This window comes from Rhinoderma darwinii, chromosome 4 (genome assembly GCF_050947455.1).
Source record: "Rhinoderma darwinii isolate aRhiDar2 chromosome 4, aRhiDar2.hap1, whole genome shotgun sequence".
Lineage (NCBI taxonomy): Eukaryota > Metazoa > Chordata > Amphibia > Anura > Rhinodermatidae > Rhinoderma > Rhinoderma darwinii.
In genome coordinates, this window is record NC_134690.1 from 43542412 (window position 1) to 43614500 (window position 72089).

The following is a 72089-nucleotide window of genomic DNA, read 5'->3' on the forward strand; positions in this document are numbered from 1 at the left end:
CCACTGCACCTACGTCCATTAAAAGAAGACAGATTCCACATGACATTAAGAAGAGGGAGGCGTCTAAATGGATGAATCAACAGCCGAGAGATTACAGGACAAGCAGGCATCTCTCCTGCCCAGACCCCTTTGTGGTTGACTGACCAGGGTTACACCATTCAGGGCCTCTACTAGGCATAGTGTATCAGCTTTGCTCAGAGTGTTCCTTTAAGTATTACCATGACCCGTTAAAGAGTTATTTAGTTTTTTTGTGTTTTAATTGAATTTGGCTCATGACAAGCTGCTGACATCTTTATTTGCAAAAAAATAACTCCCTTTTAAGGAAGTTTTATTTGATAATTGTTTTAGATTATTTGGTATTCGTTTGAAGAAGATGACAAAAGAATCTGAAGACATTTTCCCTTATAAGGTTGTTGGAGTTATTTGTTTTCAATGATGGCATTTTGAAGTTATTGCTTACTTGCGGTCTTTTGTCTTCGTGTTGTGAAGCTGAATGAGTAAAACAAGACACATTTTGAGAATTGGCTGTAGATCAACCGGAACATTTTGTTTTGCTTATAAAATAAAAAAAAATTTAGATTAGAAAAAAAGTCTTCTTTTTCAAACTGTGTGCTTTTCATGTGGGATGTGTTGTATTTATGTTTTGCTTTTTGGATACCAGAAGCGGAATGCTTCGAGAAGACTCCTTCATTTTGGCATGTGGATTGATGTAATGCGCAAGACAATCCAAGCACTGAAAAACTGGATGGAGAAAAGAGGAATTCTACAATGAACATGTTTCTCAGATTCATTTCAAATGAAGCATCCATTGAAATATGTTAAAAACAGAAGTTAAAAATGATAAAAAAAATGGGTGCCGTCTTGTTTTTTTCTCCGGGATAGCCAAAGGTTAGGGTTAAGTGTAATAGAATTCTGGCACGAAACACCAGTTTATCTTCTGCATGATAAACTACAGCCAAGTCATATATACACATTGTATTACAGAGTTAAAATGTGTCTGAGGTTTCTCCAGAGGATCCTCGAAGGCTTCTGTTTAGAAGATAGTCTCTTAGGTAACACAATAATAACATGTTGGGAGGACATCTTATTTAATACAAGAACTGCCTGACCCTTTCAGTGTGAAATCTCACACATGGTATTCCATAAAATATAAGGGGTCTAACATTGACTTACAGGGTAGTTACCTATAAGTGGCATTAGAAAGACCATTTTCTTTCTCCTGGGGGAGAGTTTCTAGCACAATTATTCTACACAGTATCTACAAGGTGGTTCTCCTCAAGGAAAATCAGTATTTTCCTGGAGACTGTATATATGACATCTCAAATAGCCAACCAGAACCCTATTCTGGGTTGATGAGGAGCAACTACTCTGCAACAGTGTGTTAGAAAACGTCCGTAACTTTAAGATTGTCATGACTACTAGTCTAGCTTTTGTGCGTCACTAGTTTTAGTTGCAGAGCCTACCTCACGTCTCTGTCTTTCTTCCCATTAGATTGAAGGGTGGAGAATTTAAATCTGGGTTAGATCTGTCTTCTTTGCTTGTGATTCCCCTTGTTTGCGTGTGTTTGATCAAGCTTCTGTTGTGTTAAACTCACCCAGGGGCGAATTAAGGGTACCATGGGCCCGGGCACTTTTTCAGGTCTGCCCCCCCCCCCCCGAACTTCGAAGACGCTGTACCGTATATATTTGCAGATTTCTGTTTAGGTGGCCACAGATCTGGCACGGTTTTAATTTAGCTGTAAAAGCAGAATGAGCAATATAGATGAAAGAAAGCAGAATACTTTGAAACACTGAAGTGGTCAGGAGCTTTATAACTTTTTAATTTTTACGTCAATGGAGTGGTGTGTGAAGGATTATTTTTTGTGGGAGGAGTTATAGTTTTTATTGGCACCATGTAAAGTACCATATAATGGGTGAATTGGAAAAAACTGAGATTCCTCCATGGTTTTTGGGGTTTAGTTTCTACTGTATATATTTACCTTCTCTTAAGGTAAAAGTAGATTTAACATATACTTTTACCTTAAGAGAAGGTAAATATATACAGACCCAGAACCAAGCTCAGCACATATATACAGCACTAGAACCAAGCTCAGCACATATATACAGCACTAGAACCAAGCTCAGTACATAAATGCAGCCCCAGAACCAAGCTCAGTACATAAATACATCCCCAGAGCCAAGCTCAGTATATATATACACAGCACTAGAACCAAGCTCAGTACATATATACATCCCCAGAACCAAGCTCAGTACATATATACAACGCCAGAACAAAGCTCAGTACATATATACAACTCCAGAACCAAGCACAGTATATATATACAGCACCAGAACAAAGCTCAGTACATATATATCCCCAGAACCAAGCTCAGTACATATATATAACTCCAGAAGCAAGCTCAGTATATATATATATATATATATATATATATACAGCACCAGAATCAAGCTCAGTACATATATACAGCACCAGAACAAATACAGTTCAGTACAGAGATCATTTGCCAATTCAGTTTAACCCCTGCTGTATACATTTGTACGACATAAAACGACAACTCCCAGTATAGCCTGAACAATGGTTAGGATATGCTTGGAGTTGCTGTTTAACAAAAAAGAATGCTACCATCCGTCATCTCGCTGCAGATCATACAGTGACTACAGTACTGATCAGTCACAGGGAGAATAAGCATTTAAATTGAGTGACTCACAGGTGATGTATCAGGTTATTTTTTGGTTTTTTTTCTCTTTTCGTCTCCATCCGGTCCAGACCTCTATGATGACTTCTCTCGGGCACGGCCCATTTATGCAGTTCACAGCTCAGATGTCTTCGGCTCCTCACTTTTCCAACATTTCCGCACCTGTAAACAAAGATAAAATTCTCATGATGCCACACTCTATGCTTCTAAATATAATAGTATCATACAATGAATATAATAGTACTATACACTGTACTCCTGAATATAATAGTACTATACACTGTGCTCCTGAATATAATAGTACTATACACTGTGCTTCTGAATATAATAGTGCTATACACTGTACTCCTGAATATATATGTGTGTGTGTGTGTGTGTGTGTGTGTGTGTGTGTGTGTATATGTGTGTATAGGAGACAGCATATCTATAGCACTTCGACCCTATAAACTATGGATAGGATTAGATACAGTGGCTCAGCACAGTATCACACACGATAGGATTAGATACAGTAGCTCAACAGACAATATCACACGTTATAAGATTAGAACAGTGACCCTTCCCTCCCTGGTAATCCTAGGCTGCTGCTGTTGTATCTGGCAGGGTCCCCCCCCCCATTTTTTTATAACCAGCCAGATACAAGAAAGCAGCAGCAGGTTAACATTACCAGGAGGGAAGGGCCACAGTTTTTGTCATTTCCCAGCCTAATAATACCAACCTGCGGCCGCCCCATTACCCGTCCATCACTACAGATGGTCAGGTACTGGATCGTACCCGGCTTTTCCCGACACCCCTGGTGGCGGTGGGTACCGGGGTAATAATGGGGGTTAGTGATAGCCTCTGCACCGGCTAACACTAAACCTCGCCTTAGTAATGGACGCTGTCAATCAGCCGGCAGCCATTACTAAGGCGGTAGTAATAAAGTTTAAAAAACAAACAAAGACATAGAAAAAATATTTCATTGAAATAAAAACCACCCAGACAACCCTCATTAATAAAAACGCCGTCATCGAAGTAGTCCTCGAATCCGACGTAGTCCAACGACCAAACCTGTAAAAAAACACAAACACAACAAAAACGAATAGTAACACATGTGGTAGGCTTAGGTACAGGGCCCATGTGTGATACTGTCTGTCAAGGCAGGCTTAGATACAGGGTCCAGCAGACAGTAATCTTATACAGTACATGTGGTAGGCTTATATACAGGGCCCATCAGATAGGATCACACATGGGCCATGTATCTAAGCCTACCATGTGCTTATGTAAGATGCTTAGATACAGGGCCCAGCAGACAGGATCACACAATCTGTGATCCTGTCTCATGGGCCCTCTATGCCTGCAACATCATAGGCTTAAAGGGATTGTCCAGTCCCTAAACATTGATGGCCTATCCTCAGGATAGGCCATCAATAGCTGTTGGGTCGGGGTCCGTCTCCCGGGACCCGCTAATCACCTGTTTTGAAGGGGCCGCAGCGCTGGTATGACGGCTGCTTCCCTTTCATTTACCTTACTGGCTCACACTGTGAATCGCCGACACGGTGACAATTTCAATTATACACATAGCGAATGCCATGTTGAGGACACATGCTATTTGACGATCCATGGCTGCGGGCGTCAGGAGGCGAGTGAGCCTAACGGCCCGCAGCCATTGACATTACTGTATCCCCCCTCTTACGCCCCCTCCTCTTGGGGCCAGAATGAGAGAGAAAATTCTTCAGGAGGGTAGGGGCATTGAGGTTCTCTTCTGGCTCCCAAGACCTCTCTTCAGGACCAAACCCCCTCCAATCCACCAAATAAAAGGTTCTTCCACCCACCCTCTTGGTGTCCAGGATCTCCCTAACCTCAAAAGACTCTGATGAACCGCTGGGAGCCACTGTAGGAGTGGAAGTCTTGGAGTAGCAGTTCAAGATCACCGGTTTCAGCAGGGAGACATGGAAGGAGTTGGGGATCTTCAGGGTAGAAGGCAGCCGAAGCTTGTAGGAGACAGGGTTGATTCGTTGCAAAATCTCAAAGGGTCCAAGGAACCTGGGAGCAAACTTGTACGATGGCACCCTCAGCCGGATCTTCCTAGAGGACAGCCAGACCTTAGTACCTTGTGTCTGCCTTTCTTTTCATACGGACGACCGCCAGCAGAATAGAAGAATCTGAACTTTTGCCAGATTTGTAGAAAGTCCCTGAATGCAGAGTCAGCTGCAGGCCCCTGGGACGTAGTGGAAATAGGGAGAGATATTCGAGGGTGTTGGCCATAGATAATGAAGAATGGACTCTTAGCGGTGGACTCACTAGTGTGGTTGTTGTAGGAGAACTCAGCCCAAGGAAGCAGTTGCACCCAGTCATCATGCTGTCTGGAGATAAAGTGTCGTAGATAGTTCTCCATAATCTGATTTATTCTCTTGATATGACCATTGGACTGGGGATGGTAGGCAGAGGAAAAGTCCAACTTCACATGGAGGAGTACGCAGAGGGCTCTTCAGAACGTTGAGGCGAACTAAACCCTGCAATCCGACACAATATGCAGAAGCAAACCGTGCAGACGGAATATGTGTTGGACGAAGAGATTGGCCAGTTGGGAAGCGGACGGTAGGCCGGTCAGTGGAACGAAATGAGCCATCTTGGAAAATCAGTCCACCACCACCCAGATTGTACTGCAACCAGCAGAGAGAGGCAGGTCCGTGACAAAGTCTATAGCAATATGTTGCCAGGGGGCATCGGGCACAGCCAGCGTCTGGAGCAGGCCCGCTGGTTTGGAGTGGGCAACTTTATTTGCTGTGCACACCGTGCAGGAGCAGACAAAGTCTGTGATGTCTTTGGGCAGCGTGGGTCACCAGAACTCACGAGTGATCCAGTCTCGGGTCTTTTGGACACCCACCTGCCCTGCCAGTTTGGAACTGTGTCCCCAGCAGAGGGTTCTTCTTCTGTCTGCCAGACGCACAGGGGTGAACCTAGCCCCTCTGCAGCCTGAGGCGAACTATAAAAAGGTGCCGCCCCCCCCCAAATCTATCAGAGATTTCTCATTACTAGCTTTACACATCAAACACGCAATATATACATTTTTTAAATAGGAAAACATTTGATGTTTATATGTTAAAGTGCTGTTTGAAGTATAGGAAAGATTTAAAGAATTCTTATTACTGCTACTCAGTGTAGTGCAAATAGTACAGTCTGCACTGCACAGCCCCATATCTTTCCTCGGCAGCCAGTCTCATTTGCGGCGTCACTCTCTGCAATTACATTCAGGCCAGTCCAGGACGGATTGCGCTTAGCGCTGTTTTGAAGCGGCACGTCCTGGGCTGGTTTATTTTCTCTACCTGCTGTATTGTTGTGGTCTGCTTGTGCTGGCTTGATGCCAGTGGTGGATTAAAGAGGCTCTGTCACCAGATTTTGCAACCCCTATCTGCTATTGCAGCAGATCGGCGCTGCAATGTAGATTACAGTAACGTTTTTATTTTTAAAAAACGAGCATTTTTGGCCAAGTTATGACCATTTTCGTATTTATGCAAATGAGGCTTGCAAAAGTACAACTGGGCGTGTTGAAAAGTAAAAGTCCAACTGGGCGTGTATTATGTGCGTACATCGGGGCGTGTTTACTACTTTTACTAGCTGGGCGTTCTGATGAGAAGTATCATCCACTTCTCTTCAGAACGCCCAGCTTCTGGCAGTGCAGATCTGTGACGTCACTCACAGGTCCTGCATCGTGTCGGCACCAGAGGCTACAGTTGATTCTGCAGCAGCATCAGCGTTTGCAGGTAAGTAGCTACATCGACTTACCTGCAAACGCCGATGCTGCTGCAGAATCAACTGTAGCCTCTGGTGCCGATGTGTCCTCGCTCGTCTGACACGATGCAGGACCTGTGAGTGACGTCACAGCGTGATCTCTTGAGAACACGGCTGTGTCTGCACTGCCAGAAGCTGGGCGTTCTGAAGAAAAGTGGATGATACTTCTATACACAACGCCCAGCTAGTAAAAGTAGTAAACAAGCCCAGATGTACGCACATAATACACGCCCAGTTTTACTTTTACTTTTCAACACGCCCAGTTGTACTTTTGCAAGCCTCATTTGCATAAATACGAAAATGGTCATAACTTGGCCAAAAATGCTCGTTTTTTAAAAATAAAAACGTTACTGTAATCTACATTGCAGCGCCTATCTGCTGCAATAGCAGATAGGGGTTGCAAAATCTGGTAACAGAGCCTCTTTAATATGATCTTAGGCCCTAGGCTGTATACAAGTTATGGGCCCACATCCCACACGTAAGTATCACCTACATGTTAAAGTATATCACATGCCACTCTGCAGACTGTCTTTTAGCCTGATCATCTGCTGCCACACTCACACTTCCCCACAGCCCACACCACAGTAATTTACATAGATTGTAAAACCAACATTACCAATAATAACCCATATTGTTACTGAATAATACCCCCACACCATAACCACATAGTGGCTTAATAATACTTCCACACCATGACTGCATATTACCACCACATAGTGACCTTGATTCGAGATGATGTAAGCCAGGAAGGATAGAGCATCTTTCTCAAACACACACTTCTCCAACTTGGCGTACAGACGATTCTCCCTTAACCGTAGCAGAACTTGACGGACATGTTTCCAATGAGTCATTGGATCTGGAGAAAAAAATCAAGATGTCATCAAGATAGACCACAACACAAACATAGAGGAGGTCACGGAAGATGTCATTAACAAACTCTTGGAAGACCGCGGGAGCATTACACAGACCGAAGGGCATTACTAGATATTCATAGTGTTCGTGACGGGTATTAAATGCCGTCTTCCATTCGCCACCCCAGCGAATCCGGATTAGGTTGTAAGCCCCACTCAGGTCTAGCTTTGAAAAAAATCTTGGCTCCACGTATGCGATCAAACAGTTCAGAAATCAATGGCAACGAATACCTATTTTTTACCGTGATTTGGTTGAGACCCCGGTAGTCGATGCAAGGATGAAGAGAACCATCCTTTTTCTTGACGAAGAAGAACCTGGCTCCTGCCGGGGAGGAAGACTTCCATATGAAGCCCCTCTCCAAGTTCTCCTTAACATAGGCAGACATGGACAGAGTCTCTGGCAAGGAGAGACCCTACCACGGGGAAGGAATGCATCAGGAACTAAGTAGATAGAACAGTCATACGCCCGGTGTGGAGGCAGCGACTACGCCTCTTTCTTGCTGAAGACATTCGAGAATGCAGAATAATGACCAGGCAATCCTGCCAAGGACTGAGGCAGGGGAGGCTGAGCCGAACTAATCTGTACCAGGCAACGGTTGTGACACTCAGGACCCCACTGGAGAAACTCTCCAGAATTCCAGTCCTGGACTGCGGCATGTAGTCGGAGAAAGGGCAGACCCAGCAGCACAGGATTGATGGCTTTAGCCAGGACAAAGAACGAGAGGAGCTCGGAATGGAGGGCTCCCACTTGGAGCCTCAGCGGCTTGGTCACAGCTACAATTGACTCTGGCATAGGTAGTGCATTCACAGATGCAACCATCAACAGCCTCTCCAGAGGGGTTGTGGGCAATTGGAGAAGATCCACCTGGTCTCTATGAATGAAATTAGCAGCGGATCCAGAGTCCAGATACGTAGAGACCCGATGGGTTTTCTCGCCGGACACTATGGTTACGGGAATGGACAATTTAGATGAAATTCCTTCTTTACCCAAGGTTGTCTCTCCCACCAACCCTAGGCTCTGGGGCTTTTGGGGACACAGACCCACAAGATGGCCTCCAAGGCCGCAATATAGACAGAGTCCCGGGGTGCGTCTGCATTGTCTCTCCTGGGTAGACAGCTTAAACTGGTCCGTCCTCACAGACTCCTTAGTAGGATCAGCATCTGATGAAAGCAGGGGTTGCTGCAAAGTAGGAACTGGACTGGGGAGTCCTCCCTCCCGACGAGCTTCTTGGAGCCGTCCTCTGATCCTTATATCAATCCAGGTGGCCAGAAGGATGAGGTCATCCAGGGTAGACAGTAGATCTCGGGTGGCAAGCTCGTCCTTAATCCTAGGAAACAGTCCCTGACAGAATGCAGCCACCAGGGCCTCATTGTTCCACAACAGTTCACCCGCCAGGGTGCGGTTGTGGATAGCGTACTCGCCCACGGAGGGGTCTCCCTGGCGTATGTTCAGCAAGGAGGCGGCTGCAGATGAGAGTCACCCAGGCTCCTCAAACACCATGCGAAATGTTCATAGGAACCCCTGGAAGTCATGGGTCACTGGTCCTCCCAGACAGGGTTCGCCCCTGCAAGGGCCCTGCCAGTGAGGAGAAAGACGATGAAAGAGACCCTTGCGCCATCAGATGAGAATGTCCTTGCATACAGGCTAAAGTGGATCTGGCACTGGTTCAAAAATCCACGGCAGGTCCTCGCGTCTCCATCATAGCAGTCAGGAAGCGGCAAAAAAAATCGGGAATCAGCACTGAAAGGAAGAGTAGTAGGAGGAACGGTAGCTTGCACCTCCAGCTGACGTGCAATAATGTTCAATGCCTGGAGGAGTTGGTCCTGTAGAGACCGAAGGTCTAGTATATCCGCTCGCATCTCCTGTGACGTCGTCATGGTCTTGGATTGACCAGCGGGGTCCATGGCCTGAGCCTACTGTCACGTTGGGTACGTGCACCCACTGGGCCGTACCGCCTTGACAGTATGGCAGCTAGCCAACAGGACACAGGTCACAGTCTATAGTTCGTATACACCGCGTTCCAAATTATTATGCAAATGTTATTTTTCGCTGATTTTCCTAAATAGTCCATGCAAATGACAGCCATCAACCGTTGGAGTATAACGCAATTTTTATTGAACAAATCTCCTAATGATAACAGATTTTTTTTTAGAAGTAAAAAACTCAAAATGCACTGTTTCACATTATTATGCACAACAGAGATCAAAACATTTTAAAGGTTGTAACGAGAACTAAAATGGTAATTTGTTGAATTTGCAGCATCAGGAGGTCATATTTACAGAAATCAAAAGCTCTTTCAATAAAAAAAAACTTTAACAGGCCAAGCTACATGTTAACATAAGACCCCTTCTTTGATATCACCTTCACAATTCTTGCATCCATTGAATTTGTGCGTATTTGGACAGTTTCTGCTTGAATATCTTTGCAGGATGTCAGAATAGCCTCCCAGAGCTTCTGTTTTGATGTGAACTGCCTCCCAGCCTCATAGATATTTTGCTTGAGGATGCTCCAAAGGTTCTCAATAGGGTTGAGGTCAGGGGAACATGGGGGCCACACCATGAGTTTCTCTCCTTTTATCCCCATAGCAGCCAATGACACAGAGGTATTCTTTGCAGCATGAGATGGTGCATTGTCATGCATGAAGATAATTTTGCTACGAAAGGCACGGTTCTTCTTTTTGTACCACAGAAGAAAGTGGTCAGTCATAAACTCTACATACTTTGCAGAGGTCATTTTCACACCGTCAAGGGACCCACCTCCTTGCTGACGTCACAGCCTTGTTGGGACATGGTGGCCATTCACCAACCATCCACTACTCCATCCATCTGGACCATCCAGGGTTGCACTGCACTCATCAGTAAACAACACGGAATGAAAATTAGTCTTCATGTATTTCTGAGCCCACTGCAACCGTTTCTGCTTGTGAGCATTGTTTAGGGGTGGCCGAATAATAGCTTTATGAACACTTGCAAACATCTGGAGGATCCTACACCTTGAGGTTCGCGGGACTCCAGAGGCACCAGCGGCTTTAAATACCTGCTTGCTGCTTTGCAATGGCATTTTAGCAGCTGCTCTCCTAATTCTATTAATTTGTCTGGCAGAAACCTTGCTCATTATGCCTTTATCTGAACTAACCCGTCTGTGCTCTAAATCAGCCACAAATCTTTTCACAGTACGATGATCACGCTTAAGTTTTCTTGAAATATCCAATGTTTTCATACCTTGTCCAAGGTATTGCACTATTTCACGCTTTTCGGCAGCAGAGAGATCCTTTTTCTTTCCCATATTGCTTGAAACCTGTGGCCTGCTTAATAATGTGGAACGTCCTTCTTAAGTAGTTTTCCTTTGATTGGGCACACCTGGCAAACTAATTATCACAGGTGTCTGAGATTGATTACAATGATCCAAAGAGCCCTAAGACACAATACATCCATGAGTTTAATTGAGAAACTAATAATTAAATGTTTATGACACTTAAATCCAATGTGCATAATAATTTGGAACACGGTGTAGTGTACGTGTGGTAGCTCAGACAGTAGCAATACAGGCTCGGCTGGGACTAGGCAGCAGGCAGGCACCAGGTGTGGTGTAGCAGGACAGGCGTGGTACACAGCACAGCATGACTTCAGCTCAACACGGCACTTGACCAGGATAGCACAGGATACAGGTTACAGGTAGCAGAAATGGGAAACTCTGGGAACTGGAACACATTTAGGAGACCATTTGCATAGACAGACTAGGATAATGACAACAAGGCTCAGGCAAGGCAGGAAGGGGCTGGGCCCCTCTTATAGTCCAGGGTGCTCATGGGCTAATTTTGTACTTGAACCCTTTAAGAGCGGACACGAGCGTGCGCGCGCACCCTACGGGACCCGACCGGGAGAAGCGGAAGTGAGCACTGGAATCTCCTGAGGAGGAGATGGGGACCGACGCTCACAGATCCATGGAAGATTTCACTCATAGTTGTATTCAGGAATTTAATCATGAACTGCAAAGATACACTGTAAACAATAAGCAATATTACGTTCCATATGTTATGAATCAATTTAGCAAAATATCTTCATTGTTTATTTGTTTTTAATTAATTATTTTGCTGTTGACTATCTTTATTGTCAGTACTTTTATTACTTATAATACTTTTTATTATTATTATGATGGCACCAATGAAAAGCTAGTCAGTAGCTGTATGCCTCTACTTGAAGATATACAGATGACATGTCTCCAGATGCTGTAACAACTGTATATAGTACTGTATTATACATTACTTTTTCACAGAACTATTTTGTACACAGACAGTAATTAAATATGCCATTGTAATAGTTAATATGTTTAAAGACAGGACAAACAAACAAACAAACAAACAAACAAACAAACAAACATATCTTATCTACATAACCGGGAGGTTAAATTGGTCTGGTCGGTTAACATATAAATATACCTTGGCATTGAGTTCACTAAAGCTTAGTAATTTATATATAATTCATAAATTTATAGAATTGAATATTGTAGGCAGGGGTGTTTCTAGGGTCTTAAAAAACAGTGGCTAAAGACATATGTTTATCCCCTTCCCGAAAAATACAAATGATACATGACAGGATTAGATATATCCGCTCAACAGGCAGTATCACACATGATAGGCTTAGATACAGAGCCCCAGCAGTAAGTATCCTTGTACTTACCCTCAGAGACAAATTTGGCAATTCTGGGGCCCCAAGCAGGGTTATGTCTTTAGAGAGTGCCCCACACCGTGCCCCCTGTAGATAGTGCCACACTCCCACCTGTAAATAGTGTCACACAGCCCCTGTAAAGGTCCACAAAGCCCCCTATAAAGTGCTACACGACTCCCTGTAGATAGTGCCACACATGCCCATGTAGAAAGTGCCACACACCCCATCTAGATAGTGTCACACACCCCCATGTAGATAGTGCTACACTCGCCCCTATGGATAGTGCCACATACCCCCATATAGATACTGCCAAAACCCACCTGTAAAGTGCAACACGGCTCCCTGTAGATAGTGCCAAACAGACCCTCCAGATAGAGCCAAACATTCCCATGTAGATAGTGCCACACATGCCCATGTAGATAGTGCAAGAACCTACCTGTAAAGGGCTACACGGCTCCCTGTAGATAGTGTCACACAGACCCTCTAGAAAGTGTCACACATTCCCTTGTAGATAGTGCCACACACGCCCTTATAGATAGTGCCACATACCCCCATGTAGATAGTGCCAAAACCCACCTGTAAAATGCTACACGGCTCCCTGTAGATAGTGCCAAACAGCCCCTCCAGATAGTGCCGCACATGCCCATGTAGATAGCGCCACACATGTCCATGTGTAGTGCCAAAACCCACCAGTAAAGTGCTACACAGCTCCGTGTAGATAGTGCCACACAGCCCATGTAGATAGTGCCACACATTCCCATGTGGATAGCACCACACATGACCATGTAGATAGCACCACAACCCCTCCTGTAGATAGTGCTACACACTTCCTGTAAACAGCGCCACCCCCTGTAGATAGAGTCACAACCCCCCTGTAGATAGTACCAAACACTACCATGTAGATAGTGCTACACAGCTCACTCTAGATAGTGCCATGCCCCCTGTAGATAGCACCACACCCCCCCCCCCCCTGTAGATAGTGCCACAAAGCCCCCTGTAATTAACCCCACTGATAGCAGGCTATCTTTATGCTGCTTAATTTATTATCAGACAATCTGAAGGCTGAATATGAGAATCCCTTATTCAGCCCTTGTGGCCACAAGGCATTGAGCCTATAGATCCCATGTGCTTCCTCCTCTAATAGCTTTTTATCCTGATTGCCACTTTTGGGTCCTATTTTCAATTGACAAATGCCACTGAACTTTAGCAGATGCTTAATACCTCCATGGACATGTCGAACGTGTTTTGTCAGTGGTGTGTTGTCCCCCACATTTATTGAACTTATATGTTTGGAAATGTGATGTCTCAGCTACTGAACAGTTCTCTCTACATAGATTTTGGGGAGGGTGCATAGACAATGCCCTTACTGTGGCAGTTGATAAATTGTCATATGGCATATTTGCTACCATCTATTGAATTTTCAAAAACTTTCGTCTTTGGTATAAGGCCAGAAAATGTAAAAATTCTTAAGGGAAACAATTTGACTTAAATCAACTATGGTCTACAAAGTTGATTTAAGTCAAATTGTCGGGTTTTCTGTCTCTTTCACCAAATGACTGTGGACTAGAAGGTATCGTAGATTTTTGCTCTGTCAATAGGTGACACTAGAGTGCACGGGTAGCACTTCTATTAAGTCAGGATCAATCCTGAGAATTGATCAGAACCTCTTTAAAATGGTATTAATATCAGTGGCATATCAATCAAATATTCCAATGCTTATTATTTTTGCGGCTCTCTTTTCACAACCGTTTTTACAGGTCCTTTCTTTCACTCGCCCCAGCCCTGCCATACGTTCTTATTAGTGTTTTTGTGAAAAGCCGGGAGCCTGAAATCTCTAGTATATGTTGACATATTCGGATCAGAAATAATTTTTATTAGTATGATTCCTGGCTCTCTAATACTGCCCATTTGGGATACGTGTTTTTAAAGAATAAGAGTTTTTATGGCAAAAAATAAAAGTTATAACTATATATCAATTTCTATAGTGAGGTGGAAAAGAGGAACATTTTTTTTGCCCTGGGGGAATTTGAAAATATAAATGTGTACAGATGAGTGTCTCTGAATTGACTGATAGCCTGGATCTACTTTCAAGGTTCTAAAAAAGGTCTGACATTGACTTAAAGGGTATTTACCTATAGGTGGCATTAGAGAGAAAGTTTTATTTGTTCTTGTCATTGGTCTTCTTAAAGTTACAGAATTAGTAAAAAACATTTTTTTCTGTGAAATAATCACTTATATATTGATAAATAAGAGATTGACAAAAATATTTATAATGTCTCCTAAAGTGCTCCTATAAAACACAATGGAAGGATATTATGGAAAGGATAACAAAAGAAAATCAATGAGGTCATCCTAAATTGTGGTCCAATCTCCCAAAGTGTGCCATGAATGCCATATGATTTTACCCCTTTTAACACCCTCCTTTCCTACACAACTTCACAGTCTATTATCTAATTATCTTACAACCTTATTCGTTTATTTTGCCCTGGTTGGTTTAAAGAGGCTCTGTCACCAGATTTTGCAACCCCTATCTGCTATTGCAGCAGATAGGCGCTGCAATGTAGATTACAGTAACGTTTTTATTTTTAAAAAACGAGCATTTTTGGCCAAGTTATGACCATTTTTGTAGTTATGCAAATGAGGCTTGCAAAAGTCCAAGTGGGTGTGTTTAAAAGTAAAAGTCCAAGTGGGCGTGTATTATGTGTGTACATCGGGGCGTTTTTAATACTTTTACTAGCTGGGCGCTCTGATGAGAAGTATCATCCACTTCTCTTCAGAACGCCCAGCTTCTGACAGTGCAGATCTGTGACGTCACTCACAGGTCCTGCATCGTGTCGGCCACATCGGCACCAGAGGCTACAGTTGATTCTGCAGCAGCATCAGCGTTTGCAGGTAAGTCGATCTTACCTGCAAACGCTGATGCTGCTGCAGAATCAACTGTAGCCTCTGGTGCCGATGTGGCCGACACGATGCAGGACCTGTGAGTGACGTCACATATCTGCACTGCCAGAAGCTGGGCGTTCTGAAGAGAAGTGGATGATACTTCTCATCAGAGCGCCCAGCTAGTAAAAGTATTGAAAACGCCCCGATGTACGCACATAATACACGCCCACTTGGACTTTTACTTTTAAACACACCCACTTGGACTTTTGCAAGCCTCATTTGCATAAATACAAAAATGGTCATAACTTGGCCAAAAATGCTCGTTTTTTAAAAATAAAAACGTTACTGTAATCTACATTGCAGCGCCTATCTGCTGCAATAGCAGATAGGGGTTGCAAAATCTGGTGACAGAGCCTCTTTAAGTATTGCAACAAGAAGGAAGTTAAAGGGAATGTGTTGCCAGCAAAACATGTTTTGTTTTTTTTTTAGTTAAACAATTAGTGTATAGGTGATTAAACATTGTTCTAATTTTTTTTTTTTTTCACGAGTCAGGAAATATTATAAATTGGATTCAATTGGATTCTAATTTATAATATTTCCCATTGCTGGTCACTAGATGGAACCATTCCCAAAATTGCAGCATTGCATGTGGTAAAGCAACCAAATTGCTTTATGCTGCAAAATTGGGTAAAAAACCCTCGCTCTAGTGAGCTCTCAGCATCCCCCCCTCCTTTATCCTGGCTAGTGCCGGGAGAAACGAGGGGTTTGAACGGTCTAACCTCCTACACTGTGTGTCGCCATTTTTTGAGCTAACACACAGTGTAGATGGTTTACATACAGTAGTAAACACACACTGAAACACAAACATACATAGAAATCCCTTACCTGCTCCAGTCGCCGCAGCTCCCTCCGGTCCATCCGCTCCGTCTGCTGCCGCTGCTCCATGTGCACAAGTCCGGAAGCCGCAACCGGAAGTAGTAATCTTACTGTCCGGCCGCGACTTCCGGTCCACAGGAAAGTGGCGCCGGACGGCGCGCATTTCCAATTGAACTGTGTGGGAGCGGCGCATGCGCTGTTCCCACACACCGGCGTACATGTTAGTGGATGGAACGGGCCCCGTTCGCAGTCCCTGTGGGACTGGAGCTGCCGTATTCCATGTCTGTATGTGTCGTTAATCGACACATACAGAAATGGAAAAAAAATGGCAGCCCCCATAGGGCAGAAAAAGTGTAAAAATAAGAAAAAGTAACACACAAACACACAAATTAATCCAAACGTTTTTAATAAAGCACTAACATCTTTAACATATAAAAAAAAAAATTGTGGTGACACTGTTCCTTTAAGGGAGTTTCCTGCATTGGACTGTTAAAGGGAATGTGTTGCAAGCAAAAAATTTTTTTTTTTTTTTAGTTAAACAATTAGTGTGTGGGTGATTAAACATTGTTCTAATTTTTTTATTTTTTTCACGAGTCAGGAAATATTATAAATTAGATTCTAATTTATAATATTTCCCAGTGCTGGTCACTAGATGGAGCAATTCCCAAAATTGCAGCATTGCATGTGGTAAAGCAACCACATTGCTTTATGCTGCAAAATTGGGAAAAACTCACTCGCTCTAGTGAGCCCTCAGAATCCCCCCCTCCTTTATCCTGGCTAGTGCCGGGAGAAACGAGGGGATTGAACGGTCAAACCTCCTACACTGTGTGTCACCATTTTTTGAGCTAACACACAGTGTAGTAGGTTTACATACACTAGTAAACACATACTGAAACACGAACAGACATAGAAATCACTTACCTGCTCCTGCCGCCGCCGCTCCCTCCGGTCCGTCCGCTCCGTCTGCTGCCGCTGCTCCATGTGCACAAGTCCGGAAGCCGCGACCGGAAGTAGTAATCTTACTGTCCGGCCGCGACTTCCGGTCCACAGGAAGATTGCGCCGGACGGCGCACAGTTCAACTTGGACTGTGTGGGAGCGGCGCATGCGCCGTTCCCACACAGACGGCGTACACCATAGTGGATGGAACGGGCCCCGTTCGCATTCACTATGGGACTGGAGCTGCCGTATTCCATGTCTGTATGTGTCGTTAATCGAGACATACAGAAATGGAGTAAAAAATGGCAGCCCCCATAGGGAAGAAAAAGTGTAAAAATAAAAAAAAGTAAAACACAAACACACAAATAAATATAAAAGTTTTTAATAAAAGACTAAAATCAAACTGATGTTAAAAAAAATAATTTGTGACACTATTCCTTTAAGTCCTTTATTTGGGGGTTTCTACAAAAATAAAAATACCTGACTACTTTGGGGTAAGGAGGGGCCTAATTTTGGAATCCTTCTGATTCTTGTCTTGTTGTTCAACAGTGGAACACATGGGCACAGATGGGGCACAGATGGGGCACACATGGCACTACTGGTTTTTTTTCCTACACAGGAATTAAAAAAGATATTTCCCATAACATCCCACTGATGTCAACAGCTGCAGCAAACAAAAATGTTTAGTTTGCAATGGCACTACTGATTTTTTTTCTCCCATAGGAGGGAATTATAAAAATTATTTGCCCACCCCCAAGGACGACGGCACGCCACTAATGCACACATTTTAATTCTTTCTTTGACTATATTTTATGTTTTTTTGGAAAGCAAAACAATAGGCTTTTATTGCAGTTATAACTGACTATAACTTTTACACATATAACAATAGCTGATACACAGTTACCAAGTATGAAATCAGTAAAACAAATTGTGCAGAGAATTTCCCATTTATAGTTTCATTGGGCAAATTAGTAACGTTTGTGGTGCCGTAATGAATTTTCAGTAGAGAGAGTTAGTAGCAGCTAAGCAATAAAGTTTTGTAACAGTCATTGTAAATAAATAAGAAATAGAAATTTGAGGTGCTGTGGTCAAGACGGGCAAGAATTTATAGCTTATTAAGCGTATTTTCTTATGAGGTTATTCAACAACGTAATACAAGTCTTAATGTTCAGTCTGCTTACTCTGCTGGTAACTGGTTTAATGCTTGGTATTAATTGAGTTAGTTATCAAATTGCAGACATATCAAATGGTGCCAGTTTTAGGGGCCGGTATATTGGCTCAGTGGTTAGCACAGTTGCCTTGGATCTTGGGTTTGAATCCAACCAAGGACAATATCTGTTCTCCCCACATTTGTGTGGGTTACCTCTGGGTTTTCCAATTCCTTCCCACACTGTAAACCAGGGCCAGATTGGGACATATAATCAGCCCTGGCATTTTAAAACAGAGAGGTCCACCTACCGTCCATGAAATGTGGCTGCAGGCAAACTGTTCAGATAGAAAAAAAATGGTACATTGTTTCTGATGCTCTTTGAAATGCTGCCTTCCTTTTGTGCTATTCAGATATTTCATAAATCAATAAATCCCACAAAACTGCTAAACGGGAGCAGCATGTGATAAGCGGAATGTATACATCGGTCACAACTCTCATACAGGAACGGTGTCTGATTATCCGTTATAAAATGTGTGTGCGGCAGAGTAGGAAGACAGGAGGAACGGAGACCGTAAGGAGATGGTGACAATACCCGGAAATGGACTCTATCCAATCATATTTACATTTCTTAGTAATAAATAGAGTATTGCAGAAATATTAAGAATATATGTGTGCAATAAATTTAACACATCATACACTAGGATAAATAATGTGTCCCTAATTTATTTATTAGATGAATTTATGGCAGTAAGGATAAATTACATATTATTTAATTATTAGGTGGATAATTTTAATGTTTTAGTGATCTTTACTATCCAAATTCATCATATTCTTAAAAATGGCGCTATATACTCTACACACTAACAATGCAGAGATATATACTGTACATATAAATAACACCAATATATAATGTACACAAGTAATGCTGCTATATATATATACACACTGTACGTATGAATAATGCCACTATATACAGTCCTGGCCAAAGTTTTGAGACTGACAAACTTTGGTTTTCACAAAGTCACAAAGTTTGCCGCTTCAGTATTATTTGATCTTTTAGTCAGATGTTTCTATGGTATATATACTGAAGTACAATTATAAGCATTTCATAAGTCTTTAAACTTTTATCGACAAATACATCAAGTTTATGCAAAGACTCAATAGTTATGGTTTTGACCCGTTTTTTTTCAAGACTTCTGCAATCTGCAATTTGCCCTGGCGTGCTGGATACCAGCTCCTGGGCCAAATCCTGATGGCAACACACTCTTGCCTAATCAGTTTTCGGAGTTTATCACAATTTTTGTGTTTTTGTTTGTCCAGTCAAAATGTCAATGTTTTGTTCACCTAGCCACTTAGTTCTCACTTTTGCCTTGTGATATGGTGCTCTATCATGCTGGAAAAAGCATTGTTCATCACCATATTGCTCCTGGATCGTTGGGAGAAGTTACTCTTGGAGGATGTTTAGATACCATTCTTTATTCATGGAAGTGTTGTTAGGCAAATCTGTGAGTGAGCCCACTCCCTTGGATGAAAAGCAAACCCACACATGAATGGTCTCAGGATGCTTTACTGTTGGCATGACACAGGACTCATGGTAGCACTCACCTTTTCTTCTCCGGACAATCATTCTTCCTAATGTCTCAAACAGTCTGAAGGGGGCTTCATCAGAGAAAATAACTTTATCCCAGATCTCTGCAGTCCAATCCCTGTACTTCCTGCAGAACGTCAGGTTTTTTTTTCTTGGAGAGAAGTGGCTTCTTTGCTGCCCTTCTAGACACCAGGCCAACCTCCAAAAGTCTTCACCTCACCTTGCGTGCAGATGCACTGACACCTGCCTGCTGCCATTCCTGAGCAAGCTCTGCACTGGTGTTGAACCAATCCCGTAGTTGAATCCTCTTTAGTAGACGTCCTGGCACTTGCTGGACTTTCTTGGGCGCCCTGAAGCATTCTTTACAGCAATCGAACTACTCTCCTTGAAGTTCTTGATGATCCAATAAATGGTTGATTTAGGGGCAATCTTACAAGCAGCAATGTCCTTGCCTGTAAAGCCCTTTTGACTACACGTGTTTCTTTGGAGGTAACCATGGTTAACAGAAGAAGACAATGATTTCAAGCACCATCCCTATTTTAAAGCAACCAGTCTGCGATTATAATTTAATCAGCATGACAGAGTAATATTAGCTGCCTTGTTCTCATTAACACTTTCTCCTGAGCTAATGAGAAGATCACTGAAATTATGTTAGCAGGTCATTTTGTGGCAGGGCTGAAATGCAGTCGAAATAGTTTTTTTTGTGATTAAAATTATTTTCATGGCAAGAAATGAGTTTTCAATTAATTGCAAATCATCTGATCACTTATCACAGCAATCTAGAGTTAATGCAAATTGACCTGGACCCGGAATACAGCAGCTGCAAAAGCGAAAACTCACCACCCTGTATAAAATTTGATTTATTTCTGCTCATGAAATGTCCATAGCACAGATGTGAACGAAGCCTTAGAGGTGATCTTATTAACATGTATACGTATATGTGTGGTCAATACAAAGAACTAGCACATAACCTGTTCTTTCCAAGGACTCTACAAAGGACCAGGGGACATCCATTGCATGTGGAAGAAAGATATTTCAAACATCAATATAGGAAAGGGTTCTTTACAGTTAGAGTACTCAAACTTTGGAATGCGCTACCACAAGAGGTAGTAATGTCAGATACTATGTCAGCATTTAAAAAAAGGCTAGATGCTTATTTACTGACGAATGGCATTGAAGGTTATAACTAATCTAGCAATGAATAACATGTAATTGATTGAGAAAAGTTGAACTTGATGGACCTATGCCTTTTTTCAACCTGTGTAACTATGTAAGGCCACTAAAAAGGCCATATTTACTCATAAGGGCAGGTACACACACCAGTTCCTAGTAGTATGCAGATATACCACAATGCTACATAGAGAGAGATTGCACAAGTGCAATATACTGATGAACAGACACTCACACGTCTACTATTCATGAGGGGGCTGGCTGCTTAGTATTATCATTGCACACAGATATAGCTATTATAAGTGTGTCAGTCACATGGTTGCATGTAGTGCACCATGCTGGCATACAGCCTATTAGTTACGCCCATACTATTAGACCAGGTTGGCTGCCCAGCACCTTCCAAGTGTACCATACAATATACTGACACACTATTCTCCCCCAGCACTACAAGGCCTGGCTGCATCCTGAAAAGATATCCATGATAAACGATAGATTTGAATGATAAACCTGAGGTATTAGTTGATATTTTGGCCAAAATACGCAAGCTCGCAACCCGCGTCAAGGGTCCCCGTTGCATTGTGTGTCTCTACACTCCTATTACAAGCAAATCACTGGAAAAGAACTACATTAATTAAAATTAAATTCATATAGTCATTTTTCAGTGACTTGTGTAACTATGTAACTATCATTCGTTGCGATGTAGCAACGCCAAATTGTGATCTTATATCACTCGGCCACAAGTCGCCATGTAGCCTTAGCCTAATTTTGCTTTGCATGTTGCTGGCTGTACCCCAGCTATGGTTTATAGACTCACCGACAGCATTGAGGGCCTTATCTCAGCATACAGCTTGTTACACTGGCCAATGAGCCTGGTCTAATCAACTTGTACCTAATGTCTCATGAGAGAAGCCGTGGTGATGGGAAAACTCACTGTCACCACTTTATTGCTGCTGAGAGTCCTCATTTATTCCCTGCAGCAGTGTCCCTGCCAGAGACTCACAGCTTGTTTTTCTGTCTGCTGGTTTGCACAGTTTGCTTGCTTCAAGCTGTCTGTTTTTATTTTGATAACTCTTAGAGCTCGGATCCTTTTATATCGGTCTGCTGTCACTACTGAGCTGTTCATTATAAATTTCCCTCAAAGTAGGGCCAACGAGGGATTCTTAGAGTTCAATAACTTTCGTTCAATTAGTAGATCCTCCTGACAGACAAATTACATCTTACTTTCCTCTATTTTTCCATTCTCATATAAACCACAGGTTGGTCTTTTTCATTGTTTTGCATTTATTTATCCTTTGGATATCTCAGCTTAACCCCTTAACGACCAAGGACGAAAATGAACGTCATGGTCGGCTGCTAGTTCCCGCACCATGACGTTCATTTTCGTCCGCATTTCAAACTGTCACTCTGTGTAAACACAGAGTGACAGACCCGCGCTGACAGTTGTCCCCGACAGCTGAGACATCAGTCTTGCCGGACAGCGGACCATCGCCGCTGATTTCGGCAGTTAACCCCTTAAGTGCGGCGACGGATTGCCGTCGCCGCATTTAAGTGGTTTGAAGCACATCAGCAGCCCCCACGAAGTGATCGTGGGGGCTACCGATGTTTGTCACGGCAATCGGAGGTCAGATAATGACCTCCGGGTTGCCATGCACGGAAGCCTCGGAGGAACAGCCTTCGGCCGTTCCTCCTCTGCTTCCTGTCAGTGTGACAGTCACGTCACAATGACAGTTAGAGTACATTACACTACGTGTGTAGTGTAATGTACTCTAGCAGCGATCAAAGCTGCAAGACTAAGTGTCCCCTAGTGGGACAAGTTAAAAAAGTAAAAAAAAGTAATACGAATGTTTTAAAAAAAGTGTAAAAATAAAAGTTAGAAGTTCTATAAACACTAAATGCTTTTTTTCCTATAATAAGACTTTTATTATAGAACAAAAATGAACACGTTAAAAAAGTACACATATCTGGTATCACCGCGTTCGTAACGAACCCAACTATAAAACTATAATGTTATTTTTCCCGCACGATGAACACCCCAAAAAAAATCAATAAAAAACTACGACAGAATCGCAATTTTTTGGGTCACCACCGCTCCCTAAATAAAGAATAAAAAGTGATCAAAAAGTCGCATGTACCCGAAAATAGTACCAATAAAAACTTCTATCCGTCCCGCAAAAAACAAGCCCTTACACAGCTTTTTTGACTAAAAAATTAAAAAATTATGGCTCTCAGAATATGGTGACACAGAATTTTTTTTTTTTATAAATAAGTCATTTTATTGCGCAAACGCTAAAAAAAAATCGCATGTACCCCAAAATGGTACCAATGAAAACTACAGATTGTCCCGCAACAAATAAGCCTGCACACCACTCTATTGATGGAAAAATAAAAAAGTTATGGCTCTTGGAAAGCGGGGAGTGAAAATCTAAAATATGAAAGCAAAAAATGGATCAGTCCTGAAAGGGTTAATTCATTTCTAATGAAAAAACGTATGACCCCATGTGGGGTATTTCCATACTCGGGAGAAATTGCTTTATAAAAAAATGGTTGTTTTTTTCCTTCTTTATCCCTTGTGAAAATGAGAAAATGCAACATTTTAGTGGAAAAAATGTTGATATTAATTTTCGCGCCCTAATTCTAATAAACTCTGCAAAAGACCCATGGGGTGTAAATGCTCACTATACCCCTAGAAAAATTCCTTGAAGGTTTTTCCAAAATGGGGTCACTTTTGGGGGGTTTCCACTGTTTTGGTCCCTCCAGTGCATTGCAAATGCGACATGGCACCGAAAACCATTCCAGCAAAATCATAAATCCAAATGGCGCTCCTTCCCTTCTGAGCCCTGCTGTGGGTCCAAACAGCAGTCTATTACCACATATGGGGTATTGTCGTAATCGGGAGACATTGCTTTACAAATGTTGGGGTGCATTTTCTTCGTTATTCCTTGTAAATAATAAAAATTTCTATGTTGTTTCAGAAAAAAAGTACATTTTAATTCTTACAGACTAATTTCAATATATTTAGCGAAAAACCTGTGTGGTCAAAATGCTAACTATACACCTAGATAAATACCTTAAGGGGTCTAGTTTTCGAAATGGGGTCGTTTATGGTACATGGGGTGTCAGTACTATGTGTAATACGTGGAGGGCATGATGTGCTGGCGTTTGGTTTGGAATGCAGAGCAGCCCGCTTTAGCTAACACTAGCGGCGTTACAAATAGGCTGTTATTCGGCAAGATACGCCATGCCTGACGACCAGCACATTATCCCTCCACGTATTACACATAGTACTGACACCCCATGTACTATTCACAGCACTGACCCCTATTCATCACATTTATTTATTTATTTATTTTTATTACATTATTACACACTTTCATACATACATATTTATTTTTTACCATCCATTCACACCCTAGCACTACACTGACACTCATTTATCGCACACCTTTGAGCACTTAGTCCGCCACTCCCCTCAAGACTAGTGGGAGTGGCTATCACTACTTAATGCACACTCCTTCTGCAGCATTCTTTGACCCGTCTGCGTCCTGATGGGAACGGGTTTTCACCCACCCACCTACCTAGTGAGTATGGCCTTTTTTGTGGTTTAAATGTACATTGGGGCCTAAAACATTTTCAAGCAAAATATGAGTCCTGAAAGCCTCCGGGTGTTCCCTTCCTTTGGGGCCCTGCCGTGTGTCCAAACAACGCATTAGGGCCACAATGTGGGTATTTTTGAAAACAGGAGAAAGAGGGTGATAGATTTTGGGGTGTGTTTCTTCATTTTCATGGTCGCTTTACAAAGAAATCGGTCTTCAAACAAATACTTTTATGAAAAAAGTGAAATTATTATTTTTTTCACCTGATATGCATTAAATTTAGCAAAGAACTGTGGGGTCAAAATAATTACTATACCCCTAAATAAATACCTTATGGGGTCTAGTTTTCTAAATGGGGTCGTTTATGGGGAGTTTCTATCGTTCTGGCAGCTCAAAGCCTCTCCAAATGTACAGTGGGGCCTAAAACATTTTCAAGCAAAATATGAGTCCTGAAAGCCTCCGGGTGCTCCCTTCATTTTGGGTCCTGCCGTGTGTCCAGGCAGCGCATTAGGGCCACAATGTGGGTATTTTTGAAAACAGGAGAAACAGGGTGATAGATTTTGTGGTGTGTTTCTTCATTCTCATGGTCGCTTTACAAAGAAATTGGTCTTCAAACTGATACTTTTATGAAAAAAAGTGAAATTATTTTTTTTTTCACCTGCTATGTATTAAATTTAGCAAAAAACTGTGGGGTCAAAATACTTACTATACCCTTAGGTAAATACCTTAAGGGGTCTAGTTTTCTAAATGGGGTCATTTATGGGGGTTTCCACCATTCTGACACCTATGAGCCTCTGAAAACCTGGCTTGGTGCAGGAAAACAAAATGTACTTCAAAATTTATAAAATTATTATTCAATTTGTAAGTCCTCTAAATTGCTGAAAATTTATTTTATTTTTTCAAAAGTGCTGCCAAAATGGAGTAAAGAGATAGAAATATATATTTAATTTAAAAAATTGTACAGTATGTGTGTACATATGTGACATATTGCAGTTAAAAATAGGGGAAAATGGTAATTTTTACAAAATTTCTTCCATTTTTCTATTTTTTAATTAATTTCCGCAAATCGTATCAGTCTACTTTTACCACTAAAATAAAGTACAACATGTGACGAAAAAACAATGTCAGAATTACTTGGATATTCAAAACTTTCACAGAGTTATTCTCTGATAAAGTCAGACATACCAGATTTGACAAATCTGGCTTGGTCATTAAGGTACAAACATGCCCGGTCATTAAGGGGTTAACATTTTCCTGTATACATATATAGCCACACCATACACCATGGTAACTACATTATCTATGGTATGTCACTGTGTCTTAAAGGGGTTGTCTCAGAACAGACATTGATGGAGGTCTAACGACTGAAAAACCATGGCCTTACATGCCACTTTGTCTCCTGTCGGTTCTGCTTTGATCTCTCTGAAAGCGACATGGTTGGCCTCCCATTCTTGAGAGCAGGGGGCGTGTCCCAGACTACCAGACTATACTGTGCATATGGAAGTGTGAGAAGCTGGTGGCCATTTTACATATGCGATGAGAAAGTTGAAAATGGGTAAACCGTGGCAGCAACATTAAAAAGATAGGTATGCTTACTATACATTCTGTACGTATAGAGAAATTAAAAAAAAAAAAAATTCAATCCCATAAAGGGATAACTATTTTACAATTTTTTTTATGCTTATAATGTATTATCATACTTCTGTATTCTAATACATTATCTTCTGTATCTTTATGGCTTACTGAACAGACCCGTGGGGTCCTTTCAAGTCCCCATGGCTGACTACAGAAAGACTTCCCAGTCCCAGGTTTCCTGGTGATGCGATCAAACAGGGGAGTCCCCTTAGATCTAGCCACAGAACGCGTCGATCAAATGTTTAAAGGGCCGGAATCTGAGGTTTATTCGATCCGGCCATGTTCGGGAGACTTCTTTAATAACAGGAGGTGTTAGTAACAGCTTGTTCTCATAGAAAAAGCACTCACTGGAGTGCTTATTATCATTTTTTACAGCGACCCCAAAATACATCACTGTAGACTAAGGACTTGCACCCTCCGACAGCAAAAGACAGTGGGCAGTTATTAAAGGTTTTTAAAAAAACTAATAAAATATATTAAGCATAAATTAAAGGAACACTCCTGGCAAATTTGATCCACTGTGTTATGCATAGTGGTGCATGGCTTCTCACCTTGGTGTTCTTTAAATGCCTATGTCATGCTCCGCCCCCTCAAGCCCTTCACTAGGAATATCACAGTGCATCAGTTTTGCCTGGATTGTTCCTTTAATATATTTTACAACATGCTCTCCCTTTTGAGCATAGATGTAAGAATTCATAGATATGTTACTATTGTTAGTAGTTTTTTAATGAATCTTTTACATTACAATCCCATGTGCTATAAATCGAGATGTGTTAATATATGGTAACTTAAGAAGAAAAGGCATGGCTGAGGTTTTCTAATTCTCCTGGGTGAGGAAATAATGTTGCTGTGCTCTTTTAAGTCATATGCTGGAGAATATTATATTGTCCAGAAATAATGGTTAACGTTTCGAGAGCTTCTGGTTCTCTGTGGCACGTCACCTTGCAGTTACCCTGAAATTGTTTGTGAATCACGTTTCCTGTGGCAAGGAGCAGTAGCCCTCATTTTGTATTAACTCTTACAATGTACAGTGCTCTGAACTCTCCCTATAACTGCTTCAATGTCACAATGAAAAATGATAACACATTCATTAAATAACAACCACATGTTTTCTGCAAATTGTCTTTCTCTTTTCTGATGTTTCCACTGAGCTGAAGAAGAATTTCCATCCAATCGAGTGTAATTGTAAGTGATTGGCACAAGATGCCAGAAGCCTCTTGGTAAACTAATGCTGTTGTGTGAGTTACAAACCAAAATACAAAAAATAATATTCCAAGTATGGAAAATGGGAGTTCTAAAATGAAATATACATTTATATTACTAAGCAAATATAACCTTTAGAACAATTTGTGAAAAGTGTTTTCCCCTCACTCGATTTCTTAAATTTTCGATAACTTGTCACGTTTAAATGGTCACTAACTTTCCAACAAACTCTGCATAAATTAATAGTACAAGCGGATCTAAATATATATATATATATATATATATATATATATATATATATATATAAAAAATCAGCAGCATACACACACACACACACACACGTGTGTGTGTGTGTGTGTGTGTGTGTGTGTGTGTGTGTGTCTCTGTGCAGTGTATAGAAGACATGATAGCTCTTAGGCTCCACTCACTGAGAAATAAATATGGAGCCTGCAGAGGGGGAAACAGCTAAAAATGCCATGTACAAGTCATATAACCCTTTCAGGACCAAGGGTCCTCGATGCCTCAATGACCAGCCCCATTTTTTCAAATCTGACGTGTCATTTTATGTGGTAATAACTCTGGAATGCTTTTGCCTATCCAAGCGATTCAGAGATTGTTTTCTCATGACATATTGTACTTTATGTTAGTGGAAATATTTGGTCAATAAATTCATAGCTTATTTGTGAAAAACGCAAAAATTTTAAGAAAATGTGCAAAAATTATAGTTTTTCTAATTTTAAATGTAATCTACTTGTAAAACAGATAGTAATACCACACAAAATTGTTGCTAATTAACATCCCCATATGTCTACTTTAGATTGCCATTGTTTTTTGAACATTATTTTATTTTTCTAGGACGTTACAAGGCTAAGAACTTTAGCAAAAATTTCTCACATTTTTAAGAAAATTTCAAAAGGCTATTTTGTCAAGGACCAGTTCAGTTCTGAAGTGGCTTTGAGGGCCTTATGTACTAGATAGACCCCATAAATCACCCGATTTTAAAAACTGCACCCTCAAAGTATTCAAAACAGCATTCAGAAAGTTTATTAACCCTTTAGGCATTTCACAGGAATTAAAGCAAATTTACAAATTTCATTTTTTTGGGCAAAATTCATTTGTAATACATTTTTTTCTGTAACACAGAAGGTTTTACCAGAGACATGCAACTCAATATTTATTGCCCAGATTCTGCAGTTTTTAGAAATATCCCACATGTGGCTCTAGTGTGATACTGGACTGAAGCACCGGCCTCAGAAGAAAAGGAGCAACTAGAGGATTTTGGGGTCTCCTTTTTTTAGAATATATTTTAGGCACCATGTCAGGTTTGAAGAGGTCTTGTGGTGCCAAAACAGTGGAATCTCCCCAAAAGTGGTTTGGTAAACTACACACCTCAAGGAATTTATCTAAGGGTATAGTAAGCATCTTGACCCCACAGGTCTTTTGCTGTATTTATTGGAATATGTCTGTGAAAATGAAAAAATGAAATGAAAAAATAATTTTACAAGGAATAAAGAATAAAAAGCACCCCAAAACTTGTAAAGCTATTTCTCCCGATTACGGCAATACCCCATATGTGGTAATACACTGCTGTTTGGACCCACGGCAGAGCTCACAAGGGAGGGAGCGCCATTTGGCTTTTGGAGCGCAGATTTTGCTTACTAGTAGTTGTTTGGAGTTTTGCTGGTATTTCAGTTTATAATGTGGGGGCATATGTAAGCTGTGCGGAGTACATCAGGGCATAATAAGAGGGTATAATAAGGGGGTAAATAAATAATTCATAGATATGCAGCCGGTGTCGCACTGATAAATGTTGCCCAATCTTATCCGCTTTTGGACTCTCTGCACAATTTCTGTCGCTATTTTTTTCTCCACCTGAGCTGTGCGAGGGCTTATTTGTAACGATACAATCTATAGTTTTCATTGTACCATTTTAGGGTAGATGTGATTTTATGATCACTTTTTATTAGATTTTTTTGGCAAGCAAAGTGACAAAAAAACATACATTTTGACAATGTTTTTGTCCTTTTTTTTTACAGTGCTCACCGTGCGCTATAAATGACATTTTACTTTATTCTGCAGGTCGGTACGATTACGTCGATTATATTGTTTTTTTATGTTTTGTGGCGTTTGCGCAATAAAATCACTTTTCTATAAAATTATTGATTTTTTGTGTCACCATATTCTGAGAGCCGCAATTTTTTTTAATTTTTTAGTCAAAAAAGCTGTGTAAGGGCTTGTTTTTTGCGGGACGGGTTGTAGTTTTTATTGGTATTATTTTGGGGTACATGCAAATTTTTGATCACTTTTTATTCTATATTTTGGGTGGGGCGATGACAAAAAAAATAATGATGCTAGTATTGTTTTTCCTGGCGCTGTTCCTGGCCGTTAGTCCCGGGTATCAACTGTAATACACAGCTGACACCCCCAGCGTCTGAAGCGTGCTCAGAGCGTGAGCCGCTCCATATATCACCCCCCCGGATTACAATGTGCTATTACGTCGCGGTGCGCGAAGGGGTTAATTGGATTGCCACACTATGCATATAACTACATAAGCGTGCATACCAACCTACCCACACTCATTATATTAAACTCACCCATTACGTATAGACCTATATGTGCACATTCAATATCCTAAGCGTGCTCAGCCCAATTAGTTAGGCTGTGCACTGTGAGAAGGGCGGAGGACAGCGTGGCGTGTGCAGTACGCTGCAACAAATCTCCCAGCTATTACACAGATACAGTGCCAGATCCAATCTCAGTACATAGATACAGTGCCAGTACCAAGCCAAGTACACAAATACAACACTAGAACAAAGCTCAGTACATATATACAGCACCAGAACGAAGATCAGTGTATATAATCACAGCATCAGAACAAAGCTTATTACATATATACAGCAGCACAAACAAGCTCAATACATAAATACAACACCACAACCAAGCTCAGAATGTAAATATAGCACCAAAACCTAAATCAGTACATAAATACAGTACCAGAAGCAAGTTCAGTATGTAAATAGAGTACCAGAACCAAGCACAGTATATTTATATACCACCAGAACAGGCTCAATACATATATACAGCACCAGCACCAAGCTATGCAAATGCATACATACAACGCGCTGTTACTGGCAGTATCTGAGACCCCCAGGTCTGCCTTCATTCTGCCTCTGTTAAGCCCTGACTGTGGCAGGGCTTAACAGAGCCTGTAAAAATAACCATAAACTGCAATACATTAATATTGCAGTGTATTGTACCAGCAAACTAACAATCCCTGGTTCAAGTCTCCCATGAGACTAATAAAATGTGTTAAAAAAAAGTAAAATAAAGTTATTAGTAGTAAATATATATATATATATATATATATATATATATATATATTTATATTATAAAAGTAAAAAACAAAACACTTTTCCCATTTTTCCTCTAAAGCAATGTAAAAAATAAAAAAAATTGGTATTTATGCGCCCGTGAAAGTCTAAACCATTACAATATACCATTGTTTAACTTGAACAATGAACGACGTAAAAAAATAAAAATTAAACCGCCAAAATTGCTGTTTGTTTGGTAAACATAGCGGTGCAAATTTTTTTTAATAAAAAGTGATCAAAAAGTTGCATGTACCAAAAAATAAAACTGCCGCCATTAAAAACTACAGCTTGTCCCGCAAAAAATAAGGCCTCACACCGCTCAATCCATGAAAAAATCGAAACGTTATGGCTATGGTATGTGGTGAATTTTTTTTTTTACCAAATAGTTGTTTGTTTTTTTAAAAGAAGTAAAATATGAAAAAATTATATATATTTGGTATCACCGTAATCATATTGAGCTGTAGAAAAAAGTTAAAAGCACGGTGAAAGCCGTAAAACAAAACCCAAACAACAATAGAGGAATTGCAGTTTTTTTCAATTTCAGTCCGCAAAGCATTTTTTAGTTTTTCAGTACATTATATGGTACTTATAGAAACTACAACTCCTCCCGCAAAAAAATAAGCCTTAACACAACTCTATTGACAGAAAAATAAAAAAGTTATGGCTCTTGGAAGGTGGGAAGTGAAAAAACTAAAATGAAAAAGCAAAAAATAGCTCAGTCCCGAAGGGGTTAAACATTCTGGTCAGGGAGTTTTTTTTATTTAGAGTCCACTTTAACCCCATTTTTCATTTTTATTTTTTCCTCTTCGTCTTCTAAAGGCCATACCATTTTTATGTTTTTGTCGAAATAGCCGTATGAGCGCTTGTTTTTCTGCGGGACAAGTTGTAGTTTTTCATGGCATCATTTAATGTATTATAAAATGTCCTGGGAAACTGAAAAAAAACTATTTGTGGGGTAAAATGGGCCAAAAACAGTGATTGCACCATTTTTCCTGTGGGTTTAATTTTTACAGTGTTTATTGTTTGGTAAAAATGACATGTTTACTTTATTCTATGGCTTGTTTAAAAAAAAAAAATTCTGTCGCCATATTCTGAGAGCCATAACTTTTTATTTTTCTGTAAATTGAGCGGTGTCTGTGTGCTTATTTTTTGTGGGGCAAGCTTTAGTTTTTATTGATATCCTTTTGGGGTACATGCAACTTTTTCATCACTTTTTATTCCATTTTTTGGGGATTTAAAGTGACCAAAAAAACAGAAATTTGGGCATTTTTAATTATTTTGTTTTTTACGCTGGTTACTGAGAAAGTTAAATAACGCTATATTGTAACCTTTTGGAGTTTAACGGGTGCGGCAATACCAGTTATGTTAACAATTTTTATTTTTTTTAACATTTCTTTAGGGAAAAAATGGGAAAAGGGGGCTATTTGAATTTTAAATATATATATATTTTTGGTACAGTACTGAAAACTTTGATTAATTATTTTTTACTGTTTTATTAGTCCCCTTACTAATGTATTGCAGTATATTGTTATCTTTACAGGCTTCTGTTAAGCCCTGCCAGAGGCAGAGGCAATGCTTAACAAAGGCAGATTGATGGCAGACCTTGGGGCCTTCATTAGGCCCCCGGGTTGCCATGACAACCATCGGCACCCCACGATCTCCAATGCCCCCTTCTTTCCAATGGCTTAGGTGCCACGATTGCTAGTGAACGTGGCATCTAAGGGGTAAAACGGCCAGGAACAGGACTATCGCTGTTCCTGGCCATTAGTGCAGGGTGTCAGCTGTAATACACAGCTGACACAACCGCAGCGTTTGGAGCGGGATCCACACTTGAGCCAATTCATACTTCAACCCCCACACCAGGATGTACCCACACGTCCTGATGGGTGAAGGGGTAAATACAAGGTGTATTTGGAATAATGTAATGGTTTTATTTTATAATTTGACTCATTTTCCATGGCGCGATACACCGCAAAACACCACAAACCCTTCCACCGAGCAGGTATGTCTTTGTCGACAAAACAGAGAACCTGTTGTTAAACATTTGAATCACACCCCTGCTTAGCAATGGCTTTGTAACCTTTTCCAGACTGGTAAAGAAGACGTCACCTGTGAGTCACTAAATGTAAATGTTTATTCTGCCTCTGATTGCATTGTATCGGTATTGTAGTCATTGTATAATCTGCAGCGAGATGATGTGTGTATCATTCTTTTTTCGTGAAACAGCAACTCCCAGCATAGCCTTACCATTGTTGCCAAACTGGGAGCTGTAGTTTCACGCTGTACAAATTATATGGCAGGGGTTAAACAGAAGCTGCAAACGAACCGTATACTGAGCTGTATTTGTGCTGGTTGTTAAGGATCTGCCAGGCACAGCTTCTATATCCACGCCCACAGGTAATCAGTCTGCACCTGCTTCTATGTCTGTGAGACTCAGGATGGCAGGCTTAGGAGTGGGAGAGCCTATCACAGCCTGGCCAGACGGAGCTAGCTCCCGCCCTCGGTCTATTTATACCTGCCTTTCCTGTTCCTCCTTGCTTGTGATTCTTCTCGTTTTGTTTCCTGGCCCTGCTGCAGCTTCTTGAACCATTTGACCCTGCTTCATATTGACCCTGGCTTACTGACTACTCTCCTGCTCTGCGTTTGGTACCTCGTACACTCCTGGTTTGACTCGGCTTGTTCACTACTCTTGTTGCTCACGGTGTTGCCCCTTTTCCCTTGCTTCTGTGTACCCTTGTCTGTTTGTCCGTCGTGCACTTATTGAGCGTAGGGACCGTCACCCAGTTGTACCCCATCGCCTAGGGCGGGTCGTTGCAAGTAGGCAGGGACTGAGTGGCGGGTAGATTAGGGCTCACTTGTCTGTTTCCTTACCCCCTTCATTACACTGGTGCTGTATATATATACTGAGCTAATTGAGCTGAGTATGCGACTTCCCCCCTGGGCACGTATGTCTTTGTCGGCAATACAGAGAACCTGTTGTTAAAAATTTTAATCCCACCCCTGCTTAGAAATGGCTTTGTAACCCTTTCCAGACTGGTGAATTTCAATAACTTACCTTTTGCCTTTGTATTTGAATGTCTTTAGATCGTGGCATCATGTGCTGCTTTTTGACACCTTCTAGCCTGCTTCACATTGCTAGATAGATTCTATTTAAGTGATGTTTAGATTCCAAAGGTCTGGCAGTAATCATGTCTGGGTGTGGCTAGTGAAATTAAACCCAATTGTCAAATTAATTTTGTTAACTGGTTGATTTAGTAGCTAAGTGAGCAATTACTTTTTCACACAGGACCAGGTAGGTTGGAACAGCATTTTTCTTTCAATAAATTAAATCATCATTTAAAAACAGCATTTTGTGTTTACTTGTGTTATATTTGTCTAATATTAAAGAAGTTTGATGATCTGAAACATTCAAGTGTGAAAAATATGCAAAAATAGAAGAAATTGGGAAGTGGCACTGTATACATTAGAGATTCACTTATATTTGAAGGAAAATGCTTAAAAAAAGATTGTTGCTTTTCTAGTTAGGCCTCATGCACACGGCCGTGCCCGTAATCACGTCCCGCAATTGCGAGCATGGCTGGCTGCCTTCGGCCGCGGGCCGCATTTTCGGGCCGTGCTCCAATACAAAGTATTGCAGCACGGCCTGTAAAATTCAAAAAGAAGGACATGCTCCATAATTCGTGGCTCGGTGCTACGGCACGGACACCTATCCGTAGCTGTACGGAAAAGTGTCCACGGCCAATAGAACCAGGCCGTTATTGCGGACCGTATTGCTAATTACTACGTTTTTTACGTTCGTGTTCATGGGGCCTCATACATTAAAAGCACAGGTTCTTACAGTTATGGTGGTACCAAATATTTGTACATTTGCTGTTGTACATAACTGCTATATAATAAAATGTATTAAATGTAAAAATATTGTGTTTGTATTATTTGTTGTTTTTTTTTGCCTCTTTTCACTGTTATGTTTTTTATTCATTTTTGGACTTTTTATTAAATATGAATGTTTTTACATTTTATTGTATTTTACATATTGTATATATAAATATATTAAAGTACATTAGCCTGCGTACTAATAAGTACATAGGCAATTGTAAAGGAAATACTTTAATGGATCCCGGGCTGTCTATCCATGACAGGTTTTGGGTGTATTGTGTGCCTTTGATGCCATAAAAAAGGATCTACTCTTTGCTTATCCACTTTGTACGCCGTAAACAGCATTCATTGTGGCATACCAGGAGCTGGTCAATAAAGTTCAGAGTTTTCTCTGATCTCTGTCATTAGAGCTGCGTAGTGGCTGTGTATTACACCCATTGCCCTGCTCTTGATCGCACGGGAACAGTGGCAGTGTCCACGTGGTCAGAGTGCAATCACAGTATGGTGCAGATCCTTTGAGGACTCTTGCCTGTGCCATACTATTGTGGCACAGGGGGTTAAAGTGTAGGTTCACAAACAATAACTACAGAAATAGCTGGTAAAATCCAAAAGAAACGGTAATATACTGTCATTAGATTGTAAGCTTTGCTTATCTCCTACAAAGTATTCACCTAATAATAAGTAGTAAGTTGCTGCTATTCAGTCTGACAATGTAGTCTGCAGCGCCCCTATATCAGTATTCTGACTGTGTAGCTTGGACCTCCCCGATTTAAGTAGTCTGACTATAGTCTTGAGTGCCCCCTATAACGGCATTCTGTTTGTGTAGTGAGGAGCATGCCCTATAACAGCCAACCTTTGCAAACTACACAGCCAGACTGCAGATATAGGAGAGGTCCAGACTACAGAGCCAGACTGTTGTTATAGGGGGCACTCCAGATTACACAGCCAGACTGCTTTTATAGGGGGCGCTCCAGACTACACAGCCAGACTGCTTTTATAGGGGGCACTACAGACTATACAGCCAGACTGCAGATATAGGAGAGGTCCAGACTACAGAGCCAGACTGTTGTTATAGGGGGCACTCCAGATTACACAGTCAGACTGCTTTTTTAGTGGGCGCTCCAGACTACACAGCCAGACTGCTTTTATAGGGGGCACTACAGACTATACAGCCAGACAACTGTTATAGGGGTCGCTCCAGACTACACAGCCAGACTGCTGTTATATAGGGGGCGCTCCAGACTACTGTTGTAGGGGGCTCCCCAGACTACACAGCCAGACTACTGCTTTTATTAGTGATGCTGCAGACTTCACAGCCATACCACTGTTATACGGAGAGGTCCAGACTACACAGCCGTATTATTGTTATACGGAGAGGTCCAGACTACACAGCCGTACTGCTGTTATAGGAGGATGTCCAGACTACACATTCAGACTGGTGCTAATGGGGGGTGCTCCAGACTAGGGAAGGTCCAGACTACACAGCCAGACTGATGTTATAGGGGGTACCATTATAATATATAAGTCAAGTGTATTATTTTGTTATCAAATAATATATACACAAGCTGGACATAACTTCCTCACACTGGTACTTACTGGATAGAAAAATGATAACAAAAGCAATCAACAACAGCAAAAGATGGATTAGGATACTCAATCAACCCAAGCTCTAATGCTGACAATCGCAATACATAGTCTAAAGGCCCTTTTCCACTGGCCAATTATAGGGCTAACAAGCGTTCATATAACACTCGTCCGGGATAAATTCCCTGTGTAAACAGAGCAAAGATCAGCCGATGAATGAGAAAACGCTCGTTCATCGCCTGATTGCATCATTTTAAATGCATAAACTTTTATCGTTGTCGGAAGCACATCCCTCTGTGTAAACAGGTAGACGTGCTGCCGACATGATAAAAATGTATGGGGGCGAGTAACGAGTGCTCTTCTCCATACTAGCTTCTTGTGAAAGGAGCAAACGAGCGCCGATCAACGAGCTTTCTCGTTGATCGGCGATCATTTACACGGCCCACATCGAGCCGTGTAATACTACCTTTAGTAAGAAACTATATGATATATATCCAGTACTGACAGTGAGAACTAAGCATCAAATGCATCTCAGTATTCCCGCCTTGATTCCTAATATTCAGCATGTTAGCTGTTGGATGTACAATCATTAATATAATTACTTCCGGACCTTGACAATGTAGGCTTTGCTGGTCATCCTACCATGTATCTATTCTAGGGTCTACCGATTTCTCTTCTTGCTTCATCCCTCACATCAATCCCTGACCTATTTTAAGGTTTCTTAAATTACATAAATTGCACCCCCAATTAAATGGCGCCCTGGGCAGTTGTCTACTTCGCTAACCTCTAATCCCACCCCCAGGGGCGTAGCTAAAGGCTCATGGGCCCGGGTGCAAGAATTCAGCTTGGGCCCCCCTACCCCTCCCCAGCACCACCATCATCATCAGACCCCTGCGCGCTCCTATGCCCAGACGCCTTGCCCAACAGCCCCCATAGTATAATGCCCCCACACAGTTAATGCTCCCATAGCTGCCCCCACACAGTTAATGCTCCCATAGCTGCCCCCAATATCAGCCCCCCCATACAGTATAATGCCCCTATATGTGCATAATTACTTACCTATCCCCGTTCCCACGTCGAGTGGCGGATCCTTCGCCTCCTCCGGTGTGTGGTATGAGTGACTCAGCGCAGGAAGGCGCGATGATGTCGCTACATCCCGCCTGCCTGCGTCGAGCCGCTCACGGCACAGGGAATGCTGGATCAAGGAGATGTCAGCTCCTTGCTCCAGCATTGATTGGAACCGGGACCTCGGTGAGTGACTCACGAACCCCCAGGGGGACGCGACCCACAGTGTAGGGATGTCACGATACCAAAATTTGGACTTCGATACCGATACTTCGTTTACTTTGCCAACAGTAATAAAAAATAAAAAAAAGTTCTTCCATTTTCTGATGTGAGGCGCGAGGTGTGATGATGAATTTTGAATGCGCCTCCCATTAATAGTAATTAACCCCATCATGTTTCTCAGCCATAATGGGCTAATATGTAAGGTACATGATGGGGTTAATTACTATTAATGTGAGGCACATGGAGGTTAAATTCATCATCGCACCTCGTGCCCCACAATTAGGCCCCATGCACGCGACCGTAAATAACCTCCATTCACTTTCATTGAGCGCGGACACATTTCCGTAGCGCTACGGATGGGTGTCCGTGCCGTAGAAATGTTCCGAAAATTATGGAACATGTCCGTCCTTTTGCATTTTGCGGGCCATTCTCCCATACTTTGTATGGGAGCACGGCCCGAAAATGCGGGTGGCAGTCGGCGGCCGGCCGTGCCCGCAATCGCGGGCCCTGATTGCGGGCACGGTCGTGTGAATGGGGCCTAAGTGATAGAAAGCAATTTTTATTTTATTTTTTTACAGAGTACACATCATAAATGATGCAAAAAAATTGTTGTGCAGGTTATTACGGGCGCGCCAATACCGATTATGTGTATGTTTTATGTATTGAGACTTATTTTAATGTTTATTATAAAAAAAGTGTATGTGTATTTTTTTTATTTAACATTACTTTGTTTTTATTTTATTTTTAAACTTCTAGCTATAGGCCAGTACATTAGCCTGTGTACTGATAGTACACAGGCAGTTGTTAGGACATACCTCAGTATGCCCTAACAACAGGAAATATGGTAGGACAGCCCTGGGGTCCTTCAACAGACCCTGGGCTGTCTGCCCATATATGGTATGTCCCTTAATCGCATCACAGGAATTCCCTGTGACGCGATCCAGGGGCATCCCCCTTCTCATTTTCCCCTGAATGCTGCAGTCCGCTGTGATCGCAGCATTCAGGGGAATAACGGCGGAGATGAGAGGTTTCTCTGGTCTCCGCCGTTATAGAGCGGGGCTGCGGCTGTGTAATACAGTCATTGCCCCGCTCCTGATATAAGTGCGCGCGCGGTCAGCATGTGGAGATGCGGCCGGCGCTGCACTAATGAGCGGCGTTTCAGGCATTGAGGACAGAACATGGGGGTGTTTTGTAGCGCGCCCACCATGTTCTGTCTTCAGTGCCGACGCTCATTAGTGCAGCGCCGGCCGCATCACATCATCCTGACGGCCGTGTTAGGACTCAGGAGCGGGGCAGTGACTGTATTACACAGCCGCAGCCCCGCTCTCATACACTCATGTGTACTATACTGTATTGTGCAGTTTGCGGTGGAGGAGGGGGGGGGGGGCTGTGATTTAACGCCCCCCCCCCCTCTCCACCGCATACAACACAATACATTACAAGGCATCACATACATTACATTACAATACATAACGTTACAACACAATACATTACGTTACACTGCAGCTTACCTGGAGTCCTCCGCACCGACTCTTCTGCTCTGTCTGGAAGCCGTGTCACGTGACAACACGGTCACATGGTACACTAAGTGTACCATGTGACCGTAACCCGGAAGTGCCGGCTTCACGGCACAGAAGATTTAGTTAGAAAAAATGCTGTATGGCAACGGCAACGGGGGCCCGTGGGCCCCCCAGGCTTAGGGGCCCGGTCGCAACTGCGACCGCTGCGACCCCTATAGCTACGCCACTGCCCACCCCTGTGTTTAGCTGGAAATGTATTTTTAGACCACTTTCTTTGTTGCTAGTGAGAATATACAATGGCTTCCTTCCACCTCATTACTGATACCGTAATACAGCTTTAAAAAGAATTAAGAGACTTAAATCTGAAGCTGTGATCGTACATTGTGTACAGTCTATGGACAAACTATTCTTTTGTTCAAATAAGATATCAAATTGTTATGAGCTACTGTGTATATTTATCCAGCTCCACTGAACATCTGGTTCTGTTATTGTATCTAAGGGATTATATGTAGATACAAATGTCATGACCAGCCGTGTCATATCAATAACTCCATATTAAGCAAAACAGAACACGTGGGAAAATCTCAGGTACTGGCATTAAATAGGACAAAAACTAATGGCTTTCTCCCGCCAGATCCTAGGTTTACAAGATATATTACTTCTAATGCAGTATTGGGTTACTTTTTTAGCCTTGAGTTATTGGCTAGCAAAGGAAAAGTGGGATTTGTTAAACAAAAATGATTGTGCTTTGGACAAATGACATATTTTCACCCGACAATTGACAGTGATATCTATGGAACGCAAGTATACTGCATGAAGAGAGGGGGGCTAAAAACGAGAAATAATGTATAGTCCCTCAATGGAGTTACATTTTTTCTCAGCCGCTCGATAAATGGTGAATTGATTGATAGGAAATTTGCTGATAAGCTTAAATTACTGAGGGGGCAATTTAACGGTGCTAATATGGTGGACAATCATTTTTGTAATCCTTGGGTTTCCATTCCCCCATCTGATGACAGATCAGATGGATCACTGTGCTCTAGATTACGGGAATCTGAAGTCTTGTAGTGGACTATCAGTTACAAATTGTCATGAACAAGGCTACCTTTAAACGGAAAGGATGAGGAAATGGCAGAAGTTTTTCAATTTACAAGTCAGCTCATAAATACGTATCACCCACTCGCATGGCAAAGGGATTTTTTTTAATGTAGATTTATAAGAGAGAATGTACTTACATAGTCCTTTCACTTAGAACTTAAGGTACTTACACTTATCTTTGTACTGGCAATTAATCCTTTGGGGGGAAAATTATTATTGGTTATAGACAGGGCCAGTCTTATGCGGAATGGTGTCCTCCGCGGTACCTTCTGTCCCGCCTCCATCCAGATATATGTCATAAAGTAAGTAACCATACAAACAAGGCCTAATTATATACAACATACAGTATGGTGTCCAAAAAATAGTGCCATACATTGACTAAATACCACTTCCATATAATTTCCTAAATGACAAGGCTACAGTGCCAAGTAGTAGTACCACACAATACCACCATACAGTGCTCAAATACCAACATACAGTGCCCAAACAACAGCCCCATATATACATAGCAATCTATTAATAGTATTATACATTGTCTAAATAATACTGCTATGCTATGCCATTAATTTAAAGATTCATGCTGATCATAAGCCTTTGGTGCAAGGTCATCTGAGGAGCCCCTGTTAGCAGGGGCAGCTGATGTGCTATGTGTAACTTTACAGGTCGAAGACCCCTATGGCCATTTCCAGCCATCTGCTAAGAACACCAATGTCCTATAATTCAGCCATAACAGCCTATAATAGAAGCATCCAGCTTTTCATTATGTTAACTATGTCTGTAACATATCTCCAATCATGCACAGCGAATCATGAATGTACAATTTTCCAGGAACTGAGCCTAAATATATACATATATATATATGTGTATATATGTGTGTATATATATATATATATATATATACATACATATATATATATATATATATATATATATATATATATATATATATATATATACATATACATATATATATATATATATATATATTTATATTTAAACTTGTAAACTACCAAATCTGTGATGAAGTTGTGGATTATTAAACTGGTATTGTCAGAATAAAAAAAATTACCACCTATACACAAGATTGGTGATCATTTTGTGATTACTGAGAGCTCCGCCACTGGGACCACCACCAATCTCAAGAAAAGGGGTTGTGGATAACTAGATCCTCTTCAATACACCACACGCAATGAAGAGGGGCCTGAATGGCGCGGCAATCAAGCATGAGTCCACCGCTGCATTCAATGTCTATGAGAATGACAGAAAACAGCCGAGCGACGTACTCGGCTGTTTCCATCATTCCCATGGACTTTAAATGGAGCAGCAGCGTACATGCTCGATCACTGCTCCATTCAACGTTTATCTAGGCACAGTGGCTCATCCGTATTTGTGCAGCTGTGTCTGGTACTGCAGTCCCCCACACAAAGGGAATGGTAACTAAACCAACAGAGACAATGAAAAGTGCATACAAACATGTATATATTAATGACAACAGTCCAATAAATAGACACACTGCTATTTTAGCCAATAATCACCTTCTATACCACATAAACTTCTGCTTCTGACGTAAATTTCGAGGCAAGTCCTAGTCTGGGGGTGGAGTCATGCTAATACCAGCCACATTTTGGTGGGTTTTAATGTGGCTGGTATCAGCTTGACTCCACCCCCAGACGAAGGCTTGTGTCGAAACGTACGTCAGGGTTGGCGTATTATGAGTGACCACCATTACTTGTGGTAAGAACTGTATTATTATTTTTTATTGTGCAGGTTGTCATGTTGTATTTAACTTTATGCACTATTGCACTTTACTTGCACTTGCATGCTATCCTTTGCTAACATATCTATGTAACAGCAGTCTGATCAAGTGTGTCGCTGTGATTTTGCCAACAGTTTTTCCAGTATGACTCTTTTTAGGTTTTATAATATATTTATGGTTCACATTAATCAAGATGAATTATTTATGATTAATTGGCTTCTATACACTCATTTATTTATATAGGTTTGTTACAAAGTGAATGGGGCTGAGCTGCAGTACCAGGCATAGTCGAAAGAACATACAAGCCAAGCTGTGTCTGGCTAAATCATTCTGCTGACTGAAAGGGAGTCCTAAGCAGCGTCGGACTGGCTCAATGAAGAACTGGCAGATCCTCCGGTAGGTGCAGGCACCGAGCTGCTTCTCTCCGGCAGCGGACCAAAGAGGACGTAAAGGATGCAAAGGATGTCGGCCTTCTGGCGCAGGTGACCTGATGATGTCACTGTGGTGGGCCGCGAACAGCAGGCAGAGGATTGATCCGCTTGTCGTGGAAACGAGGGTCAGTGAGTTTTTTTTCATTTACACGATAGGGAACCAAACTTTATGTTGGTGAGGGTGCCTAACTATATAAATGTGCACAAAGGGGGCCAAAATACTGTATTTTAGAAGTGCCCACTACCCCCCGTGGATTAAAAACGTACCCTTTGGCCAATTCAGGAGAGTGAGGAAGAATTGCTCGTCTGAAATTAATTTTTTAAGGGAATGTGAGATTTTAGAAAGTAGATTTAAGGAGAAAAATTTCCCTACACAACTGATTAAAGGTGCACGTTCTAAAGCAGCAGAATTGACCCAAAAGTCCTGTGTTAACCAAACAAAAAAGACAGAGGATACTACCGATTGCACTAATAAAAATGGGAAAACTAATACCAACAAGATTAAGTTTACAAATAATTTTATTACATCATATAACAGTGGACATAAATTGGTGAGATCTATTTTGTCCAAACATTGGCATATCTTGAAAAATGATCCTTTCCTCAAAAATTCTCTACCCGACAAACCAAATATCACCTTTAGACGGTCAGCTAATTTGAAGAATATATTGGCCCCTAGTCGTATTATTAACCTTAAACCTTCTATTCCAAGAGTTTTACCAGTTTTGAATGGATCCTATAAGTGTAGCCAAGGACGTTGTCTGTGTTGTAACAATATCTCACACAAAAAACTGACCTTCTGTTCCAATACAACCAAAGAAATTTTCCCAATTAAGGCTTTCCTTAATTGTGGTAGTAATTTTGTAATTTACCTCCTTGAGTGTTCGTGCCACTTACAGTACATTGGGAGGACCATCCAATGTTTGAGAAGCAGAATCAACAAACATAGATATAATGTTCTTAAGGGGTTTTTAAAACACAGTGTTTCGAGACACTGTGCTTCTTCCTATAACTGCCAGTTTAATAGAATTACCATTACGCCTATTGAACAAATTCCTTGTGACGTTCCCAACCGGTTCCAAAAACTCAAGCAAAGAGAAAATTTTTGGATTTTTAAACTATTGACCCTATATCCAAACGGTTTGAATGACATTTCGGAAACTAATCTTGATTAATGCTCCTTTTATTACAGTTGTATTTGTGTTTTTTTAGCATATAGGACTCACTTCTGACTTATACATGTATACTTAATACTTATATATATTTTTTATGTTAGAAATCTGTAGTGAATTTTCCACATTTTACTACACAGGGTAACCACTGTTAATAATATCAAGATCATCGTAAAGGATGCCACACATAGAAACCCTGCAAATCTTCTTGCCATTCCTTGTATGTCTTCTCCTGTCTCTTTTAACTGTGCTCTCTGGAACTCTCGGTCCGTGTGCAACAAACTCACCTTTATTCATGACTTATTCCTTTCTAACTCTCTCAACCTTCTGGCTCTTACAGAAACATGGCTACACCTGTCTGACACTGCTTCCCCTGCTGCTCTATCTTATGGTGGTCTCCAGTTCTCTCATGCCCCCAGAACTGAGAACAGGCAGGGTGGAGGAGTAGGTATACTTCTTTCCCCACACTGCACTTTCCAGGTCATTCCCCCGGTCCCCTCACTCACATTTCCCTCTTTTGAAGTCCACACCCTCAGACTCTTTCACCCTTTTCCCCTCCGAGTGGCAGTTGTCTACCGCCCACCGGGCTCACCCCGCCAATTCCTGGATCATTTTGCTGCCTGGCTTCCACAATTTCTATCCTCTGAAACACCCACTCTCATCATGGGTGACTTCAACATCCCCATTGATAACCCAATCTCCTCATCTGCCTCCCAGTTTCTATCTTTAACCTCGTCCCTCGGTCTGTCACAACTTACTAACTCTCCTACACATGAAGACGGGCATTCACTTGACCTGGTCTTCTTCCGGCTCTGCTCAGTTTCTGACTTTATTAACTCTCCTCTCCCGCTTTCTGACCACAATCTTCTCTGCTTTACTATCAAATATTCTCTGCCTCCTCAGGTCATCCCTACGTATCAGACATACAGAAATCTACATGCCATTAACACTGTGAAACTCATAGACAGTCTACAGTCCTCATTGTCCCCTATCTCTTCCCTCTCCTGTCCCAATCTGGCTGCCAAACTTTATAATAACACTCTCAAAAATGCATTGGATGAAGCAGCCCCCACTACACTCCGAACCACCCGACAAAGACGACGACAACCCTGGCACACGCCTCAATCCCGCTTTCTTCACCGGTGCTTGAGATGTGCTGAACGACTGTGGAGAAAATCGCATTTGGATGCAGATTTCCTCCATTACAAATTTATGCTCAAAACTTACAACTCTGCCCTTCACCGCGCCAAACAAGTCTACTTCACTTCTCTCATCTCCACACTATCTAATAATCCAAAACGCCTCTTTGATACTTTTCACTCCCTCCTTAGTCCTAAAGTGCAGACGCCAATCACAGATCTCAGTGCTGAAGACCTGGCCAATTATTTTAAAGTTAAAATTGACAACATCCGGCATGATATTATCTCCCAGTCCCCTAGTAACATCGATCCCCTTCCCCCCCGCACTCCCTCTTCTTCACTCTCAGCATTTGACCCAATAACTGAAGAAGAAGTCTCGAGGCTCCTCTCTTCTTCTCGTCCTACTACCTGCCCTAGTGATCCTGTCCCCTCACACCTCCTCCAGTCCCTCTCCCCAGCTGTCACTAGTCACCTCACTAAAATATTTAACCTCTCTCTTTCCTCTGGTATCTTTCCCTCCGCTTTTAAACATGCCATTATAAACCCATTATTGAAAAAACCAACACTTGACCCATCCAGCGCTGCCAACTACCGACCAGTCTCTAATCTGCCCTTCATCTCCAAACTCCTGGAACGCTTGGTCTACTCTCGCCTTATCCGCTATCTCTCTGCTAACTCCATTCTTGACCCCTTACAATCTGGTTTCCGCACTCTACACTCCACAGAAACTGCCCTTACTAAAGTCTCAAATGATCTCTTGGCGGCTAAATCGGACGGTAAATCCTCTCTCCTGATTCTTTTGGATCTCTCTGCAGCCTTTGACACTGTAGACCACAAACTCCTACTTAACATGCTCCACTCTATTGGCCTCAAGGACGCGGCTCTCTCTTGGTTTTCCTCCTATCTCTCTGACCGCTCATTCAGTGTGTCATTTGCTGGTTCCACCTCTTCTCCTCTTCCCCTTGATATCGGGGTTCCTCAGGGATCAGTCCTAGGTCCACTCCTCTTTTCTCTCTACACAGCTCCTATTGGACAAACCATCAGCAGATTTGGCTTCCAGTACCATCTCTACGCTGATGACACCCAATTATATACCTCTTCCCGTGACATCACCCCTGCTCTAATACAGAACACCAGTGATTGTCTGTCCGCTGTCTCTAACATCATGTCCTCTCTCTATCTGAAACTGAATCTTTCTAAAACTGAGCTCCTTGTGTTCCCACCATCTACTAACCTCCCTAAACCTGATGTCTCCATCTCTGTGTGTGGCACTATCATAACTTCTAAGCAGCACGCCCGCTGTCTCGGGGTTATTTTTTACTCAGATCTTTCCTTTACTCCTCACATACAATCACTTTCACGCTCCTGTCATTTTCACCTCAAAAACATCTCCAGAATCCGCTCTTTTCTTACGGAGGAAACTGCCAAAACTCTCATTGTTGCTCTGATTCACTCTCGTCTTGACTACTGTAACTCATTACTAGTCGGTCTTCCCCTCACTAAACTCTCCCCTCTCCAATCTATCCTCAATGCAGCAGCCAGGCTCATCTTTATGACCAACCGCTACACCAACGCCTCTAATCTGTGCCAGTCACTGCACTGGTTGCCCATCCCCTTCCGAATAAAATTCAAACTTATTACTCTCACCCACAAAGCTCTCCACAGTGCTGCACCTCCTTACATCTCCTCCCTCATCTCTGTCTACCACCCTACTCGGGCTCTACGTTCTGCCAACGACCTTAGATTAAAATCCTCCATAATCCGAACCTCCCACTACCGTCTCCAGGATTTCTCTCGTGCTGCACCCGTCCTCTGGAATGTGCTACCCCAGACAATCAGATTAATTCCCAATATCCACAGTTTTAAACGTGCCCTGAAAACACATCTATTTAGACAGGCCTATAACATTCCCTAATCTGACTCTTTTCCATGGCCCTCCATTTAGATTAGTCATCAGAATAAGATTCCCTCACACTCCTTCTCTTCATGTCCGTCATACACGGATAGTGGCTGGTGACCGGCTCATGCAGCTTTATGTTACCACCGCATGTGTATAAAAATGGCCGGACTATTGTGCAGAACAAACACTGTTACACTTTGTGTCTCCCTTATGTCCTCATAGATTGTAAGCTCTTGCGAGCAGGGTCCTCACTCCCCAGGTTTGAATTGTAAATGAACTTTGTCACTATGTAATGTCTGATATTGTTTGTTTCATGTTCCCTCTAAATTGTAAAGTGCTGCGTAATATGTTGGCGCTATATAAATAAAGATTATTATTATTATTATTATTATTGGTTCTATTAAAATCAACATCATTGGGTGTAATTTCCCTGATTAGTTGAGGTCTGGCCGTTACGGGTTTATAGTATTTTTAATCATTTTCTCCTCCTGAATCCATTTTTTTCTAAATTCATTTTGATTGCAAATAATTGGTGAATTACCGCTAAATATCGCTGTTTTGATACAGCACAAACTTCTGTATATTTTCTTGAGCTTTTAAACTTTTATCTTAAATCATAGATAAAAATTTGAGATTGTCTAAAATAGTCCTCCCTTTTATTCAAATTAATTTTACTCAACACCCACATTTTTTTATGATGGAATGTCCTCACTTTATTCCATAGGATAACTACTAAAAATAAAAATATAAATGACATTTAGATCAACTTAATGGTTGATTGTTGTTTTTTTACCAAAATATACATCATTTTATATGTTTTCCACGTTCAGTTGAGTTCCCAGTAATATGGGTTCAATAGCAGTTTTTATTATTTTCACCCATTCAGTTTATTTTCTTTTAATTCGTTTTCATTTTAATTAATTGGTGAATTACCGCAAAATATTGCAAGTACGATACATCGCTAAACTTTTGTATATTTTATTGTGTTTTAGCAATTGTTTAAATTCATCGATATGGATATTAATGTTTTATAGATTGTCTGCAATTGTCCCCTTTTTTATGTTAAGATCTCATACCGCATTTTATTTCCACTCTGCCGATTTTAGTTTAAATTAGCAGTATATACAATTGGATGTCTTTCTTGTATCTGTGAAGTTTGAACTTCTCCCGGTGATTACGTCACCTTGCACTTTAACCCTGTTTACATTGGCGTTTTTTTCTCCCGCGTGGTGTATTTAAAGGGCTGTTGTTCAGACTGCAATGTGTGTGGCCTGAGGAAGATGCCGCTGCGGCATTGAAATGCGTAGCCTACAATAAAGTATCAATTATAACTACCACTGTATCCATTCCTGAGTAGCAGCGCCGTATGGGGTCCCGTTTTTTCAAAGAATTTATACATTATCATTGCGGTGGTCCTTCAGGACTGACCGGCTGGGATCTCGGCAGCAGCACTCATCCAATACTTATCTACCTACTACACGCTCCTGACCTTTCCACCTGTGGTAAGCCTCCATCTGTCAAACATAGTTTGTTATTTCCTGGGCTTACTCACACTATGTGGCGCCGTGCTTTTCTCTTTTAATTCTCTAAATACTGTATAGGAATACAAAGGGGGCATAAATACTATATGGGGGCAAAAATTGGGCTTAAATACTATATTGGGAAACATAGGGGGCCTAACTATTATATGGGGGCACAAAGGGGGCATATCTACTGTATAGGGACGCAAAGGTGGACCAAATTCAAAACCGGGGGCACAAAGGGGACCTAACTATTGTATGGGGGCAAAAAAGGGGACATTGCTACTGTGTGGGAGCACATACAGAGGCATTACTTTGTAGAGGCTATTACTATGTGAGGCCTAAAGGGGATTACTATTATATTATATGGCACCAAGACAAGGCATTATTTCCATCTGGGGCACTATAAATGGCAAGTTTTTATAGAGGTTGGGGATCAGGCGGGGAGGTGCTAGAAAAGTGAGGAGCCAAAGATAATTGTGTTGCAAATTCTGCAGAGGCGATTTGTGATGGAAGAAGTCATCATGGCGTTCTGGGCCAGATGAAGAAGAAAAGGGAGAATAAATGACATCAATCTGAGAAGATGTCATCGTTGAGTCACTTTCTTTCACTGTACTGTATTAAAGGGGTTTTCATAGCCACAGGAAATGCCAAAAATGTATAAAAGATGCCTGCACCTATATAGAGAACTGGCCGCAGAATCCATGCGGAAACTAGGGGAGGGGGTCGCACAACTCTCTCCATCCTGTTGTATGGTTTTTACAGAAACAACCGAGCAGCGCTTGCTCGGCTGTTTCCGTAACTCCCATTGAACAGAATGGAGAAAGCCGCGCGCACGCGCGAGCGTCTCCCCCCCCCCATAGTCTCCTCCTGGATTCTGTGGCCAGTTTTCTATATATGTGCGAGTCCCAAAACTGGGACCCGTATCTATCAGACATTTTTGTCATTTCCTGTGGATATGAAATAAATGTCTAAGATGGTAAAACCCATTTAACCTTATATGGTCTGCAGAGCGCTTGTGTAAGACTGGTGTCTACCACTATATGGACACTGTATGGGAATATTTACTTTATTATTTACTGCACAATTAGAGTGGTCACATTATTTCTATATAGCTGAAGGGTGGGCCTTAAGAGTTACACTGGTCCTGAGGGTTGGACCCTCACCAATCATCCAATCACACATTGATGGCCTATTTTAGGACTAGATTATCAATGTTTTTTCACAAAAAAACCTCTTTAATAACTTCCCATAAAATTGTATCCAGCATTTGTGTATACTAGAGAATAGGAAACCCGATTTATATCCCTTATGGGAACAAGAAGTGATGTGAGTGAATATATTCTCTGTACTTATTTTATACACAATAATGAATAATAACCAAGATGGATGGGCACAGCTGGTGTATAAAGTATTATAGTAAAATTATAGTTAAAAGTGAAGCTAAAAGTTGAACTTCACTTTGACATGTTACTAAAATATCCACATAGAAATTTAAGCAATTCTTCTGTTTATGTTGAACAATTTTTGAATGACATGAAATTCACGATCCTTGTAAATAAATAGAAAAAAAACCCTCTTTTGATTCTACACTGCACTTTATGCTATAGACCGTTAATTTTCCATGTAGTCAGCAAAATGCTAACTCCCTTTTAATTTATTTACATTAGAGAGATCATAAAAGTGAGTGGAGTTGTTTTCATCAATAGCTGCTGTTTGATCTTCCAAGAGTAACAGTCCTTTAAGGACAGCAGCGGGTCTAGAACATGGCACTTTTATGCCGAAAGATTTATCTTCCACTTAATTGACAGTTCAGTTTTAAATGCGGCCAACAATGACATAAATCAGAAAGCTTTAAAAGGCCTCTCAGGTTAAATTCTCGAGAAAAAAAGTCTTAGGTGGTCACATAATTCAAGGTTTTATGTTAAGTTTATTTTAATGAACTTTTACACTGGCCGTTCTCTGGAATACGTTACAAAACATTTTGGTCTACAAGACAAATTAGCTAAAACAAGCAATAAAACATGACACTAAACATAATTGAACATTAAAAGTTTTCCTGTAGCTAAAGGTCATGAACAAATGACCTGTGTTGTTTGTTAACTTTTAACATTTTGTATTTTCTTCGATTTTCGTTCGTTTTGGTTGTATTTTTTATTCTAATTTGAAATATTTATGTTATTAATAAAAAAAGATTTTGTATCAGGATCTAAAAGCTTCAAGCCTCTGATCTGTTGTGGCTCACTGATTAGTACTTGAAGCACTGGGATCCTGGGTTTGAATCTGACCCGGCATAACATCTATAGGCTGTAGTCACACACATCGTTTTTGTGCGTTTTTCTGTTTAGTTTTTAACAGCGTCTTTTGCTACATATTTTTATGTGTTTTTTTAATAAAGACAGATTTTGCATAGTAAAATCTAAAAAATATTGTATACACTTGTGTTTGGTTTGCTCTGGTTATGGTGTTTTTATCAGCAATTTTTCTCATAGGCTTCTCTATAGGACTTTAAAATCTCCAGAAAAGATACAGAATAACTTGTAATTTGTTGATTTAAATCCCTGCTGAGGGCTATGTTCACACATCGCATATTTGATATAAAAATTTTGGTAGCGGAATTCGCACTAAAATTCTACAAGAAAGAACCGTACCATGTTAGTATATGAATTTTAACAATCCCCATTCACTCACAGCATTAAAAAAATCTAACTTGGTGATTGTAGATTTCTAAATAAGGAGCATGCCCCATCTGTCACGGAAATGCTGCAGATTTTCATTGCGGATTTCGTTCATTACAATGCAAAGAATGAATGTCCGCACTATATTTACATACTACAATGTCAAAATGACCAACGATTATTTTTATGTTCGTATAAACAATCATTTGTACAAAGAGCATTTTATTTCTAGCCGTTAAGTTGCTATACCTACTCACATTAAGCGATTATCATGCATAGGATCTGACCGATTACCTGCTTGTGTAATTGGACCGTTAATCAGTAATTTTTTTAAAATACTGAAGGTCAAAGTCCCAAGGTGAAAAATAAATGGATGTGTAATAAGAACTAGAAATCAAAACCCCACCCAAGTTGTGTAAATATAAAGCACATAGGATTTCGGAGAAGTGTAAGTATGGTGGTAAATTACCTTGAGAAGGTTTCTAAGAAAAGAAGTCCACGAGAAGACAATTAGGTAGATGACAGCTGCCCACGGTCACTTAATATACTGAACATCTTTCCATTTGGCTCTCCAAATTTTTTTATTTTCTATCCTTTCCTGAATCTTAGGAGGGAATGATGAAGATTGCTAATGCATATACTGAAGAGAAACTTAAAAATGTAGGACATTTCTAGAGATTGTTTGAAGCAATATGGGGAATGTTAGCCAAGAAGGAGACTATTACAACTAGACATCCATTGATGAGGGATAGCTTGGCAGTTCAGGGGTTAGCTCTGCTGTCATGGGTTCTGAGTTCAATCCATCCAGGGGAAAAATCTGCATGTATTTGCGGTGTCGGCATGGTTATCCAAACAACATGCTCAGGTTGATTGTCCACCTATCCAATTAGCCCAAATTAATGTTTGCCTTCTTGAAATAGAGAAATTCGATTTTGGGTACCACAGGGGACATGGACTGATCTGAGGGCATTCTCTGTACAGCTGCAAAATATATTGGAATTATATAAATGATAAATAATAAATATATTTTTTAAATGAGTTTGGAAACCCTGGCAAAACATTTTCCACACAGTCAGTAGCCAAGCCTATTTGGAACCCATGACGCCATCGCTGTAGTGATGCAGGGCTAACCACTGAGCCACAATGCTATCCTTCATTTCAACCTCATTTCAACCACATTTTAACCCCTTAATGACAAGATGACAGAAACATTTATTTGTTTTTGCCTCTGCCTTTCAGTAGTCATAAGTTTTATTTTTTATTTTTATTGATGAGACCTCGTTTTATGCGGTAGAGTTTTTTTTTTCCTGCACAGGTTTGGGGTAAAAATAAATAATTGTGTAATACATGTAATTTATTTTGTGAATATAGAAAAACAAATATTTCATTCATGTTTTACACTAAATAACATGTTAAATTAATTCTTCATGTTATTATGGTTGTGTAGATGCCTAATGTGTGTAGTTTGTTTGTTTTATGTAATATATTTGCAATAAAATATACTAAATAATGACTTTTTTTGTGGATATTATTTTTTCATTATTATTTTTTTGTTCCATTTTTTTTTTATTCCGTGAATGAATAACTATTGAACAACTTTATTTTTTACTTAGAATGTATTATCATACTCCTGTACGCTAATACATTACACTGTGTCACTCTTACACAGGCTGCTGTTAAAGGAACAGTGTCATGGCAAATAATTTTTTTATATGTTAAAGATGTTAGTGCTGTAATAAAAACGTTTATATTCATTTGTGTGTTTGTGTTTTACTGTTTCTTATTTTTACACTTTTTCTTCCCTATGGGGGCTGCCATTTTTTGTTCCATTTCTGTGTGTGTCGATTAACGACACACACAGACATGGAGTACGGCAGCCACAGTCCCATAGGGACTGTGAACGGCTCCCGTCCCATTCACGTCCGTGTACGGCGTCTGTGTGGGAACTGCGCATGCGCCGCTCCCACACAGTCCTATTCGAAATTGGCGCCGTCCGGCGCCATTTTCCTGTGGACCGGAAGTCGCGGCCGGACTGTAATATTACTACTTCCGGTCGCGGCTTCCGGACTTGTGCACATGGAACAGCGGCAGCAAAGGGAGCGGACGGGCCGGAGGGAGCCGCGGCGGCAGGAGCAGGTAAGCGATTTCAATGTATGTTAGTGTTTGTGTGTGTTTACTACTGTATGTAAACCTACTACACTGTGGGTTACCTCAAAAAATGGCGACACACAGTGTAGGAGGTTAAACCTTTCAAACCCCTCGTTTATCCCGGCACTAGCCAGGATAAAGGAGGGGGGATGCTGAGAGCTCACTAGAGCGAGAGCTTTTAACCCAATGTTGCAATGCTGCAATTTTGGGAACTAGCTCCATCTAGTGACCAAAAATGGGTAGTATTATAAATTAGAAAAAATTTATAATATTTCCTGACTCGCGAAAAAAATAAAAAAAATTTGAACAATGTTTAATCACCCACACACTAAATGTTTAAATTTTAAAAAAAAAACATGTTTTTCGGGCGACACCATGCCTTTAAGGCAACACATAGTGTGCACTAACAGCAGGCATACTGAACAGACAACCCTGGGGTCCTTTCTAGGTCCCCAGGAGTAACTGCAGAGGCTTCCCCAGTCTCCGATTGCACCACCTGGTTTCTGGTGATGTGATCGAAGAGGAGAGTCTCCCTTTGATCATGCCGCGGTCACGGACTGCGGCGATCAAAGAGTTAAACAACCTGGATCGGATGTTCCTCCAATCCCAACCCTATTTAGGAGATTTTTTTTTTTAATTACTGGAGCTGTTAGGTACAGCTCCTTCTTAGGGAATAAGCCTTTTATACAGCACCATCAAAAAACGTCGCTAGAGACTCGGAACCTGCATTGCTTGCTGTCAAAAGACAGTGGGTGGTCGGGAATGGGTTAATAGTCTATATCAGGGAAATACTTTTTCAGGAATGGCATTTCTTTGGCCTGATTTTTGTTATATGAGGGAGATAAAATATATTTGAGACAGCAAAAAGACATAAAAGAATAAGATTTAGTTTGTTCCCAATTAGGGCTGGTACAATGTGGTTAGAGTTATGGAACCTTATTGATTTTTATGGGAAATACATTCTATCCACACTACCATTGTTCTACCGGCTTCATGTAATATATATTACCAATATTAATGTCATATTTCTTCCAATGTTTTATTTAAATAAACAAAACCAGAAGTTTTTGCCAATTTATTTTATTTGCTATTGGACATCTTGAATAAGTCGGAATTAAAACGAGCAGTTTGGACTCCTATAAAAAAAAAAAGTAAAACATAACAGAGATTCTTACATGAGCTGTAATGGAAAACATATATATGGTCTGTTGAACTCCATTATGACAAAATATTCAGGAAACTGTATGAAATATTAACTCCTGGCTTAGAAATACATCTTGTGAAATTTGTATATTGAAGAAACAACCTGATCATTTACTATAATGGTAGAAATATTTCCTGTGATATTATTTCAAAAGAATGTATTCAAATAAAAAACATCAAAAAGGTACTATTATTTAATTGGCTTTTTACAACAGGATCTCTTTTAATTTGTAATCCTGAAATTACGTTACGGTAAATAATCCTTAAAGATAAAAAAAACAATTTGCAATATACAAATTAAGCAGAGTAGAGCTTAACAGATGCACAGGTCATCATACCAAGATCCGTCATGAGTAGATTAGGCTAAATTCACACGAGCGTGACAGATTTATGCACGTAAAAAAAGCACATAAATCTGTCCGTGTGCGTTGCGCTTTTACATCAGTGTGCTTTACGTGTGGCATGTGTTTTTCACGCACTTGCAAGAACTTCTTTTTTTGTGCGTCTGTCCTTGGTTTTTACGCACCCACTGACTTCAATGGGCGACTGGGTGCGAGAAAATGCACCAATATAAGACATGCAGTGAGTTTTACGCAACGGACACTCGCTGCGTGAAAACTCACGCATGTGTGAATAGCCCTATTGAAATCAATTGGTCCGTGTGCTGTGCATTGTTTCAACAGACAGCTCACGGACGAGAATCACGCTCGTCTTAATGAGCCCGTAGGCTCTGTTCACAATGGCGACCTAGCTTCATTTTATAAGGAGCCAAAACAGCTATGCCGGATTCCTTTCTGAACAGATACCGGTAAATTCTCACAGACTTCATGGAACATAATGGGATGCATCGGGGATTCCAGTATTTTACACAACGCGAATAGTGCTGCATTCCATGTTATTTTTGATGAAAATGACAGGAAAGGATGATGGAAAAGTAAATGTGGACAGAGTCTAACAAAGCACTGTTGATATAACTACTTCCCCCCTTTCACCAACAGCCAACAGTGAGATGTGCATCTACTAAATGGCGAAAGGAGTACAAAAATTGTGCAACAAACAGGGGTGTTGCTAGACGTTGAAAAATCTTGGGGCACCGGTTGACCAGGGAAGGGGGCAGTCAATTTAGAGAGACAGGGAAGCAACGGTAATCTACAGTAATGATCGCAGATGCTTTTATATTATCTAATATTCAATTATCTCCTTAGGACACGTATACAATGGAAATGCTGGTGGTCCAGAATTTCCGGCCCAACATTTCCAGTCTGGCACCAGGGAAGACCAGGGGCATGTGCCCCTTGAGCCTAATGACTCCAATGACATAAGGGTTTCCCTCTATAAAGGGTCAAAATATATCATCTTTCATTTATATAGCACCAACACATTCTGCAGCGCTCGATACTCAATTCAGCAACATGAGAACTTGAAATTCCAAGTATAAAGGAAAAGTAAAGCTACTTCTGCAAATATAGCACGCTCTGTTTTTCAACACTGTCAGTAATTTCTGTGGTTCATCTTGCTTGTTGGATCCTGCCCGGGTGCTGATTAAAACAATAGTTTTACTGAAAAGTCCAAATAAATTCATTTATAAAAAGAGTTTTTGGCTTGAGATCAGACAAGTGAGGAATACAAGAATCTGCTGTCGACCTGGAACTCCCAGCCAATTCAACCTTAGCCGTGAATAGCACATTTGAGTTTTAACATGTACTTTCCTTATATCCAACATATTGACAGTTATTATTTTTAGCCTGACCCATGGGTCCATTTCTGAGAACAATAGAGAAATTATGACCGTCTTGGTAGTGATTTCAAAATAAATAATTATATGCGTAAAATAAAACAGAGAATGGAGACATGAATGTTATTGGAAAATACAATGAGCAAGCAGTGATAATATAAATTGGAAATATAAGATGAAACAATGCATTCAAAGTTAAAGGCCTTGTCCTATTTAGAAAACTCCCTTCCAGGTTTTGGGGTCCCTGGGGAGAAGCTGTTAATGGATGATTCCACTGTTGGGCGAATCCTTGATCAGCTATTATTTTAATATAGTGCTTGCTTTACCTGCAGAAGAAGGATGCAGTTTGAATATGGACATTAAATAAACTTGTGTGAATGACTTCTTAAAAGGTCTGTCTATTTTTAAATACCCTATTAGGTAATTTTGAGTTAATAAAGTGAGATCCCTCATTCAGGAGCTCCATCTATTAGACAGAGTTGAGAGCAGCTCTCTCTCTCTCTCTCTGAAGGATTACAATGAACAGCCTATCGATTTCAATAAGAACTGTGCAATGCTTCATTTCACCTGTGGTGTCACTGCAGGGAAAGTAAACTCTTGTTGCCATGATCTCCCTATAGATACCCCTGATCGCTAAGGTTCCTGGTTGTGGGACGCCAGGTAATCTGTTTTTATAAGGTCACCTGGGCAGACTCTTGCTGGTGTGATATAAGAGCAGTGATGTGTTCTCTGAGCTAATCAAATGTCTCCCTCCCGCTGAGTGAAAAGCTAAGTAAAAAGCTTCAGCTTCATCCCCCTCCTCCCTGACTTATTTTTAGTTTATTGCTCTAGATGGATTTTTTGGTTATTGAGGAGGTATCGTAACATTTAAAAGGCCAAAAGTCGCAAAAGTTATGCCAGAAAATTAAGTAGAAAGGTTGATATATTCCTCCCTTAGTATTTACATTGACTGAAATGTGTAGGCATACCCTTTATGGGAGCTACATGTCTCTGCACATTTGTTATGGCAAGTAGCTAAACTTACTAGTCTCATTTAGATTGAGCTAAAAGACAGAGAACAGATATTGTTAGAGGCACTTTCCAAGTCTACTCTTATCTGACGGGTGATTTATGGAATGGTGAGACCATTTATCCTATAGATGGATACTAGTCTTCACACGTAAAAATTTTCTTATTTTCTTCTTATATTTGAAATATTACTTGGAATAGTCTCATATTCCTAAAATAGTGATGGTTTTCAGTGCATGTTATTTCATTAATTTATACAGATTACTATTATTCCAATCCAAATACATTCTGAATAAAAGAAACAAGACTGATGAGTAATGAAGAATGAAGAAGATACGTAATGGTCAGTAACTTGATTAAAATAGAGATTGGATTACAGAGTCCTTCCAGGCTGCTGTGTATTTGCCAGAAAGTTTTAAGAAATGTTCTGTGTTAAAAAGAACAATAAAAAATTAGGGTAAAGTAAGTGAAGAAGTTAATATTTGGTTACTAACTTTTTTTTTTTTAGGTGTGGCCAGACAAATAGGGGCGGAAGTGTGAAAAGAGTTATCCAGATTAGAGAACCCATTTTCATATACTGTATTAGAAAATTCTGAGAGAGGGGGTCCCATGATCAGGATCTTCATCTCTTGGCCAGAGTGGAGAGCGGGCACAAAGAGTGTCTCACCCCCTGTCCTGTTTTGCATTATATAGACGATTTATTGATATGAATGGGCACTGTGTAATGCTTAATTTATATTGTGATGGTGCTGCAGGGAAATTAAACACTGACACATTTCCCCACAGATCACAGCCGATCACTGAGGGTCCTAGCAGGGGGATACTTTGCAATGAGCTTGTTGCCAAGGGATCCTTCTAAAAAGTAGGGATCGTCCAAAGTGGAGAACCCGTTTGAGTAGAATTTCTACCTTTAATGACTTTTAGGTCTAAAATTATGTGCTGATTAATTTTTTATCTTTATTTAATCGTTATATGTCTTATCTTATTATTAGGACCAATGTATAGCAGAATGTAATAATCTCCTAAACTCCATCTAGTTGTGACTGCAGGCAGCTAGAATGTTACAATATAAATCTATTTTTATGCAGGGGATTTGCAGCGATGTCGAAGAAAAATATAGTCATGATCGCTATAAAGATATTTTAAGAAATAAATCAGCACAGAATTTTGGACTTTAACCCCTTCCTGCCTATCACCATAATAGTATGTCATCACTCACACCTTCTCCAAGTCCATCGGAGCACCTCAAATAGTGCCTGTCGGGCAGAACTGGGTAGATTCCCACTACACCTCACAATCCAGAAGAGGGCGCTATCATTCTGGGCCCATCTACACAGCAGCAGGCAAAGTTCCTATCACCATAAAGCCCTGCTACACCAAGGGGTCCCAGGTAAACCAGGCCCCGCAGAACATCTCACCCTGACCCGGCCTCAAGAAAATGTCACTCAGCGCGGCCTCACAAAAGCCGAAATCAAGAAGACAATAAACGAGAACCAAGAGGAATATATCAGTGACTGGAGGAACGACATAAAGACATCCCAGAAACTGACAATATACCGGAGTCTACAGCGGGAATATAAACTGGCGCCATATCTGGAGAAACTGCCAAACCCCAGAGACAGACAGATCCTGAGCCGCTACAGACTGAGCGCCCACAACCTGCTCATCGAATCCGGGCGCCACAGACAGACCTACAAGCCCAGGGAGAGCCGACTGTGCCAACAGTGCGACCAGGAGGCCGTGGAGGATGAGGCCCACTTCCTGCTACACTGCTCCAAATACTCAGCAGTGAGGGACACTCACTTCAGGAGACTCTCCGATCTCTTACCGGACTTCAGCTCCATGGAAGAGGAAGAGAAACTCTACATCCTGCTGGGTGAAGAGGAAACCACAGTGGGCACAGCGGCACAATATGTCACTGCATGCCATAAACTGAGAGAGACATGATATGCCATGGACTTGTATAACCCCGACCCTAGATATGTCCCTATCCCCCAATCCCTCAGTCCCTATCCCTCATTCCCTTACTTCTTACTTGCTTTGGCAATGCTAATATGTATTTGGTCCTGCCAATAAAGCTTCTTTGAATTGAATTGAATTGAATAATGCCAAAACTGCAGTTTTTTCTATCATCTTGCTTTAAAAAAAAAAACAGTATAAAAAGTGATCAAAAAATTGTTGTTCACCCCAAAGTAGTACCAATTTACACTACAACTTGTCCTGCAAAAAACAAGCCCTCATAAAGCTTCAATGCAGTAACACAAAAAAATATTTTCTAAAAAAAAAAAGTGTTTTTATTGGACAAAAGTAGAAAAACCTAAAAAAAAATGTATCACTGTAATCGTAGTGGACAACAAAATAGTTATAATGTCAATTATAGTGCAACGTGAACTTCGTAAACACAATACCCCCAAAACAATGGCAAAATTGTAATTTGGACCAAGTAGAACATTAAAAAAAAGCACAAAAGGATGTAGTTCCGTTGCTAAACCAAAGACATGTTCAGCCAGAGAAAGGCCTTTGCAGCATATAATAATTTCTGTGAAAACTGCCTTTCCTATTTCGCCTCATGAACAACTGGGGGAGTCTCACTGGTGAAGGGCACTCTACTAGACCAACAGAAGAGTTCAATAATTTGCATGGCACACAAATTAGGTACAGATGGTTGATTTCCCAGGATTCCTGTCACACATATAGCAATGAATCAACTACATTTTTTTTTCAGAGAATGCCTTTTTCCTCTACACATTATGTGGATTTTTTTTGCCTTGACTAATAGCATGTTGTAGCAGTCATCCACGGATAAATATTGTTGTAATCTACTCTTATCATTGGGACAGCTGAGAGAATGAAAAATCAACAAATTCTGTTTCAAAACTCAGGATGGATTTGGGAGCAACCAATGTCTATACCAAATTGTCCAGAGCAAGGATTAGTATTAGTAATCCACAACATAGGGCAGCTAAGTAATAGAGATGTTTCCCTAAAGCTACATATACACTTAAGATAGCTGACAGTCGATCGTGGCGGCCAACGGCCAAGCATACATGTGTTTTCAATGGGGAGAGGGCAATAAGCCACTGCCAGAATCCTCTGGGAGCGGTTTAACGCCTACAGAAGCAAAGGATCGGGCTTGTTGAAATCCAACATGTCCGATGCTTCTTTTCCCTGACATCTGCGATCAGGGGGAAGTCAGTACACCCCCTACACATAAGATAAATCGGCCGGTCTAGCTGAAATAGGCAGGTTCGGCTGACTGTCATCTAAAGTGTATGGGCACCTTAACACAATGTTCATCATTGGCCCCACTGAGTCATGAATCCCATCCAATAGAAAAGCTGGGGCTAATCAGAGGGAATACTTCTGAGGGCCCACCATCAAGCTGTACAAGTTGCTCACTCTTGCTCTGTGTGAAGTTATCATTTGTAAGAATGTTATGGAAATAACCCAAAAAGCGATAAAGCCCAGCAGATGATAAAACTTTCAGATTCAGGCAAACTTCTTCGGATCAGTTATGCAAGGCTCGTGATAGTATCAGAACCTGGTCTCACCACAGGATCTTCTGGTCAGTCAGTCTGGCCCTTAAACCCCCCCTTACCTTTCCTTTTCTCATAAACAATTGAAAGATAATGTTCATAAAAGGAAAATCTGAAGTATGTAGAACAGAAAATTGGTCAGCTGTAGGACATACAACAATCTTGAGGCAGAATATTTCCTATAAACACAGCCATATATTATATTAACCAAGATCATTTTTCAGGCTACCAGATTTTGCATACTGTTTCTTTCTTCTGTTTCTTAGCATCTCCAGTATGTAGGAAATGCTACAGCAACTCAAATCCCGGCTGGCTCAAAAATGACAAAAATGCCCAGTCTGGCCGAACATATACAATTGTAGCAAAACTGAGTTTTACATACAAATGTCAAAGTCGTGTTAATCATTTGTCTGAACCCATTGTGATTTCTTGATGTGTGCTATATGTGGCTCTACATGTAGTAAACGTACAAAATAATCTTAACTCAGAAACAAAAAGAAACAAAATCAGCTCCGCTACATGTGTATATAAGACAAAAACATTCACTGAAAAACACAATGACCCATGGAGACCTGGGCCATCCACGCTACTAGCAAAGCTGCCCTGTATTTTCAATTCAAAGGAAAGCTTCAATGTCCATCCTCTATGTGTGATACAACATGAACCATACATCTCTCTGGCTCTCATCAGTCTCAGTTATAGTCAGTACTAAAACAACAGACAGAATTTGATTAAAGTGTTGATGTAATCCTTAGAGGCATATATTCATCATGACTGTTCAAACAGACTCAAGGCAAAATATGTAGAGGTTACATCATACACTTTCATGAGAAACGGGGACAAGATATGGTTCATAAACCCATTTTACACACCGCATTGTTGTGCATTGATATCCTTTCATTTTTAAATCATTAAGAAAATAAATTGAATAAAGTTGCTGGCATGTATCTGTACAATTAAGGCTCTTGAGACCAAAATGAGGACATGCACCACGTGACCAAAAATGTGTTTTAAAGTGGTTGTCTCATGAAGACAATATATTTTTATATGATTTCTTAGGGCATATGAATGTCATAGAGAGGGTTCCTCTACTCAGGATTTACTCTATAAGCCGGGGTGGAGAGTCGCCCACAAAAAGTGTCTCTCACTCCGGCGCACACGGCCCATTATATGGTCAGCCATTCCTTTAAATAGCTGGCATGCAATACTACTCTTACCCTGTGGTACCAGTTGCAGGGGAAATGTATGGCCAGACATTGATACCCCCAGTAGGGCTTATAGAAGCCCAACTTGTCATAAGGCAATCTCTTTAAATTGTACCTAACATTTAATCGTCCCTGCAGTACAAAAAGAGTTGCTTGACTTTTTTTCATAACTTTCATAGAACATATAAAAGTAAGCTGCTCGCATGTATGGCCACTTCTCTACATAGACCCCAGTTGGAACCGGTTGCGACAGCCGCCTCACCAGGTGGGATGGGTATCTCACAAGACGAGGGATATGCCATAAATGTCTGAGATGCGAATAACCCTTTAACTTCTTCAGAAGAATTCTTTCTGAAACAGGAGGGCCCAGCACTTATTTTTCCTTTGGAAACCAACCCTTATGGAGCGCAAGCGTAATGAAGTCCTCAGATCATATTTTTCTTTCCCTTGTTTGTTAACATCATTGTGCCTGTAGGGTAGGGGGAAATCTGCAAAGGTTCTTACACTTATCAGGACACCATTACCCAGTATCCATATTAACAATAGATGTGATTCTTTTGAAGTTCGGCTGTGCAGATTGTAATAATAAGGGTCATCATTCTACAGTTTATACTAAATGCTTATGTGTTCATATTAGTATCTGAGATAAAGACATTGAAAGATGGTCTCAAGGTTCCTTGCTACTTTTTTCTGCCATAGGTACACATAAGTTGCTGAAATTCTGTGTTTTTACCTTGACTTCCGTGCTACCAAATGTTATGGTGGGGCCCTAGCCTAATTCTACTTAGCTTTTAAAGCGGTCCTCCAGTTTTTAAAGAAACTTCACAGTGCTGTTAGAACCACATAAAAAGATACCAATATTATATATGACACTTGGTAGGTAGGGGGCCCTGTAGGGCCGATTCTAACTTTTCTGCTGCCTGAGGCGAAATTAAATTAAAATGTCGCCCCCCAAATTTTGATTGACATCCCCAAGGCAGGGCAGCTGGAGGCTAATAGGAGACAGGGTTAATTTGCAGGATTGTACAAAGGCACCTTCAGACAGATATTCCTTGAGGACAGCAAGACTTTGGTACCCGGAAGAAACTGAGGCGGCTCTCTTCTTCTTGTATCCGTTTTTTGCTTCATGCAATCGACTGCCAGAAGAATGGAGGACCGGGTCTGCTGACAAATTTGTAGAAAGTCCCAAAATGCAGAGTCAGCATGTAGCCTAAATAGGAAAAGGGATTCGTGGATGTTGACCGTAGACAATGTAGAACGGTGTGGAAGTAGTGGACTCACTTGTGTGGTTGTTATATGAGAACTCGGCCCATGGAAGAAGCTGTACCCAGTCATCATGCTGCATGGAAATAAAGTGCCCCACACCCTGTAGGTTTCATGGAAATAAAGTGACAAAGTTAATTCTCCATGATCTGGTTAATCCTCTCGACTTGACCATTGGACATCCAGGAGTTTACAGAGGGCTCTCCAGAATTTTTAGGTGAACTAAACCCCACAATCAGACATGATATGGAGGGGCATGCCATGCAAGCAGAAGATGTGCTGGATGAAGAGATTTGACAGTCGAGGAGCAGAAAGTAGGCCGGTCAGTGTGATAAAGTGCACCATCTTCAAGAACCGGTCCACCACCACCCAGACAGTATTGCATCCTGCTGAGAGAGGAAGATCAGTGACAGAGTCCATTGCTCTATGCTGCCAGGGAGCGTAGGGCACAGACAGAGGTTGGGCTAGACCGGCAGGCTTGGAGTGTGCAACCTTTTTAGATGCACAGACAGTGAAGGAAGAGTCCACAATATCTTTGGCCAGCGTGGGCCACCAGGAATGACGAGCAATCAGATCTCGAGTCTTACGAACACCCGCGTGTCCCGCCAGTTTGGAGCTGTGTCCCCAGCGAATAATTCTTCTCCTGTCTGCCAACTGAACAGAAGTCCTCCCCGGAGGGATGTCACTAACTTGCAGAGGATTAGCAGAAACTATGTAGGACGGGTCTATGATACATTGAGGGGTCTCCACAATGTCCTCTGTTTCAAACGACCTGGACAGGGCATCGGCCCTCACATTTTTTGTCAGTGGGACGGTAGTGGAGCACAAACTATGGCCGCGGAGCATCGTCCTGACTTACCCCCTGACGGCCGCAACCATGGACGTGTGAGTGCCGGGCGGCATCTCCCTGCTGGGAGACGCCGGCACTCACTTTCGCATCGTGGTACTGGCTCCCAAAGGGGCCAGTACATGCACATGCAGAATATCTGCAAATTAGCCCAGAATGCCTTTGGACTATAAAAAGGGTTATGCCCTTCCATTCATTGCCTGAGCGTTGTTGTGTTACCTTAGTTTGCCTCTGCAAATAGTCTCGTAGTGTCTTCCAGTTCCCAATGTTCCCGTTCCTGCTTCCAGTATCCCGTATTCCGTGCGACCGTGCCCCTGTGCCTTAAAGTGTTGGGGTCGTGTTATGCTCTCTGCTGCATTGCACGCACCTGGTGCCTGCCTACAACCGGAGCCTCATCTCTGCCTGAAACCACCGCTACAGTCTACGCTGCCTCAGGTACCCTTTCCAGAATTTTAGACATTGTCTATACCTGTTTGGCCAGCTGTTATCCTGCTACGCGGTACAAATGAGTGGGTCCACACCCCACGCCGTGACACCTCCTATGACAGCTTCCGGTCAAGGCCTGCCACACACGCTATGAGAGCAACCACGCATGCTCAGACACCGGAGAAAGAGTATCCGGTCCACTTCTACTCTCAGTGTGCTGTGACGTCAGGAATGACTTTCCCATACATTGAGCAGGCCGGAAGTCAAAGATTATGGACGGGCTAGCGCTGGAAGTAAAGATTTTGCTGCTGGAGACGCATTACGTGACCGGCGCTGGAATCGGGTGTTAGAAAATGAAAACAAAATGTAACTATATTACAAATTACATTGTTTTTATATGTGCAGTGAAATAGAAATGAGTTAATTGGTTCCGGAAAACCCCTTTAAATACTGATTCTGCCTCTGGAGTCCACCCTTTGGCGTTCATACCTTTCTTTGTAAGGGTAGAGATGGGGGGCCGTCAGTGACGATAAAGTTGGGATAAACTGCCAGTAGAAGTTAGCGAATTCCAGACAACGCTGTATGGACCGCAAACCCTGAGGATGTGACCATTCCAGGATGGACTTTACCTTCTCAGGATCCATTTTGAGGCCCTCTTCCGAGATGATGTAGCCCAGGAAGGGCAGGGAATATTTTTCAAAAATGCACTTCTCCAACTTGGCATTTAGGTGATTCTGTCTTAGTCGCAACAGAACCTGACGGGCATGCTTCTGATGTGTTGTCGGATCTGGGGAGAAGATCAAAATGTCATCGAGATAGACAACCACACAGACATAGAGGAGATCTTGGAAGATATCATTCACAAATTCATAGAAGACCGCGGAGCGTTACACAGGCCAAAGGGCATCACCAGGTATTCATATTACCTGTCTCGAGTGTTAAATGCCGTCTTCCACTCATCACCTTGACGGATTCGGATCAAGTTTTAGGCCCCACGCAAGTCTAGTTTAGAGAAGATCCTGGCTCATTGTATACGATTAAAATAATTCAGAGATCAGTGGCAAAGGGTATTTATTTTTGACCGTGATCTGGTTGAGACCCCAGTAGTCAATGCAGGGTCGGGAAGGACTGAAAGGCAAGGAGTAAAAGGGCAGAGCCCTTTTTATAGTCCATAGTGATTAGGGTTAATTAACAATATTTTACATGTCTAAAGCGACACTGCAGAGCGGAGCGGAAGTGAGTGCTGGCGTCTCCTAGGAAGGAGATGCCGGCCAGAACTCGCAAATCCACGACCACGGCCGTCGGGGGGTGAGTAGGAACGACGCTTAGTGGCCGTGAACGATACACTCAATACATAAATACAGCACTAGAACCAAGCTCAATACATATATACAGCACCAGAACCAAGCTCAGCACATATAAAAAGCACCAGAACAAAGCTCAGTACATAAATACAGCACCAGCACAAATACAACTTAATTTAGTGCAATCCTGCCATATGGGTTTATACGGCATAAGACTAAAGCTCCTAACACGGCCCAAACAAGGTAAGGATATGCTGGGAGTTGCTGTTTTGCAAAAAAAAGAAAAAACAATACCACCCATCATTTCGCTACAGATCATACAGTGGCTACAGTACTGCTCAGAGGCCAAATAAATATTTACATTAAGTGACTCACAGGTGACGTCTTCTCAGATTCTAGTTGTTCTTTTTCTCTTTTCTCCTCCATCTGGTCCAGACCTCTATGATGACTTCTCCCGGCCACAGCCCATTTCTGCAGTTTGTCGCTGAGATGTCTTCAGCTTCTCACTTTTCAAACATTACTGCACCTATAAACGAAGATAAAATTGTCATGGTGCCACACACTACGCTCCTAAATATAATACACTGAACCTCCAATTATAATAGCACCATACACTATGTCCCTGATTATAATAGCACCACACACTGTGTCCCACATATACATACACATGTGCCCTATATACTGTAGATCTCCGTTTAGATAGTCGCCCCCCTTTTGCCCCATCTAGATAGTGCCATATATATATCCCCCTGTAGATAGTGGCCCCCATAGGTCCCACTGTAGATAGTAGCCTCTGTAGATAGTGCCCCACCTATAGCCCCCCTGTAAACAGTGCCCCATGTACTGTATACCCCCTGTAGATAGTGCGCCCTTTAGAAAGTGCCCTTCATATAGCGCCCCTGTAGTTAGTGCCCTACATATAGCCCCTGTAGTTAGCGCCCACATAGAGCCGCCCTGTAGACAATGCCCCACATATAGCTCCACCTGTAGATAGTGCCCCACATATAGCCCTCCTGTAGATAGTGCCCCACATATAGCCCCCTTTGTAGATTTTGCTCCACATGTAGCACCCCTGTAGATAGAGGCCACCCTGTATATAATGCCACTCACACTTTTAAGAAAAAAAAAACTTTGCATTCTCACCTGATCCTGTTTCCGCACCGTCCTCTTGCAATACAGGCCTGCTGTCTTCAGAGCAGGTCTGCTGGAGCTAAATGAGGCAAGTGGTGCAATGACGTCATCCGGCTGCTTGCATCATTAAAATGTGCCGAATGGCAGGGCAAGTTATTCTACCCTGCCAATCAGCGCCTTTCAACAATGCAAGCGGAGCGATGACGTCATCACGCCACTTGCGTCATTGAAAGGCGTTGATTGACAGTTTGCATTGTCATTCAACAATGCAAGCAGCGCGAAGACATCGTTGTGTCGCTGAATAGCAGGGCACGGAACTAATGAGTGCTTATGCAGAGCTTATGCATGTAATTGCATCTGCGTCCTATAAACACAGGTACAATTAGTGCAGGCAGGGGTGGCGGCGGCTGGTGTCAGTGGCGCGGCTGCCGCCTCAGAGAGCCAGCAGTCCGCCACCTGAGGCTAGAATCCCTTCTCGCCTCATAAACGGTGCGGCTCTTGGGCCCTGTTAAAAATTTTGCATTGGGGCCACAAGCTTCATGTTCCGCCTCTGACTAACAGGAAGTTGTTATAATTTTGGAGCTGTAGCCTGGTCACTGATTACAGTTTCTACAAGCCTGTTAGTTCACATTATATTTACCACTCTTCACCTCCCCTCTCTCCTGTTAGTACACCCCTACACCATGCATGAATCGGTGCTGATGCTGCTGTAATAACAAGACTTTTTATGAATCTATATGCTCCTGTAGATGAAAGTAGCAGGGAGGAAGTAAAGGGCTGCAGCAAGTCTCCTATTTTGAAATGAATGTTGTGTGCAGACTGCAAGTGAATAAAGCTAATAAACAGCAAAGATAACTCATTTTTTAATTATAGATTAAAAACTTGAATTTACAGACTGAGGTGCAGATCCTAAGAAGTTTTTAGGTGGATTACTGGAGATAGGCTTCAATTAGTAAAAGTCTATATTCAGTTCTGTCATTTAGCAGTAATAAATCCAATATGAAGCATCTCATCTTCCCCCTCTTTAAAGGAAACTTTTCCAGCTGTTTATTTTATTTTTTTCCTCTTTTCATGACTGACAGGAGAACCATAAAACTAAACAACTTCAATTACACAATGACTGATAAAATACCCCCAAGACTATTATTTATAAGACACTGTTTCTGGTTTCATTTTTGCATTTTGCTGAACCTGAACATAATATACTGGAAACCGTTCAGCAGAAAATTAATTCCAGTTAACGGGTCATCCAAGTTTAAACATTCATCTGTGTACATCCAGAGTGATGTCACAAATCTTCAGGAACCTTGAGTAAAAATTTACTGCAGATCCATGTCACCAAGCCAAATCTTTTCTGGCAGAAATCCTTCTTGTCCCCTTTAAATACAATAAGCTCTCCCAATGGCAACGATTTATCGGAATGTGATTCTTTCAGTCCCTGCTTTGGCTGGACATCATATTTCACTGTCAGCCTGTAGTGAGTGACAATTGACATTTTCACACATTTTAACAATTAGCTTAAAAAATAAATCATGTACATTAAGCGTACAATAGAGACTATTGGCGAGCATTACTCTATATTAAATACATGTAACATTTATGATAAGATTTAAGATGAATATTTCAATATTTTTGCAGGTTTTTTGCTATATATTTTTTTCCACGCCAGACACAGCCTCAAATCTTTGGAATATGAAGCATAGATTAAATATGGATACCCCAGTAATTAATCTTTCATTATTATTGTCCCTATAGACCACAGGCGTACAATCTAGCAGCTTTGTTATATATCTTTATTACATCTCTGCCGCATAACTTGAATTCCTGAACCTCCTCAGGCACCAGGGCCCAGTTGCGACTACTACCTCTTCAACCCATCTAGTTATGCCCCAGTTACCTCTTTATGGTTTTCTCCTCCTGCTACCTAGAAACTATCAACAAGATGCTATTGATGGATCTGTTATGGTATCCTGCTGCTAATGTACATTGGTTCTTAGTTGCTCAGTAAGACCTTAATACCACATGCCGCTCTAGTCATTAACACACCAATATCCAGTTCAAGTAAGAATACTAAAAGTGTAACAAAACTTTTAAAAAGCTTTTGGCATGTCATAGTGACATGTCAGAAGTTTTGATCAGTGGGAGTCCGAGTCCTGAGACCCCCACCATTTGCTTAAACGAAGATGAAAAAGCGCTAGTGTGAGCGCTGTGTTGGTTCGTTTCTCATCGACTTTCCTCGGAAAACCGAGCAAGCGGTATACGGGCTCATAGACTTTCTAATGAGCCCATACACCGCTCCGAGAAAAGCCGAGCAGAGTTGATCAGAAACTAAGCGGCCCAGCGCTCACTCGGGGCACTTCTGCTGCTTCGTTTTAGCAATCGGAGAGGGTTTCAATAGTCAAACCCCCACTGCCCAAAACTTCTGACATGTCACTATGGTATGTCAAAAGTTTTTTAAAAGTTTAGTTACACTTTAAAGAACTTTATTTGCTAGAAAAAGCTATTTAAACTAGCTTATAAGCTTTCCATAAAGGTTTAAAATAGTGGGTGATGAGAGCTTCCACTATGCAACTTCCAGAACCAGAATTTGGGAGGCCACGGTCTGTATCTGGCATCCAGATGAAAAGGACGTTTGGGTGGAGCATTATGTGTTGCTGTCAATTACCCTCTCTAATCCACTCAGTATTGCTGGTAATATTCTCAGTACTGCCTTCTTCTATGTAATGTGTGAAAGCAGCTGTGGTAACGCGGGTGCCGAGTCGTGGTGGGTGGGGCTCTCTGAGCTGAAGTTGGTATTCGCGCCCTTTGGTCACGGTGGCGCACCTTCTCTCTCCCGCTCCTCGGGCCGCAGAACCAGTGAAATAAGTGTTGCTTGTGGGATACACTGTTCTCTGTCCCCTGGGATGTTATGTGGTGTACCCCGAATAAGGATGTTCCAGGAGACAGGGTTCAATAAAATTTCACAGTAGTTTTACTGGGCACAATATGCTTGGTGGTTACTTCTGTTACAGAGGCCATGTCTTTGAGTAGTATAAACATATCACAGGGTATTGCAAATGGTGGTACCTGCTTCACCTCCCTGACTCTGTCTGTAATTCCTCCAAGTGTGCTGTGAGTTCTGCTCCTCTTTCTTCTCTATAGTGTGCTGGAAGGTGCGCTGCTGACTGTCCCAATCCAGTTGCACTATCACAGAGGAATGGTGTCCCTTGGGGATTCTAGGCTGCGTGCAAGCTCCTTGCTTTGCTCTAGGCACTCTCAGTAGTGTCCAAGCTCCTTGCTCTGCTCTAGGCCCTCTCAGTAGTGTCCAAGCTCCTTGTCTGGCTTCTGTGCCACATGCAACACACACTGACCTGCACTCCTTTCACTTCCACATGGCTGTAGCTGATCCTCTCACAAAATTCCTCTCAGTTCCACATGTCTGCTGCAGCATCTCCCTGAATCCAACTTTAGACACTGACTTGTCTGCTCTCCTCTGCCTGCACGCTGCTGAACACTTCTCCTCACTTCTGCACTGCTCTGCTTCACACACTGCACTGGGTGAGGTTTGTTCCTGTGTCCCCAGCTAGCTACACCCCTCCCCTCTCTCTGGAGAATACATCTTAAAGGTGAAGCAGCCCATTTATGTTTCTGCTGAGTCATATAGGGAAGTGAATTCAGTACCAACCATGATTACAGAATAAAGCACATTAAAACCTGCATACTAAAGCAACAGTACAATGACAGTAAATAAACAGCAATTTTCCTGGGTATCACACAGCTAACACATAGGTCTCACAATACTCAATGCTCTTTTCAGCTGGATGTCAGACATGATATGCTGCCATCTAAACTCGAATTGCTTCATAGTGGGAGGTATTTTTCTTTATAAGCTTAACTTCTTATGACGACTTTACAGGGGAGAGGGACACATTCATTCTTAATATTTAATGGATTGATCTGTATTATTTACTATGGTACCCAAGCCATAATGAAAATGAAAAGAACACAGTAAGATCTATGAGCAGCAACTTATTGACTGTTTCCAGATAGCAACAGGTTGACTTTCTGCAGTGTAATAAACATGAATATTAATGAAAAAATATATTTTTTTCCTTTCTCTTATGGACAGTAAATGTAGATAAAATATGAAATGGGTTGGAAATCTCACTAAGATATAAAAATTGAGACCCTAAGGCCTCATGCTCCCAACCGCATTACAGATCCATATTGTATGGTTCCGTAATAAAGTTCCCATTAAAATTTATGGACGCATATTGCACCTCTGTGTACCTCAGATTTTATCTGGTGGCTTTTAAAGAGAACTTGGCACTAGACCAAATAAATTGAACTGGTTTACTGACCTAAATAGCGCTGTCTCCCGGATTCCAGCTGTGTTATTCTTTTATCCTGGTCCCCCCTTTACAGAGCTATGGACCACTGTTGCGTTGGTTTCCTAATATTTTCAGAATATTCCTATTTAAATCACTATTGCTGAGATATTCTCCCCTAGAAGCATTGCCTCTAGGGGAGAATACAACGCCTTTAAGGCACCATATGGCGACATATGACATGCCTATGGCTCCATAATAGAGACCTTGTTTAAGATTTTAACATATTTTTTATATTTCAATAAATTTCACTTCCTTGGTAATTACTACTTCAGATGATACAGATATAGCAGAGCTTAATTTATCACCAAACTGTTCCTTTTATCAATCTTACTCATGAATCTCTCACAGTCTCATAAACACATAACCTTTTTAAATAAAATCTGGCACAGTGATCAGCTGATCACCTTAGGTCCAGCTTCTCTAACCCCCAGAGATCAGCTGCATTCACTTTAGTAAGACGCGTCTGACAATACATTTGGACAAATGTAACATTACATTAAAATCTATGATATCAGAGTAGGTTGTGCTTGTGACAAGCTCATTGTAAAAGTCAACTCAGATGTATCTTCACTTTCATGCTTGAACCCTGCTCTTGGAAGGTACGGATACCCCTTGCGGTAGGGAGATTTAAGGGCTGTGCTCCCTGGGGGAAAAAAAATATGTAAATATAACTAAATATCTCTCCTCCAGAAGGAATTAAACAGTCTATCTAGTACCACCTGTAGGTGACTCCCCTGTAAGTCATTATTCAACCCCTTATAGCAGCAGTCCCCAACCTTTTTTTGCACCAAGTACCAGTTTCATGCAAGAAAATTTTGCGTAAATACAGCAGATTTTCCACAACTAAATTAGTTGCGGATAATCCGCAACATAATACATTAGCAGCAAAAGTGGATGAGATAGAACAAATCTCATCCACACGCTGGGTGAATAGTGAGTGGAAGTACTGCACAGAAACTGACATGTGGTGCAGAGTTTTATTCCGCAGCATGTCAATTGTATTTGCGTAAACGCTGCTTATTTGTTGTGGGTTTTTCCAATTGAATTCAATGGCGAGGTAAAACCCACAACAAATAACAGTTATTGCATTTATTGTGGTGAAATCGCAGCGATTCCACCGCAAAAAAGCAACTCAGAAAAAGCAACAACTTAAATTTACCCAGAAATGTTTGCTCTTTCTCCAGGCCGGCCTCCTGAGATGATGTTTCATCCCATGTGACTTCCGCTGCAGCCAATCTCAGGCTGCAGCAATCTCCTGGGATGAAACGTCATCCCAGGAGGCCGGCCTTCTAGCAGGCCGGCTAAATGCTTAGCAGTTTTCCGCAGTGGACATTCCAGGCGAAAAACTGCACCACAGTTTGGTGTGTTTTTTCGCTCTAAATTCCCTGCGGCCACCGGGGCGTATACCAGATACCGCAGCCCGGTACCAAATGATCCTCGGCCCAAAATTGGTTCGCGATCCGGTGGTTGGGGATCACTGCTTTATAGAGCATTGAAAGAT